This window comes from Siphateles boraxobius, unplaced genomic scaffold, assembly GCF_051911475.1.
Source record: "Siphateles boraxobius isolate OS27281-9 unplaced genomic scaffold, OSU_SipBor_1 46, whole genome shotgun sequence".
NCBI lineage: Eukaryota > Metazoa > Chordata > Actinopteri > Cypriniformes > Leuciscidae > Siphateles > Siphateles boraxobius.
Genome location: NW_027509097.1, coordinates 18,394,760 through 18,466,848, shown reverse-complemented (window position 1 = coordinate 18,466,848; position 72,089 = coordinate 18,394,760). Strand labels below are relative to the sequence as shown.

Here is a 72,089-nt window from a genome sequence, read left to right as displayed (position 1 = left end):
AGAGGGATGAGTGGCTAGAGAACGTCTCAGGTTACGTATGTAACCCTGGTTCCCTGAGAGGGAACGAGACGCTGCGTTGAGACGCGGTGGGAACGCTCTGCGTGATTGCGTCGTGAAGCACGTGTATAATCAGTCCAATGGAAGAACGAGACGTCACCGGCGGTGACGTCATAGACCAGGAAGCTATAAAGCACACCAGAAATCAGACCGCGACAGCTTCTGAAAAGGCCTGAAGCAAGTCGATCAGGGCATGCAGGAAGTATGGCAGGAGAACGCAGCGTCTCGTTCCCTCTCAGGGAACCAGGGTTACATACGTAACCTGAGACGTTCCCTTTCAAGGGAACTCGAGCTGCGTTGAGACGCGGTGGGAACCCCATGTCCACTACGCCATAATGAGAAATGCCCGTTCTGTGTGGAGTCCTTGCGCACACTAAGAAACAAGCAGCCTAGCCCCGGGAGTGGAGAGGTCTAGGTCGTAGAATCTGACAAATGTATGCGGTGAGGACCAGCCTGCCGCATTACAAACGTCCTGCAGGGAAACCCCTGAAATTAAAGCCTTAGAGGCAGCCATACTCCTAGTAGAATGGGCGCGGACAGCCATAGGTGAGAGCTGTCCGGCCGCTTCATAAGCAAGTAAGATAGCCTCAACTACCCACTTGCGCATTACCTGTCTAGATGCAGGGCAACCTTTCTTGGTTGAACCGAAGCAGACAAATAACTGCTCTGATCTACGCCACAGGGCAGCTCTGTGAACGTAGGCATCCAAAGCCCTAACGGGACATAACAGATTGAGACCTTCCTGATCTGGGGTAACGAAAGGTGGAGGGCAAAAATCCTGCAGCACAATAGGGCCCGCCACATTAGTGGGGACCTTAGGAATGTAACCCGGCCTAGGGTGTAAAAATGCTTTCACCATACCAGGTGCAAATTCCAAACATGAAGGAGCCACCGACAGGGCTTGCAGATCTCCAATTCTCTTGATAGAAGAAATAGCGAGAAGAAATAGAGTTTTTAGTGTAAGGAACTTCTCTGAAACCTCTTCAATAGGCTCGAAGGGAGCCAGGGCCAGACCCTCAAGTACAGTGGCCAAATCCCAAGCCGGTGCTCTAGAGTGCAATGCAGGCCTAAGCCTCAGTGTACCACGGAGAAAACGAGTAATAAGAGGATCTCTCCCAAGAGAAGAAGCCCCCAAAGGGGAGCGATAAGCAGATATAGCCGCTACGTACACCTTTAAGGTGGAGGGAGATAATCCAGCAGAGAAACGGTCTTGAAGGAAATCGAGAACTGTACCTACCGGGCAGTTAGCAGGATTTAAAAAACGTTCTCCACACCATGTAGAGAACAATTTCCATTTCAATGAATATTGAATATTCTCGTGGAAGGAGCTCTGGATTGAAGGATGGTCTCAACGACCTCAGTCGAGAGACCGGATTCTAAGAGCTGGGCCCCCTCAGAGGCCAAGCCCACAGTTTCCACAACTCCGGGCGAGGGTGAAATATCGTGCCCCCTGCTTGAGATAACAAGTCCCCCCTGACAGGAATCTCCATGGGAGAGCCGTGCAGAAGGGACACTAGGTCCGAGAACCACACTCGGGTCGGCCAGTGCGGGGCTACTAATAATAGATGAGCCCCCTCCCGGCGAACCCTCTCCAGAACTCCCGGAAGCAATGATATCGGGGGGAATGCGTACAGGTGCAGCCTCGGCCACTCCTGTACCATAGCGTCCAGTCCGAGAGGAGCGGGATATGTGAGGGAGAACCAAAGCGGACAATGGGTTGTATCGTAAGATGCGAAAAGATCTATCTGAGCTTGACCATAGTTCTCCCATAGGAGCTCCACCACCTCGGGGTGAAGTCTCCACTCCCCGGGCCTCAGCCCCTGTCTTGACAGGATATCTGCTCCCACATTCAAATACCCTGGAATATAAACTGCCCTGAGTGACAGTAATTTTCCCTGGGCCCATAGGAGGATCTGATGAGCCAGTTTGCATAATAATAGGGACCTCAGACCCCCCTGATGGTTGATGTAAGAGACCACCGATGTGTTGTCTGTGCGGGCGAGCACATGATGGCCTCTCAGGTCTGGCAGGAAGTATTTGAGAGCCTGAAATACCGCCATCATCTCTAGTCGGTTTATATGCCACGAAAGCTGATGGTCCTGCCAGACACCTGTCGCCGAGCGGCCACTCATGACCGCCCCCCAGCCTGTGAGGCTGACAAGAAGCCCCCAATACTGGGCCTTGGGCGAGGAACCAAGGTTTCTTCCACATGACCAAGGCACGTAGGCATAGCCGTGTGACCTTGATCGTGCGAAACGGATTTCCCCTCGGAGAAAACCCCTTGGTCCTGAGCCACCACTGCAGGGGTCTCATGTGCAGAAGGCCAAAAGTAACTACGTTGGACGCAGCTGCCATGAGACCCACCAGTCTCTGGAACTGTTTCACAGTGAGTGACTGGCCTAGTTTTACCATATTTACGGCTGTGAGAATCGCAGAAATACGAGCTGGTGAAAATCGTGCTTGCATAGTTGTCGAATCCCACATCACCCCTAAAAAAGTGGTCCTCTGGGCTGGGAGGAGCACACTCTTCTTGGTGTTTAGCCGCAACCCCAACCTTTTTAAGTGAGACAGAACGACATCTCGATGCCGAACTGCCAACTGCTCGGAACGAGCCAGGATCAACCAGTCGTCGATATAGTTTAATACGCGAATGCCCTGGAGTCTCAGAGGAGCCAGCGCTGCATCCACGCATTTCGTAAAGGTGCGGGGTGATAAACCTAGGCCGAATGGAAGGACCCGATATTGGTATGCTTCGCCCCCGAAAGCAAACCTCAGGAACTTCCTGTGATGAGGATGAATGGATACATGAAAGTAAGCGTCCTTCAAGTCTATTGTGACAAACCAGTCCTCGGACTGAATCTGTGATACAATCTTTTTGAGTGTAAGCATCTTGAACTTGAGTTTCTGAACTCTGCTGTTTAACTGACGCAGATCTAGAATAGGACGCAACCCCCCATCCTTCTTGGGAACGATGAAGTAACGGCTGTAAAACCCTGACTCTCTGCTGGGAGGAGAAACCCTTTCTATAGCCCCTTTTTGCAGAAGCGTCAGTACTTCTAGTTCCATGACCCGAGCCTGCCTTGGGTCCACCACTGTGGGAAGGACCCCTTGAAATCTGGGCGGACGAGAACCGAACTGAATTCTGTAACCCTTTTCTATTATATGCAGGACCCACTGAGAAATATTTGGCAGTAGTTTCCACGCTGCCAGAAATTCTACTAAGGGGACCAGTCTCTCGAGACTGGCCTCGGGATTCGGTTGTACGGACATTTCGGTGCCCTGAAGCGGCGAACCGGCAGGGAACAACCGAACTGACCGTTCTACGATCCTCCTCGGAGAATCGTATGGGGACGCTGACACCTCGGTGCCCTGAAGCGGCGAACCGGCAGGGAACAACCGATGTGGCAGCGCTGCGACTCTCCTCAGAGAATCGCCCCCCAGAGGGTGCCGAGGATGAACGATTTCTCGAAATCGTCCCTCCTCGGAGGGGACCACCCTCAGAAGCCTGACGCCTTGGGCGTCAGGACTTCTTCTTAGCCCAAGCCTTCTTAGAGATGACAGTCCTCAGATCTTGCCTACCCCTAGCTGGCCTGGACTGCGACCGCCACCCAGATTCCCCAGATTGTGGAGGAGCCCGAGTGGCGACGCTCTGTTTTTGATGCACTCTGTGCTGTGAGGAGCTTGTACTCGGATGAGACTGCTCGGATTTAATAATCATTTTTCGCCCAGCAGTCTCGGGGATATTGAAACGTCGAGGAAGAAACCTCTGGAACGCAGCCGATTGTTTTTTCGTTTCTTGAAACCTATCGACGACACAGTTGATAGCGTCGCCGAACAAACTTGAAGGTGACAGTGGTGCGTCCAGAAGAACAGACCTATCTTTATCCTTTATATCAGACAGATTTAACCAAAGATGCCGCTCCGTGGCCACCAGGGCTGCCATAGAACGGCCCACTGATTTGGCCGTCTCCTTGGTGGCCCGGAGAGACAGGTCTGTTGCGCGACGCAATTCTCGAATTGCGTCAGCGCTGACTTCCTCACGTTCATCGATATCCTTCAGCAGATCAGCCTGGTATGCCTGCAGTATAGACATAGTGTGCAGACATGACGCAGCCTGACCTGCTGCCGAATAAGCTTTACCCACCAGCGAAGATGTAGATTTTAATGGCTTGGTGGGTAACGTCGGGGTTTTTAATGATGACGATGACTCGGGAGAGAGATAGCTCGCGAGCGTCTCTTCAGCCTGAGGCACCTTAACATACCCATAATCAGATGCACCCAAAACATTACTGTAACAGGAAGTTTGTGGGTTAAATACTCTGAATGACGCCGGTTTATTCCACGATCTCGAAACCTCATTGTGGAGATCGGGAAAAAACGGGAGTCCCCGACGTGGAGGCTGTGTTTTAGATGGTAAAAATCTTTCATCTAATAAACTTTTTCTAGTAACACTCAAAGAATCATCGGCTGGCCATTCAATATTTAATCTAGCTACAGCACGAGATGAAACCTCCATAAGCTCCTCATCATTATCGGAGGCATGAGCTGGCGAAAACTCAACATCCCCCATATCAACACTGACGACATCCAGATCCTCAGAACTGGATAGCCGCAACAATGGTGCCCCAACCTGGGAAGGAGAAGCCGCAGCGCGGGCTCCTTCCTGGGCAGAGGCACCGGATCCAGCAGGTAAGGGTTGAGAAAGGGCTGGGCCCGTCTCAAGCCCCGCTACTAGATCCATATGCGAACCCCAAGATGAAAGCCTTCGCTGTGCCTCGGCAGCAGCAGGACCCGCACCCCGGGGAGCGCGAACCGAACCGTCCTCCTCAAAGAACGCCCGGCGAGAGCGGAGCGTCCTCACGGACAGCTTCTCGCAATGCTCACAGTCAGCTCCCTCGAGAACTGACTGGGCATGCTCCACTCCCAAACAAGCAACACAAAGCTGATGTGTGTCCCCACCCGTGATGAAATGAGGGCAAGGGACAACACAACGCTTGAATTCTTGTTTCGCCATAATATATATATATATAGATAATGTGCTTGTGACAGACAACAATAAATAGACAAGGACAGTATACAGAGAGCGCTTGCTGAAGGCAACAGAAGCTGTCGCGGTCTGATTTCTGGTGTGCTTTATAGCTTCCTGGTCTATGACGTCACCGCCGGTGACGTCTCGTTCTTCCATTGGACTGATTGTACACGTGCTTCACGACGCAATCACGCAGAGCGTTCCCACCGCGTCTCAACGCAGCTCGAGTTCCCTTGAAAGGGAACAAGGAAAGAGGGAAGAAAAATGGGAAAGAGGCAATACACGAAATAGGAGGATTAAGAGAGTGACAGGTGAGACATCAAGGACAGTTTAAATTGAGTTATATGTATGTAAGTGGGCATTATAGATTCATAATTTATGTATATCAAACTAAAAGATGAGTTTTATTAACAGATTATTTAATATTGTGATTATCTACACTCTAAACATATGTTTTTTTTAATGGTTATTCATTGTAACAATTCTATTTAGAACCATATCATCCCAAATTTTATGCTGAAATGGTTCTTTATTACCGCCTTTTTTATTAACAAAACTGTACATTTGTAACAGTCAAAGAATCCTTTCAAACCCACCTCATTAATGAATTTCTGTAGCTCAACCATCAAACTAAGACACTCAACAGCTACTCGATATACTTCTTAAAATGTCAATAATTTTGTTTTGTCTTTTCAGTTTTTTAACAGAATATGTGCGACCAGCTCTTACCAGCTTAGTTGAGGATACTTCCTCTTATCACTAAGCAAGTATATGAAGATAATACATTTATTATCCATATTGTTAGAGCTTTCAATTATTACTTAGGTTTATGCATAAACATGGTCACACAAAAAATAATCTTATGACTTTTAAAAATAACCTTTTCCTTTTAACATTGTAAAGGGTTTACATACTATCCAATCACAGTGGCTACTTTTTGCCATGATACATTAATTGTTTTTACTTATTTATGTATTTATTTATGTTTAATCTAATTTATCTATTGAGTTAATGTTGTCAGAGCACTGTAATCTTTACTACAATTTCCCATGTCAATAAAAAATAAAAGTACCTAATTGACACAACTGGATTTTTTAATGTAAAACCCTGATAGAGGCTACAAAGCATTATAAGACCAGGTAGATAGAGAGGTAAAAAGCATAATATTAAGAAATAATAATTTAAAAACCTAATGAAAATAAGCTAATGCTAAAATTCTCTTTATAACACCATTAAGGTTCTGTATAGCACTTTCAAGGTTCTTTATGGAACCTTATAAAATACAGATACCTTACAGTGAAAATGACTCCTTTACAAGTTACAAGTCACCAATTCCAATATAATAATAATAATAATATTTTATTTATAATGCACTTTTCTCACACCCAAAGCTCAATATGACTTGAGTAAAAGTCTTACAGTATCTGATTTTAACAGTACTTATTAGTATTTTACTTGTACTGAACGTAGGCTTAAATATGCAATAGTCCCCAACACCTAAGAGACATGCCAGTGAAAAACAAGAAACAGTTATTTGTGAGGAGAGCACCTCAATATTGCAAGAATTCAAGGTCAACACAACAGCCTCTTACTGTAAATGTCTACAAACAAAAGTCTCAGTTAAGCTCAATTGCTCAAAAAGAGCATATGTAAACCGATATCCTAACCAAGGTTTCTTCAATTTAACAGTATCTGTACAACAAATATAATTTTCTTCAGTATAACAGTATTCTTCAAAATAATGTTAAGTAAAATGAAATAGTCAAGGTCCACTTTCACTGAGCGTGCTGGTTTCGGCCTCATCACAGCCATGTCCTCATCTGCCTGCTAACTGCATCTGCTAATGCACTGGCATTGCATTACTCATCACAGTTGAGTAAAAAGTACATTTACTTAAAATGTATAGAGTCAAGTAGAATAGAGAGTTGCTAATATCTTTGAAAGTAAAAAATCATTCGAAGTGAGTATAGAGAAGAATTCTCCCTATTTCAGACCTATCATCCAGATGTAGGATTACAAATTTATTTAAATGTTTAATTTAGATTTCCAATACAAAAGTATTTTATATTGAGAAAGTTTAGAAATGATGAGACCAGGAAATCTCTGCAAACGGTAGGGGTTCCCAGCGGGATATTCCTGACTGTCCCATCTCAGTACGAGAAGGCTAGGATTTTCCTGTTCTCGTTGTTTACCGGGTGAAGAGTCATGCTGAGCAAGTTGGAACACCTGTTATTTTATTACTGAGACCATTTGTCTCATCTCAGTATGAGAAGTCTATGCCTTTCCTGTTCTCATGTCTCAGCTCATTTACATGCTTTGTTCATCACAATGTAATCCCCCCCCCCCCCTTGAAATGTATATAAACTACAATGTAAAGACTAGATTAGACTTGACTTGACTTGGGTACGAAGCAGACTACAGCAAATAAAGAATCCTGCTTAAATAAGTCTCCTGGTTTTCGCTTCTGAGTTTTTCTACACTGAAGGAAGAAGTTTACAACACAGATAAACAGAAACCAGTGTTAACAATCAGGTCCAATGGCCGATTGTTTTGTAGGTTATAGTGACCTTTTTTTCTTGCCATTCTACTGGGCTTTTGATCACCCTGTCAAGGTTTGCAATAGTAACTGACAGACTGTTCTTTATGCTTTATCTACATATTCTTTGAATAGACTGTATTTTTGCAGAAATATTAACTATTTATCATACATTGAACTCCTTGGGGTATCTGATCTTCCCAAGATCGCCCATTTTCCCTGTCTGACATTTTAAATTTATTTTTTTAGTAAATTATTATTTTTTTAAATCATACAACATTATATGTTATATCTTAATTCTTTGACTTATAAAAATTTAAGTTTGCATGTGATCTTGGGAACGTGGCCTGAAGGTACCATACGAGTTTGGCATTAGATGTTGATACAACTGACATAATTGGACAGTTCTGCAGTACAGTTTAATGTTGTCTAAGATGTTACAGGTCTTTTTTATTCACTTAGTAAGGTGTACTCTTCACACTTGTAACACAGCAAGTCATACTTTCAAAACCTGATCTCATTCCTTTATTATAGTTAGTCTAATATTTTCAGTCCACATATTCATTGTTGCAAAACACAAGATTATAATATGTAATGAGAACAATTGGTTTAATCACTGAAACACAACAGTAGGATCTTTGAATTTAGTACTTTTACCAATCAGTTCATTCAATAGCAAACAATCCAAAATACATGTTTCAAATCACCCTTGTTGTGAAATAATTAAAGTAATACAGGCTACAGGCACCACATTAGAAAATACACTTACATTACTTACCTAATTGACATAAAATCCATAATATTTGTAATAGTATCATCCAGTGTTTTATTAAAAGATGAGATGGAGGAATGACACAGCCACAAGGTTTTGTGCTAGAACAGTGTATGCAGCCAATACAGTAAATGTTCTCACTGTACAACATGACTGAATCTATAGTTGACCTTTTTAAGATAAAGGGTGAGTTACAGTAATGTGGTAGTCTCTACCATGGTCATGTTAAAAGAATTTATTACATTTGCACTCTAAAAAAATGCTTGTTTGGGTGCAAATGTAATGCCCAGGAAAATACATGGGTTTACTGACATGGAAATCATACTATGGAAGAATAAACATATAGGATTGGCAAGGGGAATCACAACATATGGGGCATCTAGCTCTGGGCCTGCCATCAGACGACGACTGCCGAAGGATGTTCGGAGGAAACTCAAACCAGGGTTCGCCAAGTGAGGAACTCACCTGAAGAACAAAGAAGGCGCTCATATCCCCCCCTTGGCGCTGCAAGCGAGACATCGAGCCGACCTTCCTGCACATTACCCATTTGTACCCAACACACAGGATGAATCCAGCTCCACCCAGAGATTGTAGAATCCCACAAAGGTATTAGGTGTTTGCGGAGCACGAAGCTCTGCAGATGTCTGCCAAAGAGACGCCATGCGCCAACACCCAGGAGGAGGCAACACTCCGAGTGGAGTGAACCCTCACTCCGAGGGGAAACAGCTCACCTTATGACTGGTACACCAAGGCGATGACATTCACTATCAAGTGGACCAACCTCTGTTTGGAGACAGCGCTTCCCTTCTGCTTGACCTCCAAAGCAGACTTCTGAAGCTCTGCGTGCAGTCCACGTAAACACACAGGGCACGAACGGGACACAGCAACGCAAAGGCTGTACTTGCAAGTTCACCACCTGATCCCGAAAAGGAGTGGTGGGAATTTCTGCGCTTCTATGTTTGTCAGTACGTTGTGCGTCAAGGGTTACTCTTTCGCCATAAATCGTTGAGTACAGCCGTCTGCCGGAAGCTAGTTATTTTAGTCGATAAAGTTTTAAATATGGATATTTTTCTTACACGAACGCATTGCTTGACTTCAGAAGGCAAATCATGGGCTAATTTTCATTTTTGGGTGAACTATCCCTTTTATAAACACCCTTCCGAGCTTTAAATTGGCAGTGGATTGCAACCATTGCAACCATCAGATTGAAGCTCAAAAAAGTGCATCCATCCATTATCTAACAACGCCACATGGCTCGGGGGGGGGTTAATAAAGGCCTTCTGAAGTGAGCGATGTTTGTGTAAGAAAAATATTCATATTTAACAAGCTACAAAGTAAAATTTTAGCTTCCGGCCAAACGACCATACCCAGTCTGCTTGCGTATAAAGTGCAACTTACGTATGATGTCAGAAGTAGCGTAGTGCGTCATGGTGTAGTGTAAATATCAGCAGTACGTTGCATTACTCGCATAAGTTGTGCTTTAGTCTAAGTGGAATCCGTATGTTCGTTTTGGCCGGAAGCTAGTTATTTTACTTTATAAAATTTTAAATTTTTTTTATTTTTTTATTTTACGCAAAGTTCGGAAGCGTCAGGGTGTTTAAAAAAGGGATAGTTCACCCAGCGTGTCCGGCCTTTCCAGCGGCAACAGCACTCCCCTCAACCGCAAAGCTCTGCAGAGGGTGGTCCGGACAGCCCATCATATTATTGGAGGTGAGCTGCCCTCCCTCCCAGACATCTACACCAAGCGTTGTGTGAGGAAAGCTCTGAGGATTATTAGGGACACCAGCCACCCCAGCCATGGACTGCTCTCTCTGCTTCCATCAGGCAGACGGTAACGCAGCATATTGTCCCGAACCAAACGGCTAAGAGACAGCTTTTTCCCACAGGCCATAAGACTTCTGAACACAAATGGCCCCTCAATACAGCCCCATAACTTCCACTATTGCATTTTACTGGACTTCAATACACTGCTAAACACCTTCACTAAGATGAGAAAAAAAACCACACACTATGTGATTATGTATATACTATACTTAGAATTGTATTGTGCATATTTGTATACTGTGTTTATCGTCTGTGTATATTGTACAGTATAAATCCTGTATATTTGTATTGTGTATATTCTGTATTATGTTTAGATTTGGTATTGTGTGTATATGTATTTTGTGTGCAGTATATTTATTTGTATTATTTTTTTTGCGCATATTTAAGTAACATCATGCCTTGTATGTGTACTGTTCGGAGCATGTGCCATTTCATGTACTTCTATTTCATTGCGACTTTAAAAATGTCAACAAACAATGTATAAATTTAAAACTGTTACATGATCCATTTTGTAAGCTTGTGATTGCCACCTTGACAAATGATGCTCAGATTGTTTGTGTTGTGATTTGAAATAAGAAAAATGCTTACTCATCAATTTCACTGATGAAAGAAACTTAATCTCTAAATATGTTTCTGCACAAAGAATAAAATATGACTTCAAGACAAAAAAGCAACACATGAAGCAGCTGACTGAAAAAAATATGTATTGCTAAATTCAAAAAATTATAGCTTTGAAATTAATTATAATTCGGTCTTTTAAATAATCCACTCTTTGTGTTTGTTTGAGCTCAGTCACAAGATAAGTTCTTGTTTGATTTAATGTAAGCCATGGAATTGTGAATGTTTAACGGTTTAATCAAGCTGTGAGAATTTTGCCACTGAAATGAGCCTTGCTCTTTGAGGCTGCTTAAAGGGTCATTCCACCGGTGGAGACATGAATATGTATTGAAAGTGGGTCATATATGTAGTAGAATAGTATCATAAATTTCAAATTTGGGACCTTCTTGGCCGATAAAAGGCAGAAAATGACTTTTTAGTGCTTGTGGATTGTAGACAACAATTCCCATTGTGCATTGCAATGCTCAGCTCCGCAGGCCACTCCCACTACTCCGTGCCGCCACAGTAGCTAGCATAACTGCAAGATATTTGTGCAATGAACCTGCCACGTTAGCGTGTTGACAAAATGAAAGTAAACTTACTTTACAGAAAGACGACCATTTGACCCTGTAGGCTTTGGCTGACGTTGCCAGTTGACCTTAGGTATTCTAAAATAGGTCTCCAGGACGCCGCTATCCAAATGGGGTGCGAAACTCGGGTGAACAACAACACACATGTCCGTGTCATCCTCTGATCCCGTAATTTCGTCAATTAGAAATTGGCACTGCTGGAATTCTCGGCAGCGACAGACTCTTGTTCTGTGTCCATTGGCGCACAGTGAGAGCACAGGCACCACCAATCTGCCCCCAGCTCGAGCCATTGCGGGCTCCTTGTCCGGGGCACGCAAATCGTCTGCATCGGCTGTTGTGACAGCAGCTTCAGCCGCCTCCTTTTCCTCCATGGTCACCGTGATTTTGCCAAGTAAGACATGGTCCTGGATCAACATATTTTGTTGATCCTGGATCAGCATTCCTGTCCCAAAATGGAGTCCTTACCGAATCCCTACCCCTAAACCTAACCCTACCCATAACTTTTCCCTAAAATCAGAGGGTAATGATAGGTGAATGACACTGATGTTTAAGTACTTCACCTTGGTTCTAAGCCTAAACTTGGCATAAACTGTAAACTTATCCCTCAAATCTGATTGGTTAATTGGAAAGTTGATCCAGGATCAACAACGATGTTGATCCAGGAACATGTGGTACTTGGTGAAATCACGTTCACCGTTCCTCCATAGCCCTCAGCTGCTCATCGCTATACTGTGGCACATAAAGGTAGCCACGAACATCCGTTTCTACCATAACTTCATCAAAATCCAGATCCTCCATAATGCATCCGTCTGCGTATTCAGTACCTTCGTCCATATTTTCAAAAAGTTTCTGCCGGTGAAATCAAACGCACTGGCACTGATCTGTGATAAGTCTGTTAGCGCATTAGGTCCAACCCCCTATGTGGGGGTTTGAAAGGGTGGGAACTAGTGCTTGTAGTCTTTACAGAAATCCCCCCCTTTTACACTTCCTCCTACAATGACGTAAAATGACGATTTTTGCGTCATTGTAGGAGGAAGTGAAAAAGGTAAATAGAGGATTTCTCTCGTCTCAGGGTAAAATGAAAGAGTGTTGCACGACCATTCAATAGTATGACTGGATTTCTAACAATGGAAATCTTAATGCAAATGGATGGAGAGTCCCTTTTATAATCTGTAACAAATTTGGTTTTACAGCTACAAGCTTTGCTCACTGTCACAAGAAGATATTTTTAAAAAGGTTTCAACTGTGTTTGCTCATACAATGGAAGTCAATAACATTGGACCTCACTAACTTTTTTTGCATAAAAAAAAATAGAGACATTTTCCAAAATATCTTCTTTTGTATTCCACAGAAGAAAGAAGGTCATTTGGAATAACATGAGGGTAAGTAAATGATGACAGCATTTAAATTTTTGGGGCGAACTATCCTTTTAACAAATTAACACAAACAAAAAAACAGAACTCTCCATGTACACTACAACATCTTTCCTTACTGATTTGAGTCTTAGTGGCATCTAATTATTAATAATAGTTTGTTGCATTTATATAGCGATTTTCTCTATTTTCACAGCGCTTCATATACGTAAGGGAGGAATCTCCTCAACCACCTCCAATGTGCAGCATCCACCTGGATGATGCGATGGCAGCCATATTGCGTCAGAACACCCCCCACACACCAGCTTATTGGTGGAGAAGAGATGGAGTGATAAATCCAATCAGTAGCCTATATGTGGATGATTAGGAGGCTATGCTATGCTGGGGTTACACCCCTACTCCATTTCAAATGTCATCCTGCGATTTTCAATGAATACAGAGAGTCAGTGTAACGATGCGGGAATAATGAAGCGAAAAGTGAATCCAATTGCAAGCACATTTATTAATAAAACAAACAAAAGACACTCGACCAGGAACACGGAAACAGCAACCATTACAACATTAAGAACTCACAAGGACTGAACTAAAACACAGGGTTTAAATACAGGGGGACGGATGAGTGAAACAAGACACAGCTGGGTAAATTAACTAACACAGGTGGTAAACATGAACACAAACGAGGAGCGGGAAAACTAGACGGGACTAAACCAAATACACAATAATGGGGGGAACACAAGACAGACACGAACAAGACATGAACCCACACCGTGACATAGCCCCCCCCCCCCCCCCCCCATGGGCGGCTCCCGACGCCCCTTAAAACAAAAATACAAAAGTTCAGGAGGGTGGTGAAGCGGAGGTCTTGGGGAAGGGAAGGAAGGCCAAGTCTGTGCAGGGGAATGGGACTGCAGCCGACCAGGGTGGAGCAGGACGCGCAGGCGGCCAGGGTGGAGCAGGAACTGCAGGTGGCCAGAGCGGAGCAGGACGCGCAGGCGGCCAGGGTGGAGCAGGAACTGCAGGCGGCCAGGGCGGAGCAGACCCCTCGGGCGGCCACGGCTGTGAAGACCCCTCGGGCGGCCACGGTGGCGAAGACCCCTCGGGCGGCCACGGCGGCGAAGACCAAGGCGGAACAGGAACAGACCCTGACTCAGGAACAGGCACCGACACCGATCCTGCTGGCTCAGGAACAGCAGACACCGGCTCAGGAAAAGCAGACACCGGCTCAGGAACAGCAGACACCGGCTCCGAGGCGGCCATCTTGTCCGTGGATACTGGCTCCGAGGCGGCCATCTTGTCCGTGGACACTGGCTCCGAGGCGGCCATCTTGTCCGTGGACACTGGCTGTGCAGAAGTGACGTGAGGCGTATCTGGCCGTGCAGAAGTGACGTGAAGCGTCTCTGGCCATGCAGAAGTGACGTGAAGCGTCTCTGGCCGTGCAGAAGTGACGTGAAGCGTCTCTGGCCGTGCAGAAGTGACGTGAAGTGTCTCTGGCCATGCAGAAGTGACGTGAAGCGTCTCTGGCCGTGCAGACGTGACGCGGACAGTCTCAGGTTCGGTTGGACTGACGTGAAGCTCAGGCATGTCTTGGTGAAGCTCAGGCATGTCGTGGCTGACGTGAAGCTCTGGCTGGACGTAGCTGGCGTGAAGCTCTGGCTGGACGTGGCTGGCGTGAAGCTCTGGCTGGACGTGGCTGGCGTGAAGCTCCGGCTGGACGTGGCTGGCGTGAAGCTCTGGCTGGACGTGGCTGACGTGAAGCTCTGGCTGGACGTGGCTAACGTGAAGCTCTGGCTGGACGGTCTCTGGCTGGATGGTCTCTGGCTGGACGGTCTCTGGCAGGACGGTCTCTGGCTCTTCGTGGCAAGGCAAGGCAAGGCAAGGCAAGGCAAGGCAAGTTTATTTATATAGCACATTTCATACACAATGGTAATTCAAAGTGCTTTACATAGAAGAAATTAAAATAATCAAAAGAAATCAGAATAATTAAAACAGTTTAGAATAAAAGATAAAATACAGAAATAATCAAATGAAATCAGAATAATTAAAACATAAAATAAAATACAGTACAAACAGTCGGACGAACAGTTGCACAGTGCTCATTCAGTAAATGCACAGTTAAACATGTGTTTTGAGTCTGGATTTGAATGTGACTACTGTAGGAGCACATCTGATCTCTTCTGGAAGCTGGTTCCAGCTGCGGCTGGCATAGTAGCTAAAAGCGGACTCGCCATGCTTAGAGTGAACCCTTGGTATTTCTAGCCGATGTGATCCTAATGATCTGAGTGATCTGTTGGGTTTGTATTCAGTGAGCATATCTGCAATGTATTGAGGTCCTAGGCCATTGAATGATTTATATACCAGTAATAATACTTTAAAATCAATCCTAAATGTAACTGGCAGCCAGTGTAAAGACCTGAGGACTGGTGTGATGTGTTCATATTTTCTGGTTCTGCTCAGAATCCTAGCAGCAGTGTTCTGTATGAGCTGCAACTGTCTTATGGTCTTTTTGGGAAGGCCAGTGAGAAGTCCATTACAATAATCCACCCTACTGGTGATGAAAGCATGCACAAGTTTTTCTAAGTCTTGACTAGAAACAAAGCATCTAATTCTTGCAATATTTTTCAGGTGATAGTATGCTGATTTAGTTATTGCTTTGACATGACTACTGAAACTAAGGTCTGACTCTAGAGACACACCCAGATTCCTGACTTGATTTTTAGTTGTTTGACCCCTAGACTGAAGGTATGCGTTCACCTTGAGAACTTCATCTTTGTTTCCAAACGCAATGACTTCAGTTTTGTCTTTGTTTAACTGAAGAAAGTTTTGGCACATCCAATTGTTTACTTCATCAATGCATTGGCAAAGGGAGTCAATGGGGCTGTAATCGTTAGGCGATAGGGATAAGTAGAGCTGTGTGTCGTCTGCATAGCTATGGTAAGCGATTTGGTTCTTTCTCATTATTTGGCTCATTGGGAGCATGTACAGGTTGAATAGGAGTGGCGCAAGAATTGAGCCTTGAGGGACTCCGCATGTCATGGATGTCCACTCAGACTTATGGTCTCCTATACTCACATTATAACCTCTGCCTCCTAAGTATGACCTGAACCATTTTAGGACTATCCCAGAAAGCCCGACCCAGTTTTCCAGCCTGTCAAGAAGTATTTTGTGATCGACAGTGTCAAATGCAGCACTGAGGTCGAGTAGTACCAGCACTGATAATTTGCCTGTATCAGTATTTAAGCGAATATCATTTATTATCTTTATGAGCGTGGTCTCTGTACTGTGGTCCGGTCGGAAACCAGATTGAAAATGGTCAAAGTATCCATTCGAGCTTAAGAATTTGTTCAGCTGATTGAAGACAACTTTTTCAATGATCTTGCCTATGAAAGGAAGATTTGAGATCGGTCTATAGTTGTTTAATATGGTCTTATCCAGATTGCTCTTTTTCAGGAGGGGCTTGACAACAGCAGTTTTCAGGGAGGTCGGAAAACTCCCAGAGAGAAGTGAGGCATTTACCACTTCTAGGAGATCTGCTTCTAAGCTGTGTAACACATTTTTGAAAAAAGATGTGGGAAGTGCGTCAAGGGCGCAGGTTGATGTTTTTAGGTGCTGTACGGTTTCTTTCAAAATGTTGCCATCAATTTCTTCGAAATCAGACATAGTGGCTACTTTCTCGTGCTGTTGTCTGATCTGCCTGACCCCAGCGCAACTCAAGGAGGAGCTGATCACCTTTCTGATATTATTGATTTTCTCAGAGAAGAAAGAAGCAAACTCACTGCACTTTCTCACTGAGAGCATTTCACTGGGAATCTGGCTTGGGGGGTTTGTCAGTCTCTCTACAGTAGCAAAAAGAGTGCGTGTGTTGTTTATATTGCTGTTTATAATATTCGAGAGGAAAGTCTGTCTAGCTTTGCTTAGTTCCTTATTGAAAGCATGGATGCTGTCTTGGTAGATGTTATAATGGACTACAAGTTTTGTCTTCTGCCACATGCGCTCTGCTTTTCTGCATTGTCTTTTCATATTTTGCACTGCTGTTGAGTTTCTCCAAGGTGCTTTTTGTCTGCCACTCTTCTTCCTGACTTTCACAGGAGCAATATCATCAATTACACTCTTAACTTTTGAGTTAAAAGAATCAAGGAGAAAATCAACAGAGTCAGCAGATATGCTTGGTGTTAAAGATATAGCCTTCATAAATAGTACACTAGTGTTCTCATTTAAGCATCTCTTCTTGACAGACACAGATCTAGCTTCAATGGCAGGAGAGATCAATATATCAAAGAAAATACTAAAATGATCAGACAGTGCTACATCCTTAATAACAATTGATGAAATGTTTAGACCCTTACTGGTAAGTAAATCTAGAGTGTGTCCACAATTATGTGTGGGTCCATGTACATGCTGAGTCAGATCAAAAGTTTTTAAAACAGTTTTGATTTCTTTTGCCGTATTGTTTTCTGCATTATCTATGTGAATGTTAAAATCTCCAGCAATGGCAAAGCAGTCAAACTCTGAGGAAATTGTTGATAACAGTTCTGTTAAGTTCTCAGCAAAAGCTGGAGAGTATTTTGGAGGCCTGTAAACAATGATAAGTAAAATGCGTGGAGCACCTTTTAACACAATACCCAGATATTCGAAAGACGGGTAATTCCCAAATGATATTTGCTTACATTGATAGACATCTTTATAAAGAGCAGCTAAACCCCCAGCTCTTCTGACAGCTCTGCAGACACTCATAAAAGTAAAGTTAGGAGGGGCTGTTTCATTGAGGACTGTTGCACTGCAACTTTCTTCTAGCCAAGTTTCATTTAGCAACATAAAATCCAGGTTGTATGTGGTTATTAAGTCGTTGACTAAAAGTGATTTATTTTTAAGTGAGCGGATGTTTAAAAGTGCTAACTTAACAGTCTTACTTTTTGTCCCCACAGCAATCTTGGTATGTCGTGTAATAGGCACCAGATTAGATGGGTTTTCTGTATGGCTTTTGAAGGCCTTAGACTTTCTATCATGTAATCGAACAGCAATAGAAAAAGATACAGGCACACTGGGTTCCCGCTTGTTCTGTAAACATTTGAGAAAGTTATTGTTATCATAGCGGGGACCCGACGCATATCACTGAGAGCTGGTATCAGTTGTTTTTGGTTCACCTCGAGCCGCTGGAGGAGGGTGTGGGCCCTGGCGCTGTGGCAGAGGCCGAAGAGCTCTCACAGGGGGAGGGGGAGGGCGAGGGCGAGCTGGGCCCGCAGGCTTTGGTGGTTGTGGGGCCTGGCGTTTTTTGGTTGGTATCTGGGGGCTCGCAGCAAAAGAGTGGGATAGTCTAGTTCCAGCATGCACCAGTTGTTCCATTTTCTCTGAGAAGCACAGAAGTGGAGATGCTGGAGAGAGTGATAATGTTTCCGGTGAGAGGGATTTTTGCTCTGGTGTTATTGGAGGCTGTAATATGCTGTCCTGGTTTCCCTGGCTGTTTTCCAGAAAGTCATCCTTGGGTGCTGTATCTTGGAGCAGTGCTGGTATGTCACAGTCTGTCTGTGGTGAGCTCTGTGGGCAGGGCTCAGCTGAGATTGTGTCCGTGAGCAGAGGTTGTTGTGGCTGAGTGGTGTTATCACTGTCCTTGTGTGATGTGTCAACCGCATGTCCATTCAGGTGCTGAAGTGAAGTCCTGTGGTCATTCATACTGTATCCAGGTGTGTGTGTGCCATTCAGGTTGAGTGGATTGGCACACATTGCAGAAGGATGACGGAGGGAGAAGTAGATATTGTCCTTTAGCACTCTTGAACCAAGTTTGTTTGGGTGGTGGCCATCCTGTTGAAACAGTTGCCTCTGACTCCAGAAAAGATTGAAGTTGTCAATAAAGTTCACTCCTTTTATATTGCAGGTTTTTTGCAGCCACGTATTAAGCCCAAGCAACCGTGAAAACCTGTTTGTTCCTCTTGCTGGGAGTGGTCCACTGATGAATGTTTGAACTTTCAGTCTTTTAAGTGTTTCAAAAAGTTCATTGAAATCCTTTTTAAGAAGTTCCGACTGCTCTTTATGAATATCATTCTTCCCCACATGAATGATGAGTCGATTTGCAGTCTTATGTTTCATCAGAATGTTCTGAAGTTCCCTGTTTACATCAGATGTTGTTGCTTGTGGAAGGCAGCACGTTGTTGTATCCCTGCTATTAATGTTTCTGATTATAGAGTCGCCCACTATCAGAGTCCTGGGTCCGGCTGCGCTCTGAGCTGAGTCCCGCTGTCTGCTCGACCTTGAGCCCCAGTTAGCATCAGTGTAAGCTACTGGCTGATTCAGTCTGTGTGCGATCACATTCATCAAATTTGGGGATTCCTCATTCATTAATACTTCAAATCTGTTCTCAAGATGTATAGGCGGTGGTAGGAGACCAGTGTTTGCAGTCCTTGTCAGAGCCGTATCTGGGGTAGAGGATGCTACTGCAGTAATATGTGATGCTCGTGACAATCTGATGTCTCGAGTGCCTTTGGGTCTCGCACCCTGTTTGTGCCATCGATTAGTAAAACGATCGGCTTGTTACTCGACACTCAGTATGGCCTGTCGAGAAGCACTAGATTCATGGGACTCACCGGCTGTATGCTGAGGGCGTCCATGACGAAGCTCTGTTGTGTGTTCCGTCTGGTTTGTTGGTCCCGCAATTAACTTTGTTTCAAGAATTGCAATCCTTTGTAAAAGTCTGTGGCAGTTGGAGCAGCAAGTAGATTCCAGAGGAGGCATTTTCTTATCCTTATGAATGTAGGCAGTTGTGTTTTCTCTTCCCCGGAATGTAAGCTTTCAGTGGGAGGCTGGTCGAATAAAATAATTCTGCTTTTTTTTTTTGTAGTAATCCAAGCGTTTGAGCACTGTGCTGATTTGCTGAAGTTAAAATTAGGTGATAAAAGGAGATAAAATATAGAAATATAAAAGCGATAGAGCAAAGCGCGGAGCAGTAAGCGAGAGCGTCCGAACAGTAGCTGAGCAGGAAGTCTACTCTACTTCGTGGCTGACGTGAAGTTCAGGCTTGGTGGGTACTGTGGGGTTGCAGGGCTCCATGTATGCCAAACCCACAGTAATGGTTGAGCCACACAGTAACAAGGCAAAATCAATATAAAACTCTGAAGTCCATTGAGGATCGTGCAGTGGCATGACTGACCCGAATGGCTCAGATAGTCCACTTCTAAAAAATATAATGCACAAAGAGTCCATTGAAGTTTCATTTGCCAGTTCAACAAAGTATCTTACATACTCCTTTATTAGCCGGTCTCCCTGACGAAGACACATAATCAGTGCTGCTGGATTCATCGTTTTGGTGAGTTCTTCTGTAATTTTTTTAAACGATTCACGTTTTTATATATAAAAAATGTTCAATGGTTAAAAATACTGAGCACATTTAAAAGATTAAATGCATTATATTTTTAAAAGGTAAAAAATATTGTGCCTTGTTGAAGGCCTTATTGTGGCCTTCAACAGACAAAATACTCTTCCATTATTGCCTCTGTAACGGGAGGAGAACATTGACTGTTGACAACATGTGAGAATCAGAATCAGAATCAGAAAGAGCTTTATTGCCAAGTGTGCTTGCACACACAAGCAATTTTCCTTGGTACTGAGGCTTCCAGTGCACATATACAAATACAGATACAACAAGTAATAGTAATACAAATAGTAATATAATTCTACAAATACAATTATAAAAAATATGAAAATACTATAAAAATATATGGTCACAGTTGGGTTTTGTCAGAATAAACATTTACAGATAATGAACATATTTACAGTATTTTGTATAGTATGAATAAATATAAATATAAATATCACCTGAATTTTAAGATATTGCACTAAACAGTGGAAGTATTGCACTTACAGGCATATGCCTTGGGAGATATGTTAACTGTTCAGAAGGGAGATGGCCTGTGGGAAGAAACTGTTCCTGTGCCGAGATGTTCTTGTGCCCAGTGATCTGAGTCGCCGTCTTGACGGTTCCTCCTGAAGTCCACGATCATCTCCACTGATTTGAGGGTGTTCAGCTCAAGGTTGTTATAACTGCACCAGACAGCCAGCTGTTCAACCTCCAGTCTGTAAGCAGACTCGTCACCGTTTCGGATGAGACCGATGACAGTGGTGTCGTCTGCAAATTTCAGGAGCTTGACAGTGGGGTCTTTAGAAGTGCAGTCATTAGTGTACAGGGAGAAGAGCAGTGGGGATAGAACGCACCCTTGGGGGGCGCCAGTGCTGATTGTGAGTGTCTTGGATGTGTGTTTCCCCAGTCTCACTCGCTGCTGCCGGTCCGTCAGGAAGCTGGTGATCCACTGACAGATCGAGGATGGCATGGAGAGCTGGGTCAGTTTGGCTGTGAGAAGACCAGGCATGATGGTATTGAAGGCCGAACTGAAGTCCACAAAGGGATCCTTGCATAAGTCCCTGGTCTGTCGAGATGTTGCAGAATATAATGCAGTCCCATGTTGACTGCATCATCCACAGACCTATTTGCTCTGTAAGCAAACTGAAAGGGATCCAGCAGCGGTCCGGTGATGTCCTTCACGTGGGCCAGCACCAGTCTTTCAAACGACTTCATGACCACAGACGTGAGAGCGACAGGTCTGTAGTCATTAAGTCCAGTGATTTTGGGTTTTTTGGGGACAGGAATGATAGTGGAGCGTTTGAAGCAGCAAGGGAACTTCACACTGCTCCAATGATCTATTGAAGATCTGCGTGAAGACCGGGGCCAGTTGGTCAGCGCAGGCTTTTAAACAAGCAGATGAGATGCCGTCTGGGCCTGAGGCTTTCCTAGTCTTCTGTTTTTTGAAGACTCTGCTCACGTCCTCCACACAGACCTTAAGCTCAGGTTGAATGGCAGGGGGGGGGGGGGGGGGGGGGGTGCAGGAAGGTGATGGTGAATGTGTGAAGTGCAGATCAGACCGGGTGTGTGGTGTGAATGAGGGCTTTTCAAACCGGCAGTAAAATTAATTTAAATCGTCAGCCAGGTGTTGATTGTCCACAGGTCGAGGGGATGGTGACTTGTAGTTGGTGATGTTCCTCAGGCCATTCCAGACTGGTGATGGGTCGTTGGATGAAAACTGGTTTTTCAGTTTATCAGAGTAGTTCCTTTTAGCAACTCTGATCTCCTTTGTCAATCTGTTTCTGGCCTGGTTATACAAAATTTTATCCCCACTTCTGTAAGCATCCTCTTTGGCATGACGAAGGTGTTTGAGTTTCCCAGTAAACCATGGTTTATCATTAGTGAATGATAAGAATGTCCTGGTAGGAATGCATGTATCCTCACAGAAACTTATATATGATGTTACAGTATCTGTGAGCTCATCCAGATCGTTGGTAGCAGCTTCAAAAACAGTCCAATCAGTGCAATCAAAGCAGGCCTGTAGATTCTGCTCTGCTTCATTAGTCCATCTTTTTACAGTCCTTATTACAGGTTTAGCTGATTTCAGTTTCTGCGTGTAGGTCGGTATGAGATGAACCAAACAGTGATCAGAGAGCCCCAAAGCTTCCTGTTGGACCGAGTGATACGCATTTCTTATTGTGGTGTAACAGTGGTCCAGTATATTACTGTCTCTGGCGGGACATGTAACGTGCTGTCTGTATTTTGGTAGTTCACAAGAAAGATTTGCTTTGTTAAAATCCCCAATTCCTAACAGATACAATAGGGTGGGTTGGAGGGTGGGTGGGTACAATAGGGAGGGTGGGTTAATGTTTATCAGGTGTGCCCGTGTAAGTGCAAGGCTCTGTTCACAGGTGCGTCCAATATTGCTGAAAAGCCAGCGGTACAACGCGATTGGCAGATCCACTGAATTAAAAAAAACAACAACATGCAGTCCGTGGGGTTCCTTGACCGCGACAAGCTCGACTGTCTCAAACGAATCGTTTCTGAGCCCAACGAATCATTCATGCACGACTCCACGCCGTGACAACTATCGCAATTGATTCCTGGCAGTGAGAGGTCTACAATACCAATCAACGCGCTCTACTCCTCTTGATTAAGGGAAGTGTGAATTTTTTATCACGTACAAACGAGTGGGCACTGACGTTCGTTTGTTTAGAACTCATTTCCCTTCCTTTGTCTCGCAGCTCGGATCAACTGTTCCGGATTTCCCCGCTGGCCATTCAGAGTGTACTACAAATTGTCCGAAGCCGGGACTTGTGCGTGCCACTGCAGATTACTGCTGTCTCGCCGTTAGCACCTTCCTTGTGTACTAAGAGCGCCGAGTGGGCGGGGTCGTGAGTGATTTGATGTTGACTGTTTTAAGAAATTCTGCCAAATGCATGTAATTGTTGTCTTGCTTATTTAAATTTCTATTGGCTTAGTGAGATGGTTATTGTGGCTGCTCGTCTAGGTTTTATTATCTGTCTGGTGTCATCCAAAAGGAATTAGTTGGAGGCTACCATTGATTAAACTAATGTAGTTCTAGAAATTATATCTCTTATTGTGTGGGGTTTATTTTGAAGTGCTTACACCTGTACATTGTTACACCTATCATCTGCTCTTGCTGTGTAATTCTCACATTTGATTGTGTGCGGTGTTAGATACGATTTTCTTCAATGTTATTAGGGCCTCTGTTTATTTCACTGGTTACAAGGGGGTGCCAGATTATAGTATTACTCCTAGCCATTGAACTGAAGCAGCCAGCTACATAACATTTACTGTGTTTTTATCTTCTTGATCATGCATATTACTGCGCATAGTTTTTGAACTGCTGTTTAAATAAATTTTCGACTTCTATACGATTTGTGTATGTCTGTTACTTGTGTATCACAAGGGTAAAAATCCTGCGTGTTTCTGAACAGTAACTGTTACATTTTGGCATAAGTCGGCAGGGTCCTTGACATACACAAGTAATATGAGTCACGGCGAACAGCCCCAAGTAAATGCGTTAATGCCATGGTTTATGGAAGGGCCATGGGTCCCAAAATTTGGTGGCGGGGAGCCCTCTAAATACCCGAATGGAGAAACCAGATTGAGGCTTTTATTCGGGCTCAGGGGCTGAGTGAGGTACAGTGGGTGGATTTTGTGCTGAGTGCATTAGAGGGGAATGCTAAAAGAGAAGTTCTGCTATTGGCTGAAGGGGAACGAAATACTGATGTAAAAATTCTAGAGGCCCTAGCTTCATTGTATGGTGGTCAGCAGCCTGTTGCTCAACTACGTATTCAGTTCTTTAATTGTAAACAGCAAGCAGGGGAGGGAGTAGGACCATTCACCCTTCGGCTATGTGAACTGCATCATAGGTGGCGAGCCAGAGAACCCCTGAATGCTGGAACAGACGACGAATTGCTGCAAACACAATACATTATGAGATTGAGACCCGGACCAATAAAGCAGGAATTGTCAAGACAGCTCCGCCAGGCCTCAACATCCACTTTTAATGATGCCTGTAGGGAAGCGAAGACGCTGTAACAAGAGCTGGCCCCAGAGGAAGATGTTCAGGTTTGTCCAACCTTTCGACTTCTCCATCTAGCTCAACAGCAACACCAACTGGGATGAAGGACCAAGGGATGTCTGGGACGAATGAAGGATTCATTGCGAACTGAATTACAACAGGAATTAAAAGAGCAGTTGTTACGTACTCGTACGTATTCAAAGTGTTGCAATATGGAGATGTGTGTAGTTTGGTGTTGTTGTTGTTGTTGTGGTGTGTGTGTTTCAGGTCTTCGTTGAATCAATCTACCACCTGTCAATCTTAATGAAGGATGATGACGTTTCGGTTCACCTCATCCAATCACATCTCACCACTTCATTCAAATGCCCGTGATCACTTCCATGTCAACAGCTGTTTGCTCACTTTTTGTTTGTTGCGCTTGTTTGACTTGCTGTCAGTGATGTGTCTGTGTGTCTAACATTCAAGTTCTGTTTAATTGTTGCATTGTGTTTTGAGGATACTGTTCAGCCTGACCAGTTTACACAGAGTGTGTAAAGCTGGGAAGAGAGCAGGTTAGTAGGTCGCGCGACATACACTTTGCACTTAGAATGTTTTGGATTATGTTAGACACACTAGTTTAGCAGAGTGCCCACTTTGTAAGTTTTGTTATTTAGTTAGTGTAGTTTAGCTAGAGCGTCTTGACGCCGAAGATTTCTTTTCTACATTTTAGTTTGGTAGTTAGGTTAGTCGAATTAACTTTTAGTTAGTTTGTTTTGTTTTATTGATTTCTTTGATTTGGCATCTCTCGTGCGCTCGCCTTCCCACCTTGTGTTTTTGTTTGTGTTTAAAGTCGTTATTTTGTTATTGTTCGTATTCATTGTTTGTATATATTGTAATATTATTTTCTTCATTCACTCACAGCACTGTGGATTAATAAATCCTTTTTGTGAGCTGAGTTCTGAGGTCGGCTTCTTTTTCTTGCTCTGTCCTGTACATTGAGGTGCACACACCATTTTTAAAAAGTGTTATGCCCTTATTTCCCTAGACATCAAAAATAGGGACGTAACAGCAGCTAACACATTTGGGGAAATCCCTGGCAGAGGAACTGCGAGGGCATCTGGGCCGAGCCTCAGTAACGCGATCACCAGCAACTGAGGTGCCGTTCCAGCCACCTTGGCGTCCTCACTCTGACCTTGACCGCCGTAGCCAACGTTTGGGGTCAGCTCCCCCCGACCAACAGCACTAGCAGTGGGATGCTCAAGGCCGAGCCATCTGCCGTGATTGCGGAGAAATGGGACATATACAGCGTTTTTGCCCGAGAAGACATCCAGCTCAGTCAGGTTTTCGATACCCCGGGTCACAGCAGGGCCAGTGAACCGGGAGGGGCCCCCAACCGCGTCCCTACAAAGGCCCTCCAAGTTGGGTAAGTGCCCAGAGGTTGAAGTGTTGGTCCAGGATCGACGGATCCCATGCATAATAGACACTGGCTATCAAGTTACACTTTTTAGCCAAGCCTTGTTTCAGCGCCATTTTAGCGAAGACTGTATGCAAGATCCCAGTCAAATATCCTGGTTAGCTTTGAGAGCTGCTAATGGCCTTCAAATTCCTTATGTGGCATATGCAGTATTGAATTTTAACATTGGGGGTGTGGAAGTGCGTGAGAAGGGGGTGGTTATCGTGCGAGACGATTGCATAAACACAGAATACGGACTTCTAGGTATGAATGTTGTGGCAGACTGTTGGGCGGGCATTTTCCAGGGTAGACACCCTGGCATTGCAGCTTTCAAATCTATGTTCTCCCCTTCTGCAGAGAAAGCCTGGGATGCAGCCTTTGCCGCCTGCCAAAGAGTAAACGCATCTACGCCTGAGGTACAGCTCCAAGGTGTGGCTAAACTCCAGCGACATTCAACTGTGGTGTTACCCCCTGGAAGTGAGATGATAGTTTGGGCCTACGTCCCACAGGCCACCGACCAACCTAATTGCCCTTTCTTAGTTGAAGATTTGGATCACCATGGGCGGGAGTGGTGTGTTGCTAGATCTCTGAGCTGGGTGCAGGGTGGGAAGGTTCCTCTCCGTGTCTGCAATCCTAATCCATTCCCCCTAGAGTTGCCACAACGGTGCCCCCTGGCTTCTGTGACCCAGATAGACCCAAGGGACTTAAAAGGGCGTTCCAGACTCGTGCTGCGAAACATCGAACCCCAAGTGGTTGAGGTTGATGTTATGCACACAGAACAGACGTAGACTGAAGATCATCCAGCCCTTGCATTGCGTGGAGAGGACCTGAACAGTGGCCAGCAAGCCCAATTGGCAGCTCTTCTACAGAAGTGGTCTCACATGTTTGCGGCTCATTAGGACGACTCTGTGAAGACTGCGGTTGTCACACACCAGATCCCCACAGGCACAGCTCCACCGATACGAGAAAGGTACCGACCGGTTCCTCCCAACATTTACCCCGACTTGAGGGCACTGCTGCAAGGTATGTTGGAGAGTGGCATTGTAAGAGAGAGTTCAAGTCCATGGGCCGCCCCGGTGTTCTGGCAAGGAAAAAGGATGGGTAATGGAGGATCTGCGTGGATTAACGCAGACTTAACGCAGTGACCCACAAAGACTCCTTCCCATGCCACGCATAGAAGAATCCCTCACAAGCCTCACCAGGGCCCAGTGGTATTCAACTCTGGATCTGGCAAGCGGGTACTGGCAGGTGGAAGTGGCACCTACAGACCAAGAAAAGACTGCCTTTACCACCCCATTTGGTCTATACCAGTTTGAGCGCATGCCCTTTGGCCTCTGCAATTCTCCAGCCATGTTTCAGAGGCTAATGCAACGCTGCCTTGGTGCCCAGGTCTACAATTCTCTTCTCATTTACCTGGATGAAGTCATTGTGTACTCGCCCAACTTCGACACCCACTTACAACATCTTGAGCAGGTTTTTAGCTGTCTCCAGGAGCATGGCCTAAAGCTGCAGCCTCGCAAATGCCATCTATTCCAGAAAAAGGTGACCTATTTTGGACATGTGGTCAGCGCCAGGGGGTAGCAACAGACCCAGAGAAGACTGTGGTCGTTCGTGAATGGGCTATACCAGCAACAGTGAAACAGGTGCGTTCATTCTTGGGTTTCGCAGGATACTACCGGAGATTTATCCCTGCTTTCTCAAAGGTAGCCGCCCCCCTCAACCAGCTCCTGCAGGGAACTGCCCATCGTCCCTCTTCAGCCATCCAATGGACCCCCGAGTGCCAGGTCGCTTTTGAGTCGCTCAAACAGGCCCTCCTCAGTGCCCCGATACTGGCCTATGCCGATTTTCAACTCCCGTTCAGGCTATATACCGACGCAAGTCTGAATGGCCTTCGAGCAGTCCTTGCCCAAGTCCAAGATGGCAGGCAGAGGGTTGTAGCCTACGCCAGCCGTATTCTCCATCCCCCAGAGCGCAGTGATCAAAACTATAGCTCCTTCAAGTTAGAGCTGCTGGCCTTGATTTGGGCTATCACTGAGAAATTTAAGAATTATTTTGGGGGGCCCAGGTTACGGTGTTCACTGATATGGGGTGGCCCAACTAGCCAATTACTCCTACGAAATCCAATACCGACCAAGAACCACTAATAGGAATGCGGATGTGCTTTCTCGAATACCAGGAGAGACCGCAGGTATTTCGGGACATACAGTACGGAGCACTACATCTCTGGAGTCACCCAGGAGGGTAGGACGATGGGAGCGCCAGCAGAAGATGGTTCCGGACCTGCAGCAGCTGCACACCTGGAAAACGCAAGGTGAGCCCCCAATAATAAAGGACCTTTCTACTTTGTCTCCACAGCTCCGTTGTTTACTGAGGGAGTGGGACCGGCTGGAACTCCATGATAGGGCCCTTGTTAGACTTGTCGCTGAGCCAGACACTGGAGCCCCTGTGCGGCAAATCATTGTGGCAGTAACCCAAGCCAGGCGAGTGTGGGAAGAATACCACAAAGCTGCAGGTCATGCAGGTGGCGACAAAATGGTCTCACTACTGCGGAGGAGATTCTACTGGGTGGGGATGAGCACAAATGCCAGAACGAGGGCAGCCGAATGTCTTAACTGTGTGGTAGGCAAACGGGGAGGACCACAAAAAGCACCCCTGTGCCCCATTTCTACCAGTTACCCCTTTGCAATTGTGGCAATAGACTTTCTGTCCCTCGGGAGGCCATCTGACACTTTCCAGTATATACTTGTGATTACAGATTTTTTCTCCCGTTATGCGTTGGCAGTGCCTACCAGAGATCAGTTCCCTCTTACTACCGCCAAGGCTCTATGGACGGCACTCATTCTCCCCTTTGGCTGCCCAGAACGCATCCTCAGTGACCGGGGGGGGGGCTTTTGAGTCAGACCTAATGCACAATCTCTGTGCAGTATATGGTTGCAAGAAAAGTCACACTAGGCCTTACCACCCGCAGGGAAATGGAGCCTGTGAACGGTTTAACCGTACCCTCCTATCCCTCCTGAGCACCATGGATTTAGATTCGCACGCTCGATGGCCTAGCCAGTTGCCGGCTCTTTTGCAAGCCTATAACAACACACTCACTCAAGCACCGGGATGACCCCTCATTATGTGCTTTTTGGCCGCCATGCTAGACTGCCGGTGGATGTGCTTCATGAGGTCGCACCGCCACAATACCGGGATGATGTGGAAGGTTGGGTTAGGAACCATCATCACACTCTCCTCCAAGCTTATGCCACTGTACGCAACAATGTCGAACGTCGCCAGCAGTGGAACCAATCTAGCTATTACAGGCATGCCAGAGCCTTAATGTTTTTCAGGTGTGCACGTGTATCTGCAAGGCTCTGTTCACAGGTGCGTCCAATATTGCTGATAAGCCAGCGGTGCAACGCGATTGGCAGATCCACTGAATAAAAAAAACAACAACATGCAGTCCGTGGGGTTCCTTGACCGCGACAAGCTCGACTGTCTCCAACGAATCGTTTCTGAGCCCAACGAATCATTCATGCACGACTCCACGCCGTGACAACTATTGAGATTGATTCCTGGCAGCGAGAGGTCTACAATACCAATCAACGCGCTCTACTCCTCTTGATTAAGGGAAGTGTGAGTTCTTATCACGTACGAACGAGTGGGCACTGACGTGTGTTTGTTTAGAACTCATTTCCCTTCCTTTGTCTCGCAGCTCGGATCAACTGTCCCGGATTTCCCCGCTGGCTATTCGGAGTGTACTGCAAATTGTCCGAAGTGTGCGTGCAACTGCAGGTTACTGCTGTCTCGCCGTTAGTGCTTTCCTTGTGTACTAAGAGCGCCGAGTGGGCGGGGTCGTGAGTGATTTGATGTTGACTGTTTTAAGAAATTCTGCCAAATGCATGTAATTGTTGTCTTGCTTATTTAAATTTCTATTGGCTTAGTGAGATGGTTATTGTGGCTGCTCGCCTAGGTTTTTATTATCTGTCTGGCGTCATCCAAAAGGAATTAGTTGGAGGCTACTAATGATTAAACTAATGTAGTTCTAGAAATTATATCTCTTATTGTGTGGGGTTTATTTTGAAGTGCTTACACCTGTACATTGTTACACCTATCATCTGCTCTTGCTGTGTAATTCTCACGTGTGATTGTGTGTGGTGTTAGATACGATTTTCTTCAACGTTATTAGGGCAATTCGTGTGATAGCCTCTGTTTATTTCACTGGTTACAAGGGGGCGCCAGATTATAGTATTACTCCTAGCCATTGAACTGAAGCAGCCAGCTACATAACATTTACTGTGTTTTTATCTTATTGATCATGCATATTACTGCGTATAGTTTTGGAACTGCTGTTTAAATAAATGTTGTACTTTTATACGATTTGTGTCTGTTACTTGTGTATCACAAGTGTAACTGTCCTGCGTGTTTCTAAACAGTAACTGTTACACCTCCACGGGCTAACATGGAGAGTCTGATAATGGAACCAGCCGTCTCTTGATATACTGTATTGTAAACCAGGGTCTGACTATCATCTGTCTTTTTGTTTTGTTGTCATTCTGCCCTTAGGGGAGTTATATTACCTCCAGTGGTTGCGAGACAGCAAGTCATCATTGCAGCACTACAAGTACTTATAACGTCTCTTGTGTTGTACTGTAGACATAATATCTTATATCTTTTATCTTATAAGGGCTGACACTATATTCTGTAGATGATAATAACTTTTCTAAAGCATAACTTTATATAAACATCTTAGAATAACACAAATTAATAAGTCATGAAATGTATGAATTATTCAAATACAGTGTGTGTGTGACTGCAGCATTGACAAATGAGGGTGTTTTTATTGTTTTTTGAAAAGAGATCTGCCTCAACCTTCACCATAGTCCAGAAAGAAGGTAAAAAGGCTGGAAAGCAAAACACAAACCCTCTTCTTTGTCCTCTTACAATTGTCTTTGTACAGACAAAGATGAGGTCTAACATAAGGCAACACTCTAATGTCAGACATGATGGAATCAGCTAAATAAAATCTATAGGATGTTCTGTAATGAAATATATAAATAATTAAAAAATGATGATAGCATACACCAATAGCAGACACTTCTCTTTACACAGTTTTGAGAAATAATTTGCAGATAGACAGTCTACACATATTGACACATAAAGTCATGTTACTGATTGCATTGCTTCTATTGCTAATGGGGCACTCTCAGTTGATTTATTTAATTGAGATATTTCTCATAATACCTTAAGGGATTTAAAAATGAAATCAAATGACAACTGCTGTCGTACATTAAGAGTACAGAGATATTACATAGCTCAGGTCATTTTTTTTTCTTTTTTTACAAGACTGTTGTTATGGCAAAATATTTTCACAATTTCTGACAGTTTTGAGGGGAGACACATGCATTCTGAGGAGTAATCATGTGAAATGTAGAAGAAATAAAGCTTTATCGCTTTAGCATAGTTTCATCTTCAATCTCATTACTGACTGAGATATTAAAGAGTTTCATTTGTGATTTATCTTTCCTTCTCATGTTTTCCATTAAGGCCCAAGATTGAATTCCAGAAAAAAGTGTTTTGGGTAAATCAGAATAGAGTGTGTTTTAATAAACATGAACCATAAGTGTTTTTTGCATGTAAAATATCAATATATGTCTTCAAATATTTGCTGCAGCACTATAACCACTACAGAAAGCTCACTATGACTAATCAAGCATTTAGCATCATCTCTAGCATCATTTTGGATATTTGGAGAATGACACTGTTGAAGTACATCAAACGATATTTGCTGTTTTTTTTCAATGTGTCACAGTTATTCAAGCAAAAAGATTGATAACCAAAATATTTTTTCTGCTTTTTTTAAACAGGTGAAAGAATATTAACTTGTAATTGGTTCATGCTCCTGTGATAAAATCCATTCAAAACATGCCATTATATATTCACACACACACACACACACACACACACACACACACACACACACACACACACATATATATATATATATATACAAGTCCTTCTAGAAAAATTAGCATATTGTGATAAAGTTAATTATTTTCCATAATGTAATGATAAAAATTAAACTTTCATATATTTTAGATTCATTGCACACCAACTGAAATATTTCAGGTCTTTTATTGTTTTAATACTGATGATTTTGGCATACAGCTCATGAATTAACTCTAAACACCTGCAAAAGATTCCTGAGACCTGAAACTCCCAGCCTCATTACTTCATTTTAATGCAAGAGGGAGAGTTTGCTCTTTTCCCAGTTGACCCAAAGGCCCAATCGGGAGAGGTGCTTGAGCACCAGGTCCCTGTGTTTGCACAACTGTTACAGAGAGTGAGCTAGAGAATACGATCACCCTGCTCCCTGAATGGAGCAAGAGCTGCCTCCGCGACTTTCGTGAAGACGCGGGGAGACAGGGACAGCCCGAATGGGAGAACTGTGTACTGATGACTGCCCCTCGAAAGCAAAGTGTAGAAATGGACTGTGTCGAGGGAGAATGGAGACATGAAAGTATGCGTCCTTCAGGTCAATTGTGGCAAACCAATCCAGGGGATGAACGCATTTGAAAATGCATTTGGGCGTTAACATCTTGAACGGAAGGTTGTGTAAGGCTCAGTTCAAGGAACGCAGGTCCAGGATTGGTCGTAACCCACCGCTTTTCTTGGGTACGATGAAGTAGGGGCTGTAAAACCTGTACTTTATGTCGACTGGAGCGATCGCATCCTTCGCCAGTAGGGCTGCGACCTCTGCTCGCATGACGGGGTGTCCTTGCCTATTATCGTGAAGCGAACACCCCGAAACCTGGGGGGATGCTGGGCGAATTGAATCGCATAGCCGAGCCTGATCGTTCGGCAGCGTGTTCTCTTTGGGCCTCTGACTGAGACCCGGCGACAGTATAATCTATAATCCGCACCCTCTTGGGACCGGGAGGTAGAGGAGTTAGTAATTTATTTGACAAATTGATCGTTGAGGAAACCGGGTGGAAGAAAAAGAGAAGGAGAACAAATAATACTCCCCCGGCCCTCCTCCAGGGGACGAAGTGGTCCTGCTACCATCTCCTGAAGAACATAAGACTTTAGCTCCGAGTTGCCCGTCTCAGGATCGCCACTTTGCCTGCCACTTGTTAGGCTTAGGGGCAGAGACGGGCTGCGCCACCTTCCTGCAACCATCTCCACGCTGCAGCCTGGGTGAAGGCTGTTGCTGTGGACATGAGGGAGCGGAAGAGGCCGCAGGGGGGCACACAGGCTGAGGTGGCTGAATATGTTTGATTGCCTCAGACTGCTTGTGGCTGGTCAAGAACTGCTGGGCAAAGTCCTCGACTGCATCGCCAGGAACCGGGTTCGCTCGGACCCCCTCATTTCCACATGGTTAAGCCATAGATGGCATTCCTGGATCACCAGAGTGGACATTACCTGGCCCAGAGACCACGCAGTGACCTTCGTCGAGGTCGGTAGCAGTGCGCTCTTCCTGCATGAGCTCTGGGTCACACTGCCCTCGTGCAGTTGTTTAAGCGCTTTGGCCTTGTACACTTGCTGGATGGCCATGGCATGCAAATCGGAAGCAGGCTGCCCCGCAGCTCTGTGAGCCTTGGCCAGGAGCTTGGACGAGAACTTACAGGCCTTGGATGGGTGCTTGGGGTTGCCACGCCAGGTGGAGGTGCTCTGAGGACACAGTTGCATGGCAACAGAGCGCTCCACTAGGGGTACCCCTGCATTCCCCTTGGCTGCCCATCCATCAAGGGCAGTGAAGTCAGAGGTGCCCTCCACGAACTGGTGACTTCCTCATGCACTTCCCGGAAAAAAAGAACTGAAGGTGGGCGCTGACGATCAGCGCGTGCCGCCCCCAATAACCAGTCACCTAGCCTCAACCGTTCAGGGCACGGTGGAGGGTTCCACTCGAGCCCGATGCTCTCAGCTCTCTGGATCAGACCCGGGCAGCGCTGTCGTCCCAGAGGGAGGCAACTCAGCCGAATCCTCATCTCCAGAGGACTCAAGCCCACCTTGTGATGCGGTGATCGACAAGTGATCATCCGCCGGAGGCCCGAATTAAACGCTGGGTCGCTGCAGAGAGGAGCCAGCAATCTCTTTCTGAAGCCCCACAGTTTGCGATGCAAGAGAGTGGTGTGTGCTATGGCAGAGGGGACTCTACCTCATCTGAGGTCATTGAGTCTTGATTGCTGCATCGTGATGGTCATCCTCCCGCAATGGGTACATGACTCGTCCATGAACGCAGCCTCAGCGTGCTGAAAGCCCAGGCACGTGAGACAGTGCACGGGACTGTCATACGGAGGCAGAAAACGCACCCAGAAACACACGGGCGAAGTGACATCTTCAAAAAGACGCACCCGTGCAGCTCTTTTAGAAAAATGTTTCTCTTTCAACATTACTAAAGTGCACAGGGGAGATCAAAACCACAGCGTCCAAGATATATAGTGAGATCTGCTGCAGCAGCAGGAAGCAGGAAACAGGCTCTTTTAGTGATCCTGCTGAACGCGCCGTCAAACAACACTGAACTGTAGAGGCTTGACTCGTAGATTGAGACTCGATAAGTGATCGTAGAGCATAGTAATGCTGGGCTCCGAAGCGAAACCTTGAATGCGAGAATGCACGCACTGCTCCCTATATACCCACACAGTGTGGCGGAGCTCGCGATGCAAATTTAGCAGACCAAGGTACTTTGTGTACCATAGGCTCGTTTTGTACTACTCGGGGGTGATTGGGCTCTCGGGAATATTGTTAAATATGTGTGGCAGAATTAGTTAAGTGAGTGACAGTTCTGGTGTCCTATCAGGAAAGAGTACGGTCTATTTAATGCTGGTTGGCTGTACTCTGAGATGCGTCACGTCTTGTCCTCCCCCTCCTGCGTCATCCACTATCGCCTCAGGTATGTGCTGGTAGCGGGTGGTTTGAATCGTGCGTTTAGAACGCTACTGATATGTGTTATCCTCTAATTGTAGCGTTTCATTTAAGCAGTTTTCCGACGGTGCATTTCATCAGCTCAGAATGGGTGTTTGCCCACCCTTCAGGTATGTAACTGTCCCTGTATGGAGTGGTGGTTATGATGGCGTGTGGTATACTGAATCGCTATGTCACTGTTAATGTGTTGCTTCCTGTACCCCAGTTAATCGGTGGTTGTGATGATCGCGGTAAATAGTAGCCTGTGGGGATTATATGTGGGTTGATGTCGTCTTTTGGTAAGTGTCATGTAAGATGTCTGGAAGGTTGTAGTGGAAAGAGAGGTACTAACATATCGTTGCTTCTCTTTAAGGCGTTCGTGAGACGCAGGTCCTCCCTTTCGTCCTCGGGACCATTTTACTGGTTCCCTGCACAGTCTCCCTCTGGTTCTTCCGTGTTCCTATGAATTAGAGTTCACCCGGATAACCACGGTGCTTAAGCTGCCCTCCTGATCGTGCCGGCAGGAATTTATAAGGGCACAGGATTTGTATCGTCTACTTCCTTTCGTTTTTAATGTGATAGAAAAGTTATGATCAATAATAATTGACTGTTATTTTTACGAGAACCAGTGTGTGTGTGTGTGTGTGTGTGTGTGTGCACGCGCGAATGCATGTATGTGTGTGTGCTGCACCAGCTCTATCTGCTGTGATTCTGTTCTGTTTCTTTAGGTTAGCTGTGTGTATTTTGTTTAGATTTTGTTTCTGTAATTATTTTTGTGTTTCGTTGCTGACCTTGATTATTATATTTTCTTTTGGCTATTTATTTTTGGGTTTTACCAAACTCAGCTGTTATCTTGTTTTCTCCCAGGAACTAAGGTGACCAGGCGGGAGGACCTTCGAGTGCATTGTGGTGGTGGTAGTGTTGCAGTGGGTGACACTTTTGGAGTGCTTGCGTGTATGATCCAAGTGCACGGTGACGTGTGTGGGTGTGAGTAGAATTACGCTTTTGGAAAAGCCATTAAGTGGTCCTTCCGCCTGTAGGCTCAGCCTGGTTGGTTTGTTTTACTTTCTGTTTGACTGAAACTCCTCCTACCCTTGTGGGTAGAGGACTATGTTGGTGTGTGCCAGTCATATTGCCCCCCTGTAAGCACCTGTTTTTGTGCCTTGACATCTGTGCATTGAGCGCTGTGCGCCCTTGTTTTAAGAGAAGATACTGTTTTTAACTATTTTTGTATGTCAATAAAAGACCTTTGTTTGTAATTAAGTTGTACTCTTGTCTCTAACCTCCCTGACACACACGAACTTGTGTGACATAATGCTAACTGCTGGGTTCTTTAGATATTCCCTGATTTATTCAGGGTGGCGTAGTCGACAATAATCACCATAAGCAAAGTAACTTATTGAAATCCTTTACCGCTCCGTCACATATGCATAGTGAATATTTGGCCTCACATTAAACTCAAAAGAACTGGGAAACATTTTACAAATACTCATACACTGACTCTTCTTCCAGTAAAAAGCTGTCTGCAATTTAGGGAAGGCTATTTCGTTCTAAAATTGGAGGAGATGGATACAGCGGTTCAACATTTACATGACTGCTACAGGATCAGACTCAAAAAGTGAGAAGGTAAAAATAGCCATTCTACTACATGCATTAGCAGAGGAGGCCTTAGAAGTGTACAATTCGCTGTCCGTTGAGCCCGAAGAGGATGAGGAAACAATGCAAGATATTGTAACTGCACTTGAGAAGTATTGCTTGCCGAGAAAGAATGTTGTATTTGAAATAGGGTGAACAGATTTCTCGGAGTGGAATACGGGACAGATACAGAACACATGCGTATAGAGGGAATGCACGTGACGTCACCGTTGGCGGGAGCTACTGCAGTTACGCCCACAAGTGGCAAAAAGACTGAGTGGCAGCATTGGTTTTCAGTGTGAATGCTGCGGAAAAACACACAAAACGCGTCTAAAACGGGAAAGAGCTTTGAGACTGACTGTACAACTAGATTTGACAAGAAATATGAGGAATATTTTTACAGACTACCTAAAGCTACAGAACAGAGAAGCAAATAGATCGCTACAATTCATAGAAACAACTGGACTCCAGGCAGCGAAAGGTGGATTTGCAGTTATCCTTTTTGTGTCCATATGCTGAATTTAGTGGTAAAATCATTCTCTGTATATTGTATTGTTATATATTGCAGTGACAACTCATCAATCAAATATTTACCACTGTATATTCTGTATAATTTGACATTTTTAAATAAACACTGACAAAAAACTATACAAGTTTTAAGTCTCTAGACGATATGATGATATATATAACATTGATAAGTGATCACCTGGATTTAGACCTGCCTATTTTGTATTTATATAAAGCATTCACAGGCAAATTTGCTGTATGTATTTCCCTGGTGTCGGAATCAGGCACATATAAATGTCAGGAAACACGATTCCTGGCTGCATGTTAATATCCATGGATCACTGGATCTTTAGTAAGTTGTATGGAACACTATATTGAGTCCAATCTTTAGTTTAAACTGATAATCGTTTGTTTTACTTGCGTTTTCGCAGTTTCCCCTATTAAATCCAGTCACGCAGCAGCTCTTCTGCCACTCAGTCCGGCTGAGGGGGCGTGTTCCGGCGGGAAAGTGACGTTAATGCATTCCCAATGCGTCTTACATGCGCTTCATTAGGCACACTAGCACACACACACAAGGTCTCTCCCTCTCTGTCATGCGCGCGCTACACGAGTTGAACGTAACATATATATTCACTTAGCCTTTCGGAAACGAAACCTATTATATATAAAAAAATATATATATATTAACGATGAAATAAGGGACAAAACATGATTTTTTCAGAATAAGTCGGGACACTAAAATTAGAGTGGAAATACGGGGCTGTCCCAGGAAAAACGGGACGTCTGGTAACCCTAATTTGAAAGGCACCAGTTTTGGGCTTACCCCATGCCTGATTCAATAACCATCGATAAGTATGTCACAGAACTAAAACAAAAGAGTAAAGACTGTGAGTATGGCTCAACAGAATCTGACATGTTAAGAGACAAGATCGTGTTTAGCATCGGTGAACAGCGTTTAAAAGAGAGGCTCTTAAGAGAAATAAACCTGACCCTCGAAAAAACTATGGACATTTGCAGAGCAGCAGAGGCAGCAAAAACACAGATTCAAGCAATGGGAGAGCAGAATAAAACTGTCCATGCCATTAGAAAGAAGACAAAAGATGCAAAACCGAACAAGAGATATGAAAGAGCGACATCTCAACTGCAAAAAGTTAATGTGAACTCTTTCATCTGCAAAAAGTGTGGAAAATCCCACCTTTCATGACAGTGTTCACCCCTTGGAGCTACATGTCATGCCTGTGGAAAACGATCACTTTGCCTCAGTGTGCATGTCTGAAAAAAAAGACACTCAGCCTAAACACAATAGAAATGTCACTGTTGATTCATTATTCATTGGGACAGTGGAATTAAAAGAGACCCCCAGCTCTGCACAGAAAGCATGGTACCCAGACGTAGACATTGGAAATGTGACAGTGAAGTTTAAATTGGACTCAGGGGCTGAAGCCAATATTATACCTCTCGACATTTATCAATCTCTGCATGAAAGACAGTTGTTGCAACCGACTTCGACTATGCTGGTGGTGTATGGTGGAACTAAATTAAGGCCAGAAGGTGTGGCCAAGCTGCAGTGCGTCACTCCCAAAGTACAAGTTTGCTTACCCTTTTACATCACCAGACACTCATCAATTCCAATACTTGGTAAGGACGCATATGAACGGATGCAACTGCTGAAAAGAGTAGACACTGTTGTAAAAAAACATCCTACCTCCAAAGAGGACCTGATAGCACAACATTCAGCAGTTTTTGAAGGTCTTGGTCAGTTTCTGGGTGAACATCATATACATGTTGATCCGAAAGCAGTCCCGGTCATACACGGCTGTAGAAAAATTCCCTTAGCAGTGCTGTGCAAACTAAAGGATACACTAGAACAGCTGTTGCAAGCAGATGTTATAGCGCCAGTCACCCAGCCCATTCCATGGGTTAACAGTCTTGTCATCACTGAAAAAAAGAATGGGTCATTACGAGTATGCCTGGATCCTTGTGACCTTAATAAAGCCGTTCTTCGCCAACAATTCTCTTTCCCAACAACCGAAGATGTACAATGCAGGCTTGCTGGAAAGAAAATTTTCTCCATCTTCGATGAAAAGGATGGCTACTGGCAAGTCAAACTTGACACAGACTCCTCCCTGCTATGCACATTCAACACGCCGTGGGGTAGATACAGATTCAAACGTCTGCCATTTGGTGTCAAATCTGCTAGTGAAGTCTTCCAGCATTTGAATAATGAAGTGTTTCGTGACATAAAAGGTGTACACATCGTAGCTGATGACATGATTGTCGCCGCTGCTACAGAACTAGAACATGATGTCATAGTTGCTAAAATCATGGAGAGAGCGAAAACACACAATGTGAAGTTCAACCCTGACAAGATTCAGTATAAGGTGAACAAAGTTCATTTCATGGGACATGTGATAACTCCACAGGGTGTGAGAACAGATGATGGCAAGATACAGGCAATAGTAAACATGCCAATACCCACAGAAAGAAAATCGCTACAGCGTCTTTTGGGCATGATCAGGTATCTCGCCCCATTCATTCCAGGTGAGGCATCACTTACAGCGCCTCTCAGGCAGCTGCTGAGAAAAGACATTGCATTCCAGTGGCAACCTGAACATGACACGGCATTGTCTGCACTCAAAACTGCACTGACCAACACACCAGTTCTCAGGTACTCTGACCCCGACACAGCGCTCAGCATATAAACAGATGCATCCAAAGATGGCTTAGGATCATGTCTGCTGCAGGAGGGGCAACCAATAGCGTATGCATCTAGGGCTTTAACGGATACGGAAAGGAACTATGCCCAGATCGAGAAGGAGCTACAGGCGATCGTTTTCTCGACCAAAAAGTTCCATCAGTATGTATATGGACCCAGTGTGAATGTCCAGTCGGACCATAAGCCATTGGAGGGTATCTTCAAGAAGCCACTGAGCAAAGCACCAGCGAGACTCCAACGTATGCTCTTACAGCTACAGAGATATGATCTCATTGTCCAGTACACGCCAGGGAAGGACATGTTAATTGCTGATGCGTTGTCGCGTTGCTGAAGGTCAGTACTCAAGTACAGATGACCTCAGCGATGAAAGAGTTGGATATGCACTTGAAGCAACACAGACTCTCAGTGACGACATGCTAAAGCAGCTTACGGACGCTACTGCAAGAGACAGTACTCTCCAGCTTCTTATGAAGATGCGAAAGACAGGATGGCCAACACATAGAAAACAACTTGATCTCTCAATTCAACAGTACTGGCCTGTTAGACACACTGTGGCTGTGCAAGATGGTGTATTAATGGTATTTGACAGGATTCTGATTCCTGAGACAATGAGATCAGAGATGCTTAAGAACCTACATATCGCACATTAAGGGATGCAACGCACAAAAGCACATGCCAGAAAGTTCATGTATTGGCCTGGTATGACCAGACATAATGAACAGATGGTCGAAACATGTACAACGTGTCAACAGTTTCAGCCCAGGAACCAGAAAGAGCCGCTCATCTCTCATGAAGTACCAGAGCTCCCCTGGTTAAAAGTTGCAGCTGACATCTTCGAAATCAGAGGTCAATCGTTTCTTCTAATTGTTGATTATATGTCAAAGTTTCCTGAGGTGATGAAAATCAAAGACAAAACAGCATCCACAGTCATTGAAAAGATGACAGCAGTGTATGCCAGGCACGACATCCCTAAAGAGCTAGTGTGTGACCATGTACCATTCGCAAGCTACGAAATGAAGAAATTCGCAGCTGTGTGGGGCATCAAACTGACACACTCAAGTCCGGCCTACCCTCAGTCAAATGGGTTGCAGAGAGAACTATCAAAACTGTCAAAAGTGTCCTGAAAAAAGCGGAACAATCAGGGACGGATCATCCCTTTGCTTTGCTGTCGATAAGGAATACTACTGTCACTGGCACGCCTTATTCACCAGCGCAAGTTTTGATGGGAAGAGTACTGAGGAGCACCTTACCAGCATACTGTGAAGTCCTGCGACCGACTACTCCCAAAGGTGTTCATCAGGTGCTTCAAATCCTGCAAAGGAAGCAAGCGTGCCACTACAATGTGAGAGTAAAAGCCTTGCCAGAACTGCATGCAGGTAATACCGTAAACATTGAAACAGACAAAGGGTGGCAGCCGGGTCTCATTGTTTCCAAACGAGATGAGCCAAGGTCATACAATGTTGTCAATGCAGAAGGACGACAGTTTCGTCGCAACAGGCGCCACCTAAGGAAAACAACTCACAAGCACACAGAAACATTTGATCCTGCAGATGAGCCTAATGACGGTGCACACTCTATCATTTCAGTGGCACACGAAGTAGGAGATCGGTCTTCACAGGGTGTACCAGATCATTTCCTACACAAAACCAATACCACAATCACCAGGAGTGGTCGGGTTGTGAAAGTTCCTGTGCGGTTTCAGGACTACTGTATGAACTGACTATAAATTTGCCTTGTAATTAAGGTTAGACATGTTAAGCGTTGAATTGCTTATCCGACAATATGTTTGCTACAAATAAGAAAGACAATGTTCCTGTTATGTGGACGTTAAGAGCTATATTTAGTGTTTTGTATCCTATTTATAGCTAGTATTGTTTCCCTGAGAAAAAAGGGGATGTAGTGCAGTGTTAAATGCATTTGGTGTAACTGTATATTTACTCCACTAGAGGGCCACCTTGTTTCTTTTTTTTTTTTCCTTTATTTATTTTTAAACAGGGACAATGCAAAATATACATTAACCTTAAGAGGAGAGATGCATTTTACCAGGTTATAGCACTTGTGCTAATTTTCACCTGTAGTCCCTGGGCAGGCTGATGTCAACAGATACACATATTAATAAAATCATTCCTCTCAAAAACAGCACAAAAAAACACAATAAAAGAAGAAGAAAAAGAGTCACACCCTTCATTCATTCTTCAACATTCATTTACAAATACCCTCTCACATACACGTCAATTACACGTCTTATTATGGTGGTTACCGTGATGCGGAGAGTGAGTGTTATTTTTCACATACTGGTGAGCAGCACACGCTGCTAATGTTCAGTAATAAACAACAAGTTCGGAGATATACCTTTATGTGTCGGTAGTTTACTAAATGCACCACACGACAGAGATATAAAGGAACACTACAGTTTTGATGTGTCGTTCGCGAACGAGCCGCTCTAAAAGGCGATTCTTTGAAAAGAGCCGGACTTCTTCCCATCACTATCCACTTGCTTTCTGCTGACGCTATGGCAATATCAGCTGCTTTGTAATTTTTTTTTTTAAGTAACGTTACATTAAAGATCAAATCCAAACTGAATGATGACAACACACAATAACGTACAATCACTAGACCAGTGATCACAGTGATCATCAAATCCCTTTTAACAGTTTATTTCACAGACTTAGATAAGTTTAGTATTAGCATTACAAACACTGAATTAATGCCAACAAGTAAAGGACATGCTATATCAGATAATTGGGAATGTTGGACAATATTTATATATAACAGCAATAGAATAGCTTCACAGTAAATTATTATTATTATTATTATTATTATTATTTTTAATAATAATAATTATTAAATTATTATTTAATACTATCTTATATTACTATCTTATAGTAATGACCATTAAAGCAAGCCTACAAAAACAAAAACACAGCCACTGTCCATCATGTTCTATAAGATCATCATGTTTGTAGCATGATCCAGGGGATTACCCATACATAAATTTAATATATGTCAATATAAATTACACATATAATGTCAGTGCCCATCCATGTCTGCTGCCTATATGAGAATTTATGCAAAATTCATATAAAAACAGACATATATGAAACAATATAGCAAAAATGGCCGTTTTCATGTAAGTGCCATATATTTTCCCGTATATGCACATAAATGTTAAATATATGTAGCCTAAGACGCATATGTATTATGCATGTACACATGTTATTTCAATGCATCAGTATCAAATGCATGTATGTTTACATACATTTATTAAATATGTGGGAAACAAATATGTATGTCACATACTTATACTTAATGTTGTCTGTATGCGAGGAACCAATACTATACTGTAATATATGCAGATACTGTATATGGTATCATATGGATGACTCAAATATTTTCTTCACATGTTTGGACACATAAATGTTCATATATGTTGCAGGCATATATTGTGTTCTCAGATAAGTCAAATATATGTATAGATATATGTCATGCTATTTAAAATATAAGTACATAATGGCCATATATTACACTTTTGTATGGGTAAAACGTACAAAATATATTTCAGGCCTAGTGGAGTTGGTAACTAATAATAGTAGTAAATGTGTAAAGTTGCATAAAATGTAAATACTCAATAAGGCAACTGTTATCTGTGCTGTTGTCCAGTGATCCAGTTGGAATTTTCAACCAGAAATGGCGGCCGCGCTATCGAAGCGCCACCTAGTGGCTGTTACCAAAAAAGCATCAGAGTTTCGCCTCTCTTTGCATGAATTCAGCGTTACCTAGCTACTTCCCATAGACTACTTCCTATGACATGACCACTGTTCCAAGATGGTTCCGGTTTTGACGCATGTTTAGAACCCCAAGGCGACATCTAGTGTTTATATCTATGATACAGTAATAGCAAATAGCTTCTTATACTATGGCAAATAGTAGGCTAGCCTATGCTACATGTAGCTAAGTAGGCGGCTCTGAAACATGACGTTTCAGCAGAGGGAGTGGAGGCATTTTCCTTAGTGACGTCGCATGTACCGGCTGTTTGACTCGGAAACAGCCCTAGCGTGTAAAGAAGAAATGACCGACGGTGACCTCGAATAAGATGTTGAAGGCCTATCTATTGTCTTCATCTCTTTACAACACATCAGCATTTATGTAGAATTCCGATAAAACAAGTGTAGCCTACATTTTGAAGCGCCTTCGAAACGTCGAGTCGCTACGCATCTGTCTTTCGAGCGTTTACATTTGCTACGTAAATAATGGAAAATGCTGAACCATCCGATCAAAACGGAACGACGCACTACACGAACGGTTCAGTGAACGGATTTCACACCCTGAAGTCCGGTAACGGGGACTGTATTTCGTCTAGCGGAGGTGGTCTGGGTGCTAGTGACTGTAGCGGTGGCCATAATGGTATTGAAAATTTCCACCATCTTCATCAGGGTGTACACAACAATGGTTCGCCTGCGAAGCGCTGCAGACTCAGAAGACGCGTGGATTCGGGAAAGAAGAACAGACCACGTAAGTCGGATTTTTCACGTTCACAAGTTTAACTTAAACGGAACATTGACAATTAACTCAACATAGGAATACAGTAAATACATATTTTTGAGGTATGGTTTATTTATTTTTATTTTACAATCTATAATTTAAGCAACTAAAAACGATTCCAGGGGATTAAACTTGAATTTTCTTTATTTATTTTAATTTAATTGACGCATTCATTTTCGTATCTTCATGATAAATAAAGGTTATCTTACTGTACGTTAAAATTTTACATTTATTTTCTAACTGTTTGACTAAAGTGGTTGTAACGATGAATCAGAATTTTTCGCATTACGTTTATATTCATATTTGTATCAAGATCCTGAAAACGAGAGAGCCTGCCATGAAGTCCCCGGAAGTAATGGAACCAATTTGTATTGTTTAAGAAAAACAACAACAAGAGGATGATTTAAAAGAGAAATCGCTTAAAATGTATACTATACACATTTCAAATTTGCCTGTATTAAGAGTGTGTTTCTGAAAGACCGGGTTATTTAGTGCTGTGAAATCGATGTGATGCTTGCTGTGAGGATTTCATTGGCCAGATCAGAAACGGGGTGTGGCAAAAACACGCCAGATATGAAAGGCATGCTTGATCAGCCAACGAGAGGGAAGTATCACACAAAGGGGTGGGGAAATCGCTCCGTGTGAACTTGCAGACTTTACAGTTCTTGTAAAATAAACATAAACAGGCAATAGCACACCTGTCAGCTGACATGAACACATTTATTCTTCTCACAGCTGCATTTGAATGATATATTCATATATTGATTAGAACGTTGCGTGCTTCATTGCTGTCTGCATAATCCTGTCTGTCTCACCTGAAAGTATGAAACTAATTGTGAAAAAGCAAGGTAAGGTCTTGCATCATATTTAATCAATGAAATCAGTACACGACAGTAAAAACATTAATGGTTTTTATGATTCCATTTTTGCCTCTTTTTGAAGTTTACTGTCAAACCTACTAGTCAAGTAGTTGCAGTAACAGTAATGCATCCATAGCTAAGTATATAGTTAAGCGTTGTTGATATTTTTAATATTGTTTTAAAATATGTTTACTGTAAACTGCTGTAATCTCACTTTGTGTGCTCTATCTGCTGTAATGTCACTGTGTTCTTGGTGACTTTGGAGTACTTTGCTCTCTGAGACAAGGAGTACACACCTTTCACCCACATGTATGTCTGCCAGCTACATTATCATCACTGATCTAAACACAGACTGCTTTAACTAATCAATGATATAAGAAACTGCTTTCTCTAAAAAAAAAAGTAAGTCTAAACAGTTTTTTTAAATGTACTTGGAAAGGTATATACTTGGATGCTGGAGAGATTGTGTGAGATGTCTAACTTTTATTTTAAAGACAGGATGTTTCTCTGAATAGCTAGGCAATCTCTTTGAAACTGCTGTTACCATGGCTACAAAAGGCCCCACAAGCCTCAGTGTGAATAGACCAAAATACTCTTTTTTTTTTTTTTTTTTTTCCTCTGCCAAAGTAGTCAGTAAATTGCAATCAGACAGCATCATTAATATACTTATTAAACTAAAATCTTAAAAACATTGACAAAATTCCTTTCTAAAACTTGTTTTTGTTTCAGCCTTTCCATGGTTTGGAATGGATATCGGAGGCACCCTGGTAAAGCTGGTTTACTTTGAGCCCAAGGACATCGCTGCTGAAGAAGAACAAGAGGAAGTGGAGAGCCTGAAGAGCATCCGCCGCTACCTGACCTCCAACGTGGCCTATGGAAACACGGGTATCCGTGACGTTCACCTGGAGTTGAAGAACCTCACCATGTGTGGCCGCAAAGGGAACCTGCACTTCATTCGGTTCCCCACTCAAGACATGCACCGCTTCATCCAAATGGGCCAAGACAAGAACTTCTCCAGCTTGCACACCACGCTGTGCGCCACGGGTGGGGGCGCATACAAGTTTGAGGAAGACTTCAGAACGGTACATGATCCACAGAGGAATGGCAACATAATAATGGATTTTATAATATTCACAAAAGATTAAATGCGAAAAATATGTTGATCCGTGCCAGGGTAGTGTTTTGTTGACAATGGCTGATTATCTTGCTGCCACTTATCCTATTACTGTTATCAGGACAAGAAATTGCTAACATCGGATATGGCCTTTCACATTTATGATTGTGTATTTATTTGTTCCCACAGGTGGCTAGTTTGGAGCTGCAGAAGCTGGATGAACTGGACTGTCTTATTCATGGTCTGCTGTATGTTGACTCAGTCGGGTTCAATGGCCATCCAGAGTGTTATTTTTTCCAAAATGCCTCTGACCCTGAACACTGTGTCAAGAGGCCATTTAGCCTGGAGAACCCCTTCCCTATGTTGCTGGTAAACATTGGCTCGGGGGTTAGCATCCTGGCCGTCTACTCCAAGGATGATTACAAGCGGGTCACGGGCACTAGGTGAATTCCTGCATTTTCTTTTTGTTGTAGCTAAGCATGTTCATTTCAGATTTATATCACTTGTCCTTGCTTGTATACGTGACTTGCGTACGTAAGAAAAGAAGATCTGGCTACTACAGCGGCAGATATTTTACTTCCTAACTTGATGGCATTTTTATCAGATATGTTATTTCAGAACCATTCATAAACCTCAAACCATCATATTTATTCCCACAGAAGTGCATTGTAAAAGTACAGAGATATTTTTTTTTACTTATTCACCCAAAAGAATCACCCTCATGTCGTTCCAAACCCGTAAGACTTTCATTCATCTACTGAACACAAATGAAGATATTTTAAATGAAATCTGAGAAATTTCTGTCCCTCCATTGACAGCTATGCAACTACCACATTGACGCTTCAAATAGTTCATTAAGAGATTGTAAAACTAATCCATATGAATTTAGCGCTTTAGTCCAAAAGACTTTCGTTCATCTTTGAAACACAAATCAAGATATTTTTAATAAAATCTGAGAGATTTCTGTCCCTGCAATGACATCAACGCGACTACCACATTGATACTCCAAAAAGTTCATAAAGAGATCGTAAAACTAATCCATATGATGGTTTAGTCCAAATTTTCTGAAGAGACACGGATCACTTTGATGTGATCACGATCACTTTGACGATCACGTATCACACATATGATGAAATGATTGAATTTATGCTTTTATTCACATATAATCATTGATCGGCGAACATAAACAGAAGCTCAACTGTACTTGCATGACGTGCAGGAACAAACTTCATCGGTTCTTGTGGAAGCACAAACGTGCTGCGTAACACACGAGAATGAACCTCAAGATGAATGAAAGTCTAACGGGTTTGGAAAGACATGAGGGTAAGTAAATGTTGATGAAATTTTCAGTTTTGGGTGAAATATCCCTTTAAATCATGGCCATGTTGTACAAATTTTTTCCATTGTTTTATTGAAAGCATGTTAATGATTTAACTAAAACAACAAAGAATTTAGAAATCGCGGACATGAATTAATAAGTTGTGGGAACAAATTCTAAATTCATGGCCACAATATTAAAGGGGCATTCAGCAACTATTTCAACTTAATAAAACCGTTTAGAAATCATTTGGATGGTTTAATAACCTGTTCTGGTGAGAATAGTGACTTTCCCCGCTCCCCCCAACGTTCCCAGGCAGAAAACCAACCTTGCAACATGAGGACTAACGTCCCGGTAAGTTGGAAATAGGAAGTCTCGTGAGAAGCGAGAACGAGCGAGAAACACAAACTGCTTTACGGCAATTCGACATAAACACACACGCCGCCCTGAATGTGTATGATGTATTACCCACCTCGGTAGACATAGCTCCACACGATAAAGTTGACCGGCTCCGATAATAACAAATGCACATGAGCAGCGGTAGAAAGGGGGAGGAGGGTGCTGCAAGTGAGTTTTTTTACGACATTGTTGTGAAATATACGCCTCACAGCTGTAGGGGGAGCTCGTTGAGAAAACATGCGACAACAAAAAACAATTTTTTTTTTGAAAATCAGCGAAGACATAGCTAGAGTTGCCGAATGCCCCTTTAAATGAACAACAACAAACTAAATAAAATCCTTGCAGTTTTATGTTTCAACCACAGAAGGTGATAAAGACACTAAAGTTCCATAGTGCAGCTTTTTTTAACATTACCAATGCCTTTAATGTCACTTTTCAAAAAATGTAATTTTTTTTTAAACAACAATCAGCAACAAACATATTGACACATCAACACACCCAACAACACAGCATACATGCATACAGACATTGTGCTTTTACATTGCATACATATTGAGAAAAAAAGAGAAAGAATAACATCAGTAAATCAAAACCTGACACCAGTGTTCTTCCACTTACAGTTATAATTGGTTTTGAAGATAATTTATGAAGGACGCTACATGACAGTCCATAGTGCAGCTTTAAAGGAATAGTTGACTTAAAAATTAAAATTCTGGCACCATTTGCTCACCCTCCAATTTGTTTCAAACCTGTATGAATTTCTTTCTTCTGCTGAACACAAAGGAAGATATTTTGGTAATTTGTCTGTAACCAGACAGTTGATGGACCCCATTGACTTCCATAGTAGGAAAAAAATACAATGGATGTCAATGGCGTCTCTCAACTGTTTGGTTACCGACATTCAAAATATCTTTTTTTAGTTTTCAGCAGAAGAAAGAAATGCATACAGGTTTGAAACAAATTGGAGGGTGAGTAAATGATGACATAATTTTCATTTTTAAGTCAACTATTGCTTTACCTGTAAAGTAAAAATGATGAATGAAAAATGATTAATGTTAAAATGATAAATTGTGATTTTGTTGTTTACATTTACATTTACATTTATTCATTTAGCTGACGCTTTTATCCAAAGCGACTTACAATTGCTATGTATGTCAGAGGTCGCATGCCTCTGGAGCAACTAGGGGTTAAGTGTCTTGCTCAGGGACACATTGGTGTCTCACAGTGGATTTGAACCCGGGTCTCTCACACTAAAGGCATGTGTCTTATCCACTGCGCCATCACCACCCCGTTGAACGTTGTGGATGTTATTTGTAATGAAAATTGTTACATTTGTTGTATAAACAAGATCTCTAATGAACCTACTTTAAGCAATGCAACATTCATTTGCTTCAATGGTTGTGATTCAGTTTAGGAGGTGGTACGTTTCTAGGCCTGTGTTGCTTGCTGACCGGCTGTGATACATTTGAGGAAGCCTTAGAGATGGCAGCTAAAGGGGATAGCACAAATGTGGACAAACTTGTGAAGGACATTTACGGTGGCGATTATGAACGCTTCGGTCTCCAGGGTTCCGCCGTTGCATCCAGGTACAGACAGATTTGCCAGCATTCGGATGTAAAAATTATAATATTTGTGATAAAAAAAAATCTTTACACTTTTTTTTTTTTCTTTAATTTGTCAGTTTTGGTCATATGATGAGCAAGGAAAAACGTGATAGTATAAGTAAAGAGGACCTGGCCAGGGCCACTCTTGTCACCATCACAAACAACATTGGCTCCATCGCCCGCATGTGTGCAGTGAACGAGGTTTGAAAACATTTTCTCTTAATGCAAAAGCTCACTTATCATGTTTAAGAACTGTTTCTATCCATATTTCCAGTCTTTCAGCCACACTGATTGATTTTGTTTTATTAAAAATGCATAATGTTAATTCAATGGGCATTAGCCCTTGACACAAACAATATCAAGACCAAGTCTGTGGTACTAAAGATGGGCCTGAACTCTGTGTGCTCTGAGCTTCTTTACAGTGTTGTCTTGTGGCATGGAGATCAAGCAGCATTGTACAGGGCTATCACAGCACACGGTACAGCCACAAGATGGATAAACTTTTTTTTTCTCCTAAAATACTCTGGTGTAAAAGTTAACGTGTAATGTGGATATTTCCTGTTTTCTCTTCATCAAATAGTCTGTTTTTGTGTTTTATATCCTCCAGAATATCGATAAAGTGGTTTTTGTTGGGAATTTCCTTCGGATCAACACTGTATCAACTAAGCTGCTAGCTTATGCCATGGACTTCTGGTCTAACGGTCAACTGAAAGCGCTTTTCTTAGAACATGAAGTAAGTTTTTTTAAAATCATTTTAATTCCCTGTCAATGTTAAAATTAGTTGAATTAATAAAGACTTAACGTAACATTCTCCATAGTGTTCAATCAATGTATCAGCCAAGCCAGTATATGGCATTTTATAGCTCTTGGAATCAGCCAATAAGCACACACATATTATAACAATGTTTTAATACACATGAGATTGTTTATAGTGAAGACATTAAAGATTATAAATTAAAATTAGGTGCTTTGAGTTTTGTGGCTTTTAGTTAATTTTCATACACATTTAAAATGTCAAGTCTTTAAAGACAGGACAAAAATATTGAAATATAAAAATTGAATGTTCTGTAGAAGTCAGAAATGTAACTTTGCTGATGTAAATTCTCTTTGAGTCACAACTCCTCACTTAGAAGTTAATTTCATTGTATTTACTCCAACATCTTTAATATACATGTTGGCAGATTCATTGATTATAACAAGATTCTAAGTTATAGTTTTTTCACATTATACATTTCAGTCCCGTTATTCAGATATGTAAGCCTGTTTATTGGTCCAATGAGGGTTTCCAATAATACAGGTGAAGGTCTTTGCGTGCTACTGTCTTTTCTCGTGGCAAAGTATTTTTGGTTAAATGCAATACATTTTATCTTATGTATTAACTCGTTTCATCTGACTCCATAAAATGAAAAGGTTTTTCAATGATATCTGTGCATCATTAAATATACGTTAATGTTTGACTATTCCTTTTAACTCCAATGAAAATAAAGTCAACGTCTGTTAGAATAATCAAATATAACAATTTATTATGTCAGGTAAATGTATTACAATTCCATAATCAATTGAAAGATAATCAATGCAAACCATCAAATGTTCTAACAAAGAGGAAAATCCTTTACCCGACACTTTATGGCTACGTGAGCTGAGAGTCGCGAGACCCTCAACCACACGGGCTAATCTGAATACAGAAAACAGCCCTGAGCTCTCGTTGCATTTTCCTTATATAGCCAGACCTTATTTGATATGTAAAACTTGAGTTTAGTGGAAATTTACTGTATTCCCCCACCATTACTGGGGGTAGAAGTTGACCATCTGCTAAGAATAGTGGAAATTAGCATTCATGAATTTACACCCTTGGGAGTGCCTGGTGAGAACCACATTCCTTTGTGTGCCAGTTATTCCTAAACTCTTAAAAACCTTATTACCTTTTGTTTTTTACTTCTTTGGGAAAGAGACATTATGTTCCAGTCACCCTGAGACCTTTAAAATGATACTAAACAATCCTTAAAGCTAATCACATTCACATTAAAACCATATATATTCTTGTGTGAGTTTTTAGTGTTACTGACTGAGAGAGAGAGAAAATGTAGATAAGGTGCTCCGAGGAAGGGGGGTGCGGGGTGTGTGTGTGTGTGAGATGTTTAAATGTTAATGTGCAAGCAAGGTCCTTTGTCTTATAGACCTGTGGTGAGGTTGATTTCATCAACCAGTTGTTCCAGTCTTACAGATCCCTCCTTGACCCCGTGGGTCACATTCAGACACTTAAGGGGTCATAGTAAGACGTTTGTCGTAATCCTTGGTGTAACTCAAAAATTGTCTTTGCAATGTTAGCATCTGTAGAAGCGAGAGGGCTTTGTTCACCTGCAGAACACCTGGCCTCACCAGGTGTATGTAGCTTGAGTCCAGCAGGTGGAAGAAGGCGTTCAGGCTTTCTTCCGGTGATCCAGTGATGTGAGCAAAGTTCATAGAGTCAATCTGGACCTTTTGACTTGTTCAGTTGACGTGTCATTCCTTCATGGAGAAACTTCCGTTTCCCTGGCACCTTCCCCAGGGTGATAATCTGTCCCTTCTTGACCAATCCTGTCACCTTCAGCGGTGTGGTTGTCTGGGCAGACCTCGATGGATGAAGGGGCTCTCCTTGGCTTCACACTGCCTTGTGTGAGACATCTGAAAAGCATCTTAAATGTCCGCTTCACGATTGAACACATATGAACTTGAACTCGTGAAGAAATGCATAGAAACGCATAATGCAACAAAACAAAATCATGTCATGTTCAATGTAAAATACCATGTTCTTGTCAGCAAGTGCGAATGGTACATCTGTCTCATATGTTTCTCAAGGTCCTGAATGGTAAGGATGTCTCATATTAAATATCCAATTCTTAAATATAAATATTTTTTGGTCTGAATTATATAAAGGAAATGCAGCAAGAGGTCAGTGTAATCAAAGCAATCAAATAGATTCTATGGATCAAGAGGTCATGTAATAACAACAATACTATTCAATAAATGCATTTGTATATAATAATCAGTGTTTGTTCAGGAATCTTCCAATGCCAGCCACTTATGCAAATCTAAGAAGTGACTTGGAACATGCTTAAATGTATTCAAGAATGGAGATTGTTCATTCCTTGCAACAGGTGTGAGAGTGTGTGTTTGTGTGAGGGTGTGTGTGTGTCTGTGTGTGAGAGTGTGAGAGTTTGTGTGAGAGAAAGAGAGAGTGTGTGTGTGTGTGTGTGTGTGTGTGTATGTGTGTGTGTTGTTGGCTAAGTCACAGTCAATGACAGGGTTGAATTGTAAATTCTGTAATTGATTGAAGCGTTCACACAAAGCGATCTACTTAGTTCTGATGTTTCTGTTATTAGTGGTTTGTTGAGAAATCAGGGGCCCTCTGACTTTCCAACCACCCTAATAACAATCAGAAAGTTTAAACATTTTGAAATTAATAGCAGGTCTGCCTCTGCTTTTTGATACATTGCATTGATTTGTGACTGTAGCCATTAATATGTATATTCCAGTGTTTTCCCATGAGTTGGCAGAGTGTTGTGAATAGCGTATGCTATGTCATGGGATCAGCTTTCCCATCCTATGTGCGTGAAGCTATCCGGTTCTGTTAGTGTGAAGATGCACAATAGATCTTTAGTGAAGTGACACTTTTGGATTCTATGTCATCTTTATCTTCTCATGATGTGTAGTATTTAGTCTGGATAGACTTGATCTATTCCAGGTGATGATGCTGTGAGGGTGTAGTGATGGAGGTGTGTGTTCAGTGTTCATGTCTAGGAGATGGGTGGAATCTAATCTATGATAATTGTGTTGTAAATTTAGTTCCAGTTCTATACTGGGAGGCCATGCTTATATAGTGATGTGCTATTGTGAGATGTAAATGGCCTCTTGAAGTGTCTTTTCACCCATCTCCCGAAGGTTATGTTCTAACAATCGTGAGGTCCGGCCCGTACTGGCATCCGTCCTCCGAGGAATTGCAGAAGTAAACCTGACAGAAACAAATGCAGAGAGAACCACAGTTAATTCTGATGTTTTCAAACAGTTTCAAATTCAGACATGTGGAATTATTTTGCTTGCTCCATTATCATGTCCATTGCAATTTTAATTCCAGTTGTCACATGAAACCGAGTTTCATTGACCAGGTCTGAATTATTGCTGTTTTTTCGGTGCAGTGTGTGACACCTTAAAGCTGCTCTTGCAGTCGAGCCTTCACAGTCTGCTGTGTCACAGCATTAGAGATCCCAGTTTTCGGGTTTTACAAGTTGCTTTCATTACAGCCAGATCTGTGGGCATGAATTAGTTCATGGTGTCGTTCACACATTTGGTTAGTGCAGGTCTCTAGTTACCTGCAAAAGGCTGTGGTCTGTCTGATGTTTAGTTCACACCCTCCTTGTAAATTTGCTTACCTGTGCCACACTTCCGGGAGTGTTTTTCAAAGGCAAAAAATTAAAACACACCTCCGCCCTTTTGGCACTGGGTAGCAGGTTAACGAAATCGAACTGTAAGGATGAATGTTAATGTCATATTTTTCAAATTAATGCCCTGTTTGGCGATTACAATATAATGTATATTATAATTTAAGAATATAAATGAAATTATATTGTTTCTGGTCTCTGAAGAGTCTCTGCTTGTTCTTGTTTCAATACATTTAAGGGAAAAATGTGACAGATTCAATGAATTTAGATGATAAACTATTAAGCCATTTGCTATTGGGCTGCTACCCGACTAGCAAATGAGGCTAATAGCTGAAGGCCTTGAGTGACCAAAGTTGTTAGCTCACTGAGGGATGCATTTGAGCTTTGGTTGCTTGCAGAGCGCTGGTTTGTGTCATCAGAGTGTGGTTTTCTGCGTTTTTTGAAATAGGGTGGAGGTCTGCCTCTGCCCAATGACCAGCACTTTTCCTCTGTATGGCCTGTTTTGTGACAGGAATTACAGAGTCTGCTCAGTTTTTCACTGTGTGGCTTTCTGAATTCTCCTGCAAATGGAGGATTTTCATGACATTCTAACACAGCTACCTCACCATGCATCTGTTTTCGTGACTCAATTCTTGTTGCCCAGCTAACAATACCTTCGAATGTATTTTTTGCTGGAGAAGCACCATACATGAGCGATTGCTGTACACGCGGTCCTGCATTTGTAAGTAGTAAATCAAGGAGAGTTACATTGTTGTGGTTAACACCTTCAATTCCAGAATACTCCTCAAACAGTTCAAACATATTTTCTGCATACGTCTCGAACGATTCTTCAGTACTCTGTTTCCGATTGAAAATCAATTCCCATCCAACAGGACTACAACCACGTAGATCGCGAAGACATTGTTTTAGTCTATTAAAGATTTCATCCTCAGGCTCATCTTGATACATTGACTGCACGATGTTCCCTGTCATCAAAGCCTGTGGTATCTTATAGTTCAGAACGTCTGGAATTGAGCTGATAACAATTTGCCAAATATCTTTTGGTTCAAGCTGAAATGCATGTTTTAGACTAACAATGCGTCTCCACCATGTTTCGAATGGCCCTTTCAAGGGGAATGGTCCGATCTCTGTTTTAAACAAGCTACATTCAGTTACCGTTAGAGGACGCCGAATGGTTGACTCTGTGCCATTTGGGTGCCGTATCACCTTAAAGGCTGAAACAGGCACTCTGTTCAAAACTTTATCACATGCTTCACCTGTCTGAAAAGATACAGGATTGTTAGAGCAGGCTGGCTCATTTAAGAAGTGCACATTTTTAGTCCCATCGCTGTTGAGCGTTTTGGGAGACATGCATTTTTTAGATTTTAGTTTAGTCTTAAGATCTGCAATGGTGTATTTGTGATTTTTACACTTTTCAGTCAGGGCTAACTGCTCAGCTAGTAATTTATCTAGCTGTGTTTGGAGATCTTGAATCTTTGCCTCAGACATTTTTGCCTCTGCATTTTTAGAATGCACTTCTTCACATTTAATATCCATAAGCGAAGATAGAAATGTTGTTGACTTATCTAGCCGTTTATAACTCATGAAGTTTAAAGCCTCAATTATTTCACCATGTTTTGATTTCTTCTGCTTACTACCCACCGTTTTCCACCAAGTGGAAATTTCATTCTCAATAGCGTCCATGTTAAGACCTTTTTTATTGAGTTTATACAGTGTAGGCTCGACCTTTTCGGCCCATAATGTAAACAGGACAGGATCATTATACATGTTCCTATTTATATTTGGGGAAATTTCGTTCCCTGAAGCTTTGAATATGAAAAAGTTTTTTGTTTCAGGATTAATGAGATGCGCGTTCACAGTTTCTGATTCTCATCTATGTTCCTTTGCGTGGTTTTATCGCAGCTATGGGAGTTTTCCACCAAGGATACAAAAATTCAGACTATATGAAGGCAAAGTCATTTTAACGTTTGATTATTCTATTTTCTCTTACTTTATATTTTTCGTTTATAGATCAGGAAACTATATCACTTTGCAGTCCTTCTTCTAAGGATGCACGACACAATCTCGCCAGTCTGACTTATCAAAACAGAGGTAATTGGCTAAATATCTGAGATGTGCCGTATTCACACGTACACAATAACAGGCACTTGAATAGCCCCCTTGAACGCCACCTCAGGAACAGAGGTTATGGAACGCACCCGAATCCAGGTTGATCAAACAGCATTTTGCTGATTCTGGATGGAAATAACTCGTTCCCCTCATTCAAGTACACTTGAATCTGATATTCAGTATTAGTCGTCACTAATGTCTGGCGCAAACTTGTGGAAATATACGAATCCTGTAATCTATTTTGAAAAATAATTTCAGAGCAATCCAGAATTAGTTCAAACGTGATAATATTTCGTTCTCCGAATATGAAAAGTATTTCTGTCTCGGGACTTTCAAGAATTAATGAGATGTGCGGTTTATGTTTATGACTTTCAAATTCATTGTGAATCACATTATAACCACATTCAGCATAGACACACACTTGTTCAATTCAGTTCACACAGGATACATGGCCTAGAATACAACATCAACAGCCTTTACCTAAGTGTTCCAAATACACCCACAATAAAGCAATCCTGTGTTTAAAGAATAAACTTACAATTAGCCTATGTGCACATATAGTAGCACAAACAACTATAAAGTGTGTTCTATGAGTGCATTACAATGTGTGAAGCACAACTCCAAATTTGAAAATACAAATTATTGCATTATTGCCTTTTAATCCCATCTGTGTTAAAGTGGAAGCTTTCAAATGCAATATAAAGTTTGTAAAGATTAGTTTAGGTTTATTATAGAATATTATTCAATGTGGCCTAGGGCCCATGGTGGGCTGGTGGTCACACAAAGGGTTAAGCGTTTTTTGAATGCATGGATAAAAGCATTTAGCTTAGCCTTGTTTTGGAAACGGCATGGACAATAGCATTTAGCTTAGCCTTGAGATCCGATTTTAGCCTGTAAATCATATCATCCTGTTTTTCCAAATTTAGGAATTTCGGCCTGCCTTTTATTTATAAAATCATGTGTTTTCCGATCGTTTACAAACTTAGATTTTTCTTTCTGTTTGCTGATTCTCTTCACGTGTTGCTGGTTTTTTTCAACAAAGCCAATACAACAATGGCGACAAACATGCGGCTGATTTGAAAACTTTTAGGGTTTGTTTTACAGCTCCTCATCAAGTAACGTTACACGAAAAACATTTAGAAGATGTTATTCCGATTTTAGGTTTCGTTTTTTTTGTTTGTTGCTTAGGCAAACAAGGATATCTTTAAAATCTATTAACAAGGGGTTTCATTCTTCATCTGCGCCGCCACTATCACGTCCTCACGTTTGGACTAAACAAATGGCTTTCCGATCCGTAACAATGCAAACAACATTTTCTCAACACTTCTCAAAAGGGAAGAAAAAGTTGACTTACCACAGCGGCAGAAGAAAGAGAAGATTTTCAAACCTCCTGTTGATTTTAAAATCCCCATACTTTGCTGGAAAAGACGTTGCTCGTGAAATTCATTTGTTGCGACATCACGTCGAGGTCGCCACTTTGTAAGCCTTTTTATTGGTCCAATGAGGGTTTCCAATAATACAGGTGAAGGTCTTTGCGTGCTACTGTCTTTTCTCGTGGCAAAGTATTTTTGGTTAAATGCAATACATTTTATCTTATGTATTAACTCGTTTCATCTGACTCCATAAAATGAAAAGGTTTTTCAATGATATCTGTGCATCATTAAATATACGTTAATGTTTGACTATTCCTTTTAACTCCAATGAAAATAAAGTCAACGTCTGTTAGAATAATCAAATATAACAATTTATTATGTCAGGTAAATGTATTATTACAATTCCATAATCAATTGAAAGATAATCAATGCAAACCATCAAATGTTCTAACAAAGAGGAAAATCCTTTACCCGACACTTTATGGCTACGTGAGCTGAGAGTCGCGAGACCCTCAACCACACGGGCTAATCTGAATACAGAAAACAGCCCTGAGCTCTCGTTGCATTTTCCTTATATAGCCAGACCTTATTTGATATGTAAAACTTGAGTTTAGTGGAAATTTACTGTATTCCCCCACCATTACTGGGGGTAGAAGTTGACCATCTGCTAAGAATAGTGGAAATTAGCATTCATGAATTTACACCCTTGGGAGTGCCTGGTGAGAACCACATTCCTTTGTGTGCCAGTTATTCCTAAACTCTTAAAAACCTTATTACCTTTTGTTTTTTACTTCTTTGGGAAAGAGACATTATGTTCCAGTCACCCTGAGACCTTTAAAATGATACTAAACAATCCTTAAAGCTAATCACATTCACATTAAAACCATATATATTCTTGTGTGAGTTTTTAGTGTTACTGACTGAGAGAGAGAGAAAATGTAGATAAGGTGCTCCGAGGAAGGGGGGTGCGGGGTGTGTGTGTGTGTGAGATGTTTAAATGTTAATGTGCAAGCAAGGTCCTTTGTCTTATAGACCTGTGGTGAGGTTGATTTCATCAACCAGTTGTTCCAGTCTTACAGATAGGTACAGGTGAAGAAAATGAGACAAGAAAAGATGGTAAATAACAGTGAAATTTGTTACTGAAGATTAATGTGAGTATTTTAATATTAGGGATTAAGATGAAAATGAGCACCTTTTGCATTAGGATTTATAAAATAAAAAACAACAGATGAGTAGCCGTCATAAGTTATACAGGTGCTGGTCATATAATTAGAATACCATCAAAAAGTTCCATTCAAAAAGTGAAATTTGGATATTATATTCATTCATTACTCGACTGATATATTTCAAATGTTTATTTAATTTAATTGTGATGATTAAAACTGGCAACTAACGAAAATCCCAAATCTCCGAAAATTAGAATATTACTTAAGACCAATACAAAAAAAGGATTTTTAGAAATGTTGGCCAACTGAAAAGTATGAACATTAAAAGTATGAGCATGTAGAGCACTCAATACTTAGTTGGGGCTCCTTTTGCCTGAATTACTGCAGCAATGCAGCGTGGCATGGAGTCGATCAGTTTGTGGCACTGCTCAGGTGTTATGAGAGCCCAGGTTGCTCTTATAGTGGCCTTCAGCTCTTCTGCATTGTTGGGTCTGGCGTATCGCATCTTCCTCTTCACAATACCCCATAGATTTTCTATAGGGTTAAGGTCAGGCGTGTTTGCTGGCCAATTAAAGGGGTGGTAAAACACATTTTTTTTAAGGCTTGATTGTGTTTGTGGGGTGCACAATGTAACATGTGTTCATGCTTTGTTTTTAAAAAATTGCATTATTTTTCATAAATTTTACCTTTATTCTACACTGCTCTGTCTCTCTTTGTAAAAACGGTTGGATGGTTTCTGGGTTCTATGAAGTGTTGTGAACTTTTTCTTCTCAAGTGTAGAAAAGATAGAGTTGCAGACCAGGAGATTGTTGAGGTATAAGTTCTTTATTGCGTCGCTGTAGTCATCTCAATCAAGTCTAACTAAGGCAGTATACATTTAGTTCATATACCCTTTCAAGGGGGTTGGATTAATTTCATAGAGGAGGGGACTCTTGAACAAAACATGTAAAGGAAAGTACATGATTCAACTGGTTACCTGATTTCATCAGGTAACAGTGTAACTCAGAGCCTTGAGATGCTAATCCAATTAGCCTGATTAGAACAACAAAAGGCCCAGCTGACCTTTGAGATTGACAAGAGGTTAATGTCCAAAACCTTAGTTGCCTCAAAAATGGAAAACAGTGTGTGCACTTTCTCAGTTAAAATACTGTTGAACCTAAATTAAAACATTTAAATAAATTTGTAATCCTACAGAAGCCACTCCCTCAAAAATACGCAATGGGCTCAGATTGGTCAGATTGGGCTCAGTGTGTTGTGATTCGCTAACCGCCTAGTGCACGTTTTTCGGAAACGTCACGCCCCTTAACTTACCGGTAGTTTGTGCTTTGGTGTAGGGATGGGGCCGATCCGATCCAGTATCGGTATCGGCTCCGATACTGCCATTTTTGCCGGATCGGGTATAGGTCAGACGAGGCCGATCTAAATCCGATATTGTGTGTTTACTATTGTGTTAATGTTAAGTCCCACAAAAGCATTATAAAGCACCATTAAGTGTTCGTGCACTATATTATAAGTGTTCTGAAGCCATTCTATAGTACAATGTGAGATAGAAATGAATATTTAAATAATTAAATTCAAGATCACGTAAACTTTTCCCTCTGCTGCAGCTGTCAATCATTCTCCATTCAGCATTCAACAGCGCGGCGCTTTCGGTTATGACAGTCAACTCGATGAAACTCCCAAGATGATTCAATGTTACTATTAGTATACTTGATCTGTAGATAAAGCTCTATGGTTTCGTATAAAATGACTATCTTGCTGCAATTGCTGTACCTTAATCATGTTACTTTTTACCGTGTGTCTGTTAGATCACAAAACTGGAGAGCACTATAATTGTTCTTCACAGTAACTGAAATTTAAAACTGTTAAAAGAAAAGGCTGAATAAACTATTGCGTAGATAGATACTGTATAATACACTACGCATCAATATGTCTTTCCTTTGTGCTTGGAACTTTTCAATGCGGACTCGAAGCGGTGCACGCTGTGACTCTGTGTTGCTTCAAGCGCATCATTCTGCGCTCGGGATGCGCATAAGCACTTTGTGCCGCACTGTATTGGAGTCTTTCATAATCATATCATAATACTTTTGCGCAATGAAAGATTATTAAATGTCGCATCTATCATATGTTGCTGCCTCAATAAACAGCTGTGCTATACATTTAAAAAATGTCTTAATTTTATAGTAGCTAGACTATGTATATACAATAATTGATATTTTTGATTTTTGTTATCTTGTTTTTCATGAATGTATTTTACAACAATACAAACAGCAATGTGTAACGTTTTACCAGATTTAGTGCTGGTGCCTACACTTATTGTCTCTTATTTGTTCCCCGCTAAATAATGTTTTTTTCACTATGTTCAGATTTTATACAATTATTGTGCACTCGTTATTTTTCTAGACTAAATTTCTAATTTCTAGAGTTCTAATCTAGTTTATAATATAATTTTTGTCATAGGTTATGATCATTTTTTTTTTATTTGTTGTTTTCTTTATAATGAAGTTGTCTGCATTAAGTAGATTGTGTTTAACAGTGTTTACCAGTTCAACACAGAGTTCTAGAAATTCTACTTGATTTAAAAAAAAAACTGCGCTGGTATCGGATCCGTATTAGTCGATACTCAGAATATTTGGTATGGGATTTGGATCGGTTCAGAAATATGGTATCGTTGCATCCCTAAATGTAATAAATATTGACATGACAATCAATTTGAAACACTTACAGTTGCATATTTATTTTCAGAATGGGATTTTTCCTGTTAATCCTGTTTTTCTGACTTCCTTTTCTAACCTTATACTTACCTCAAGTTGCCTTTTGGGACATATGCATACATGCGTACATATCATACTTGCCTGTTGAGAGGAGTTTATTGCAACATCATATAAAATCAACAATAATGATAATAATAATATTAAAGCAAACACAGCTCTGGTATCGGAATAGTATCGGTATCGGCCGATATCCAAATTCAGGTATCGGGATCGGATCGGAAGTGAAAAAATGCGGATCGGTGCATCCCTACTTTGGTGTATTATAAACAATGGCGTCAATAAAACCAATCGGACCCCAGAGAATGTTAGTTGAAGATGATCGAGCAGAACCTGTTCAAGAACGGCTGTTAAACAACGTTTCAGAAATTGTTTTGTTTTTTGTTTTTGTTTCTGTCTCATTACTTTTTAGATACGCTGTAATTAAATTGTACAAATTATTATAGTATTACAAAAAATAAGCTTCATAAACAAGAATTTAATATAATCGTTCTAACAAATTATACTAACGTTACAGTCCTCAAAGGGATTTTTTTGAGTAAAGACTGTGTATCTATAGTGATAGGTACTGACTGTATGGCACTGTTACTTTTGCATTTTTAGAAGGATTGTAGCCAAATATCTGTCGCCAGAACTATTAACCGAAAACGAACACTATAAACATTGGCATTTACTACAGTAACCAAATCAAACACAGAACCATGTTTATTATGCCTGTTGATAAACAAGCGATAAACAATACATAAAAGCTCCAATCAAAGAATAATTTACACTAATTCCAAGTTCGCTGTTGAGATTAAAAAAAAGTGTGTAACGTTAGGTGTTTGTCGGATAACGTTAAAGGGGTCATATAATGCCATTTTTGTACAAGCTAATATGATTCTTTAGGGTCTAAATTAAAAGTTTGTAGTATACTTTAATTAAAAATTCTCATTAGTATTGTAGGAAAACACTTATTTTACCTGGTCAAAAACAGCTCTGTTTTCAGCACGCCGTTTAAGTGTATGTGTCTTTAAATGTTCATGAGCTTTGCTCACCCCGCCCCTCTGTTCTGTGCGTACACCGTTTGTAACACAATAACTAGTGATGTGACGGTGAGGATATTTTCCCGGTTAATCGACGTGTGACAACACCGGTGATACCGGTAATACCGGTATCACCGGCGGGGGCTTTTAAATCACAAATTTAAAGGCAAACGTAAAATGCGCACGTTTGCACGGGCATGCATATTGGTGCGGTCGTTCGGAGCAGCACTGTTTTGTTATTTTCCCCTGAATTGGCGCTAATTTGAAAACTAAACAAATTTTTTTTTTAACAACGCTTATAACAAGCTGGTGCGGCAGTGTGCACTTCACTTTAACTTTTAAATTAGCGTCAATTCATCCATCACAGGGAGTTTTATTGACATTTGATCTGACCAATCAAAATCCACAATTTTTGTCCGACAAAGCAGTCGGTAGATTAACGTCGGTGGATTTGAACTTGGCTTTAACTGAGGCAATCTGTCACGACACATTAAAGAGCCACAAAACGGTAGGCATAATTATTGTTTAATTTTCTTTGACTGACCAAATTTGAAAGTTGAGACTTTGTTACATATTAAATATTCCCGGCTCGGTCCTGTCTGTCAGCGCGTTGTTAGCGTCCTCTATTTTTCCCTACTTGAGAACATGGGTTGAATCCGAAATCGCCCCCTAAACCCTCATTCACTAAGTTAGGCCTATTCCCTACGTTAGTCCACTAATACTGTTCACTTGAAGGAGTGAATGAAAACGAGTGAGCGAATTCGGACAGCCGTTGAGCGTAGGCTACATAAGCTGTACACTCGTTAATGCAGTGCAATGTGGTATTGAATAAGTGCACTCAGTAATGTCCACTATGGTTTCTCACAAATCTCTACGTTCATTTAAGACTTTATTTAAATAATTTAAGACTCTTATGAGGACACTCAACAAAACAGACATTATGGCATAATTTGTGTGTGTTATGGTTTGTTCAAGACCGAAAGAGAACTCTATACTGACGCGCGTCTTTTCTGTGCGTTGTGTGTGTGTGTGCGTGCAGGACTTAACGGATAGCCTACTGCGTAATTGCGTGGTGGACAAGTGACGAAACCGCTGTTGCGACTGAACACCGTGTAACACCGGTAACACCGACTATCGTAGCAAGCCTAACAATAACACAATAACCATAACACGTTGTTCATTTATAAACGTGGGATTATAAATTATAATGAGAACGTTGTACATAGAAAACATGCCGTAATGTACCCTGAGTGTAAACCTGAGCCGCATTCATCGTGAAGCTAGTGATTTGCAAAGATTAATATAAATATTAATATAAAGGTTAATAAAACGTTACACTCACTTCAGTTCTTCTGGAGGTGCAGGAACACGAATAGTTGGTTGGTACCGATTCTTTTTTCAGGAGCAGCTTCTTAGCAAAACCAGCTTTATACTGACCCTCCTTGTTTATAAAGCAGTCTGGTGTGTGAAATGATTCGCGCAAACATAAAAGCATTTACGTCGATCGTGGGGACTATTCCCTTCGAAAAAAAAATCAGCCACTGCGTCTTCAGCGGTTCGTATTTAGGAACATTAAAATGACTGCTGTATTCCTTATTGAACCCAAGAATAGAACACCACTTCGCTTAGACTCCATTCTGCTCATAGACAGTGCTCCAGCGTACTTTTCGGCACGACACGAGCGAGTGCGGGTCTGTGTTGAAACGCTGCTGTCAATCAACAATCGTGGGAGGGGCGTCACACAGTCGAACGGCTCAATTTGAGGCAGGGGAAAACATAAGGAGATTAAAACAAAATCACTGGATGGATTTTTATCATTATATGATGGTTGTGTACAGGCACTGCCAACACACATTTCAGTACAATCAACTTGTAAAAGTGCCTGTACCATTATATGACCCCGTATGAATGAGCATTTAACAAACTGGTTTGCAGAGCCAAACAACAGCATTGTCATTTGTTTACTTCCTTGCTACAACGTACAATTAACAATACGAACTATTACAGGAAAACGCATCGACGAAAAATAATTCATACTTACAGGTTGTGGCCCGTAAACAACAGCTTCTGATCTTAAAGTTGGAACTGCACCATCTTTCAGGACAAGCCGTTGTGCGAATCTTGCATTTAACTCGTAAAGATTGTGGAAGCTTTCCTCCGTAAAATTTGCAGCACAGAGAGCCAGATTTGGGTAATAATTATGAGGGACAGAGTTAAAAATAAATTTTTATAACCATTAATTCCTAACTCCCCCGACCCTAGGAAGGCTGAACAAAGTGGACCTGCAATCCAGATGAAAATAACAGCGTTCAGACGGCATTGCGGCAACAACAGCCTACTATACCACAACAACTCTTCTCCAAGCAATATAAAATGGCCTCGCCCCCCTTATTTAGTATTCTCGGTGGAGGGGTTTAGTGGGGGTTAGTGATGTCAGCAACCCTGGAGGAATGTCGTGTAGTCCCTACCGGCCGTTTGCTGTAGTCCTTAGAAATTGATTTCTTTAAAAGCAAATATCTCCCTTTGCTTTGAACTTTGAGTGTTGTAACTTTGCAGATGTTGTTTATGCTCAAACAGGAGCATTAAACACTAGCTAAAGTTAGAAAAGTGAAATCATGTTTTACCACCTCTTTAAGAACAGGAATACCATGGTCCTTAAACCAGGTACTGGTAGCTTTTGCACTGTGTGCATTTGCCAAGTCCTGTTGGAAATGAAATCTGCTTCTCCATAAAGTTGGTCAGCAGCAGGAAGCATGAAGTGCTCTAAAACTTTCTGGTAGACTGCTGCATTGACCTTGGACCTCAGAAAACACAGTGGACCAACACCAGCAGATGACATGGTACCCCAAACCATCACTGACTGTGTAAACTTTACACTGCACTTCAAGCAACGTGGATTCTATGCCTCTCCTCTCTTCCTCCAGACTCTGGGACCTTGATTTCCAAAGGAAATGCAAAATTTACTTTCATCAGAGAACATAACTTTGGACCACTCAGCAGCAGTCCAGTCCTTTTTGTCTTTAGCCCTGGCGAAACACTTCTGACGCTGTTTCTTGTTCAGGAATGGCTTGACACAAGGAATGCAACAGCTGAAACCCATGTCTTACATACGTCTGTGCATGGTGGTTCTTGAAGCACTGACTCCAGCTGCAGTACACTCTTTGTGAATCTCCCCACATTTTTGAATGGGTTTTGTTTCACAATCCTCTCCAGGGTGCGGTTATCCCTATTGCTTGTACACATTTTTTCTACCACATCTTTTCCTTCCCTTCACCTCTCTATTAATGTGCTTGGACACAGAGCTTTGTGAACAGCCAGCCTCTTTAGCAATGACCTTTTGTGTCTTGCCCTCCTTGTGCAAGATGTCAATGGTCGTTTTTTTTGTTGGACAGCTGTCAAGTCTTCCCCATGATTGTGTAGCCTACAGAACTATACTGAGAGACCATTTAAAGGCCTTTGCAGGTGTTTTTAGTTAATTAGCTGATTAGAGTGTGGCACCAGGTGTCTTCAATATTGAACCTTTCACAATATTCTAATTTTCTGAGATACTGATTTTGGGTTTTTATTAGTTATCAGTTATAATCATCCAAATTAAAAGGAATGAACACTTGACATGTATCAGTATGTGTGTAATGAATGAATATAATATCCAAATTTCACTTTTTGAATGGAATTACTGAAATAAATCAACTTTTTGATGATATTCTAATTATATGACCAGCACCTGTATATTATGAACTTACCTGTCTTTCCTCCCCTGCAATAGTCTGTGCTTGTCACTGCATGACTGCTTTGTTGATTAACGGGACTTTTAGCTCCCCCTTGTGTCCAAAAGATCCAAAATCTACCCACACTCCCGTCAATGGATAATTTTGATTTCTGCTGTCAAATATTGTGCACTTTGTGAAAATATTATGTAAAATAACCCATTTAGGTTCAGCTATGTTGTGTACGTCTCATAAGATATTATTAAATTCTATATTTTATATACACTCATTTAAATGTAAATTTGCTCTCATGCTAACAAAGGCTGCACTTATTTGATTAAAAGTACAGTAAAACTGTAATATTGTGAAATGTTATTACAATAAAAAAAATTAGACTCATTTTAAGTTTTAATTTATTATTGTGGTGGCAAACCTGAATTGTCTCACATAATCCTTCAGAAAAACTTATCATATTCTAATATGCTAAAGGCTCAAGAAGCTTTTCTTATTATCAATGTTGATTTTTATTTTTGTAGAAACCATGATACCTTTACTCAGGATTATTTTATAAAATAAAAAAAGAGAAGCATTGATGTCAAATAGAAATCTTTAGTAACATTATAAATGACTTTACTGTCACTTTTCATCAATTAAATGTATCTTTGCTGAATTAAACTATTAATTTCTTTCCAAACTAAATTACTTTCCCCAAATGTTTGAATGTACTCTATACAGTATGTCAGCCAAATATCAGCCACCAATTGACCATAGGCCTTACCAGATGTCACAGTATATGAAATGAGCATGTATGAAAATATAATAGAAAGCTCTGCTTCTGTTCCACAGGGATATTTTGGAGCTGTTGGTGCCTTCCTAGAGCTACTGAAGATGACTGAAGACTCCTGAGACACTGAAGTAACCCCAACCTTCAAACCAGAAGCTGCTGTAAGATTTCAGGAAAGCCACATCCCCTAATAAGGAAAAGCCATTTAATAATATGATCGAGTTTCCCTTCAAATCATCGACACGTTGGCCCGTCTATGCTTGTGACAGAACCAAGTGACCGAGAGGAAATGACGCAACAACAACGCACTTTCAGTGTCCACGCACTTAACCTTAATATTAAGTGTGACTCATTTCCGCTTCTATAAATCCAGCACAGCTTTGGCTTTGCCGTGTATTGATATTTTGATTGGATGATGATTTAGGACACTAATTATAATGCCTGTATACTCCCTCTACACTCAGTTTGTGAGCTTTATGAAAACCATTGTAACATGTGAAAAGGGTTTGGAGGTGAGTGTTATGTTTATTAGTGGGACATTATAAAAAAACAACTTTCCCCTCTAAACAAATCATGCTTTAAACTGCAAATCAGATTTATCATTAATTGACTGTCCTTAAGAGTAATTTACATGGGACTTTGCTCCCCCTGTTCTAGTCACGTATGAGCATTCATCATATCTGTATTACATTAAAAGTGCTAATTTGTATTATTAAGCGTAAAATTATTTTGGACACTAAAGCATGAGTCCAAGTTAAAAATTCTAACATCTTTTTAATACAGCAAATGACAATTGAATTTCAGTACTTTTTCAATTACTTACAGAATTAGCAAAAAAAGCGTCAGGTAGACCTGTTTTATCTTCACTGGGCCTTGTACGATTAGTGGATTGTTGACATGAGTAGCTGTAGTTTCTAAGATATCTTTACCTCCTTTTAACTGGTCTGTCTAATGAACAGTGAACATATGCACCTGAACTGACACTGATTGTGTTGGGACCAAATTGTCAATATTGACAGTATCTTCATCAGATGGAGAATTCTCATAGTTCACTACATTCAGTAAGTCCTTTCTTACCGTGATGAATTTTATTTGGTTTTACAGTCCCTAATGCCAATATTTCTCTGATCTGAATGTGTTAACAGTTTACCCTGTGTATATACACTGTAGTATATAATGTTTTGTTTTTTTATTTAATTTAACATTTGCACAAACCATCTCTTGTCATATTCATGCCATTATGCAAGTTTCATTAGAGACTTCTAACCAATACTTATATTTACTGTCAAACCTCCTCGCAAATGCCTTCATCTTTTTAACATTTTCAGCTTTAACGTTGTCTATTAATGACAATATTTTGCCTTTTATTCCTCATGAGCATCTCTAACTTTATGCCTAAACACCTTTTAACACTCTGTATTAATACGGTACAGCTGGGTCTGACTGTGAACTGTAAAGATTGTTGTGCAGAACCAGATGCATGTTAAATACATGCTCCTAAAGCTGGAATTATAAATTCCAAAATATTTATTGCAGTCATTGTAATCCGTCTAAATATGTATGATCAGAAACATAAGCACTTCCAAGAGAAAAATATATTGTCTTTCCCTCACTTTGAGCCACAGTATGACAGCAGTTATTTTTCTACCAATTGCATTTTCTCATTTGGCTTCATCAGTGTAAATATGTAGTTAAGACATTAAATCCTTTATTTTTTACAGCACTGATAAAATAAGCAGTTTTCGAGTTTGTAATTGCAGGGGCTTTTTTGCTGATCATCATAAATGCAAGCAAGACCAAAACTTCTTAGAGGAAGTAAAATGTACATTAAGAATAATTTCATAATGCATTTTTTATTGGAGGATTGACTGTAAAAAAATATTCACTTATTGTGCATGTACTGAACCTACTACATGTTCAACAACAGACCTGTGCTGACATTAAAGTGTCTTCTATCTGCTTGTGGCAACATCTGTAGCACATTACGTGCACTGCCTCTTTATCTTTTCCTTCTATCTGTTGATTCATCCTTTAATTCCTCTGCTCAGTCCTTAGAATTGCCTTATGCAGTGGGGTGCCATTTTGTCTTTGGATGTCTGGATTATGCACAATGGCACCCCAACATCTCTATGAGCCACAAAAGTAACTTCCAAGTGTTATGGGGTGCCTTTTACTGATGGAGACAAGGCTTTATCTCGGTATCGTCGCAAATGCTAAATCCAGATGTCACTGTGTACATCAATCCTTAACAGTATATTTGAGGTCTTTTGAATTTCTTTTGAGAGGTGGGTGGAGGGTGGGGGGATTGAATGCATGTGTCGGTACATTGTATTTTTACTTGGGCAATGAAAAGCATGCAAACGATTTCTCAACATGGGTGACATTTCGTTAGGCACTTGGACCAGATCTAATGTTAATGCATGTTCATTTCTTGCGCTATATGTTAAATTGTACAAAACCTTTCTGCCCTTTCATAAATATATTCTGTCTCTTCCAAACTATACATGTTCGATGCCCAGTTTTCAGAAAGCATGTTCTATATTGTAAATGCTGAGTCGCCATTACAGCTTTTTCTAGAGCTAAATTGTGTATTTATGAATCGTATAATTTTAGATAATTAGATGTTAATATTTCATGCTAATAACCCTCATCAATGACCTCAATCTCCTGACAAACTTTTCTGATGTATGTGATCTGAATGAGAATGTATAATTCTATATTAAAATTAATTTAACTTCAGTTTCAGCGCACATATGAATCTCAAACAGAATCACTACACAAATTGTAAGTGTATTTCTTATGATATAACATTTGATGTTGATCGTATAGGGACCCCTAATTTACTTGCGCCTCGTAAGGAATGGACTGATCACAATACTCTGAAATTCATGTCAATAAGAGATTTTTATATTGGTTTTGAGTTGTATCATTTGAAAAGCTAACTTCATTTGTCAAACTATGTTGTAAATATCTAATAAATGTGTTAATTGTGGGAAATGGTTTACTCTAATGGCTTTTCATTAATTTTCTTTCATTTAATCCAAATATCAACCCTTACACCAGTTTACAGGATATTCACAAACATGCATCAGGATCAGTTTTATTTGCCAAGTATGCCTGAGCAAACAAGGAATTTGTTGCCGGTTTAGAGCAAACCAACAGTGCTCATGTACACATACAGGCACGGCACAGCAGTGTTGGACTTAATGAGATACAAACTAATACAACATGATGGCAGATACCACATAACAGTCGAAGTGCAAAGAACTAAGAACCGCACATAGAGCAGTTCAGTACAGAGCATGCACACATTAACAGTGTACAAGTCAATACAATGCCATCAAGAACATGACAAAATGACAGAAACACAATACGATACAAACAAAACAATTAAATGACCAACATAGAAAGCAGTACACATGGCCTGTGACAGAAAGTGACATTATAGTGCAATGATTGTCCAGTTGGTTAAAAAAAATTATTTCACAAAGTGAAAGAAATCTAGATACATTATTGGTCAAATAAAATGTACAAAGTTTGGTATAAATTGAGGTTATGGAAGGGTGTTTAGGATCTTTGTGGCTGCCAAAAGTGTCTGTTTTGGTGTCTGGTAGTCCTTGTTTTAATCAGTTATATTACCTACCAAAGGGAAGGAGTCTGAACAGGCTGCACACGGGGTCTGAGTGGTCCCTTACGCTACTCCCAGCCAATTTCCTGACACGGGATGTGTCAGGTCCTTTCAAGTCGGTGTTTGTCCAGTTGGGTGGCAGAGCTGAACCAGACAGTGACTGATGAACACAGTATGGATTCAGTGATGGCCCTCTAGAACTGGCACTACACCTTGGGTAGATTGTGCTTCCTTACCTGATGGAGAAAGTAAAAGCCGGAGAAAGCCGGTGCAACATCTGTCTGTATGCTGACTCGTCGCTGTCCTGAATTACTGAGTCCAATGATTTTCGATTGTAAGCTGAGGGTTCTCTATAATTATATACTAGTATTTTTATTTATTCGTTATAAAGGCTACTTATACTTCCACTTATATCAATAAGTCACTTGTTCATTTAATATAGTACTTTTTCTTTTACTACTAGTCAGTATCCAAATAGGGACATGCAACTATGTAATTGTAAGTAATCAGCAATATTTTAAAATTTATACAATGTTTAATAGTGAGCCAATTGACAGAACCGGGATAATATGGTCATACTTCCTCGTTCTGGTAAGAACTCTTGCTGCTGTGTTTTGGACCAGCTGTAGTTTGTTTATTAAGCGTGCAGGGCAACCACCCAAAATAGCATTACAATAATCTAGCCTTGATGTCATTAACTAACTAATTGTTCTGCATTTGTCATTGAGAGCATATTACGTAATTTAGATATATTTTTAAAGATTTCAAATGAAAGATTGGTATCAAAGAGCACACCCAGGTTCTAATCGACTGCGAAGACTTGACAGAGCAGCCATCAAGTGTTAGAAGGTATTCTAGGTTATTACTGTACGTGAGGAAGTATTTCGTTCAATAATTAGAATCTCTGTTTTTTCAGAATTACGTAGTAGAAAATTACTAGTCATCTAGTTTTTTATTTCAGCTATGCATTCCATTAATTTTGTGAATTGGTAACTTTCTTCAGGGCGTGAAGAAATATAGAGCTGAGTATCATCAGCATGACAGTGAAAACGTACTCGGTTACTAACGTAACCTCGGTTCTCTCTAGAGAGGGAACGAGTACTGCGTAATATCTTACGCTATGGGGAAAACCTCTTTTCCACGAGATATTGAAGCCAAAAAGTATCCTTAATTTTGAATCAATGTAAAACGCGTTGCGACAGCATGCAGACATAGGCAAGGCAGCTCGCGTGCCTATTGGCTGACCTGTGGCAACAGCAGCAGCCTATCGAGAGAGGCCCTGCGTGATGTGATACCCAATGGGGGCGCTTCGCGCCCATTTACGTCATGTCCCGCCAGAATAGCCGTGGCCTTGGCCTATAAATATAACTCGACAGGCTGATACCAACTGGTTTTCATCGCTGAAGCGAACCAGAGCTGTTGTATGCACGGCAAGATACGCAGTACTCATTCCCTCTCTAGAGAGAACCGAGGTTAAGTTAGTAACCAAGTACGTTCTCTTACGAGAGTATCTCTCGTACTGCGTAATATCTTAGGCTATGGGGAACACAATGCAACACGCCGTGCTTACTGGGATCCGACACCAAAGTCCCAAGGGCAGTAGCCCTGAGCTCATATAGTGCATAATCACCATAGACTCACAGAGAGTCGGAGAAGAGAGGCTGCAAGCATCATTCCCCATGAAATAGCATCCTACAGGAGCTAATTATGTTAACAGTGTTTCACGCAGACAGGGTGAACGTGTTCCGCCTGAACGTGGTAGCAGTACGGGTTATTCAGCAACCATGGAGCTGTTCTATCGATCAGTGAGCGATGCACAAGCAAAACTCATCATTCTGCGCCGGCGCAGCGGGGCAGACAGTACTGAATTCAGCAGATTGCAGCAGATTTCGCAGCGCGTAGAGCCAGGTCTGTAGCGCTCCTTAAATCCGCAACGCTGATC

General features: G+C 41.7%; 1 protein-coding gene and 1 long non-coding RNA gene across 3 annotated transcripts; both read left to right on the top strand.

Annotated features, from left to right (window-relative positions):
• Positions 1 to 34,470: 34,470 nt before the first annotated feature.
• On the top strand, positions 34,471 to 35,730 carry LOC143710205 (uncharacterized). Its single transcript, XR_013194480.1, has 3 exons — positions 34,471 to 34,602; positions 34,698 to 34,770; positions 34,845 to 35,730. It is a non-coding gene; the product is annotated as an uncharacterized LOC143710205 (long non-coding RNA).
• A 7,472-nt stretch (positions 35,731 to 43,202) lies between these two features.
• pank1b (pantothenate kinase 1b) lies at positions 43,203 to 69,516 on the top strand. 2 transcript variants are annotated; one of them, XM_077201189.1, is made up of 7 exons: positions 43,203 to 43,841; positions 45,461 to 45,813; positions 46,035 to 46,288; positions 48,972 to 49,148; positions 49,244 to 49,367; positions 49,774 to 49,899; positions 66,582 to 69,516. In XM_077201189.1, the coding sequence occupies exons 1-7, from the start codon at positions 43,580 to 43,582 to the stop codon at positions 66,639 to 66,641; spliced, it is 1,356 nt and encodes a 451-aa protein (XP_077057304.1). In that variant the 5' UTR covers positions 43,203 to 43,579; the 3' UTR covers positions 66,642 to 69,516. The 2 variants fall into 2 exon arrangements, with proteins under 2 accessions (XP_077057304.1, XP_077057305.1); XM_077201190.1 differs by lacking the exon at positions 43,203 to 43,841 and adding an exon at positions 44,552 to 44,719.
• Positions 69,517 to 72,089: the final 2,573 nt, after the last annotated feature.

Excerpts from the sequence above, each read along its gene's own strand:
- pank1b (XM_077201189.1), top strand. The coding sequence starts at position 43,580 with ATGGAAAATGCTGAACCATCCGATCAAAACGGAACGACGCACTACACG. Across the intron at positions 43,842-45,460 it reads GGGAAAGAAGAACAGACCAC|CCTTTCCATGGTTTGGAATG; the intron begins GTAAGTCGGATT and ends TTTTTGTTTCAG. Across the intron at positions 45,814-46,034 it reads TTGAGGAAGACTTCAGAACG|GTGGCTAGTTTGGAGCTGCA; the intron begins GTACATGATCCA and ends TTGTTCCCACAG.